General features: G+C 32.1%; 3 protein-coding genes and 1 non-coding gene across 5 annotated transcripts in view; 2 read left to right on the plus strand and 2 right to left on the minus strand.

The window, feature by feature from the left end:
* Positions 1-1,344: 1,344 nt before the first annotated feature.
* Positions 1,345-47,627, minus strand: LOC143042074 (putative serine--tRNA ligase, cytoplasmic). The gene is made up of 11 exons (XM_076214319.1): positions 47,391-47,627; positions 44,318-44,388; positions 41,342-41,425; positions 40,820-40,978; positions 38,992-39,132; positions 38,317-38,472; positions 33,451-33,672; positions 7,937-8,066; positions 7,047-7,204; positions 2,305-2,434; positions 1,345-1,945 (listed from the first exon to the last, which is right to left on the minus strand). Exons 1-11 carry the CDS (start codon positions 47,524-47,526, stop codon positions 1,797-1,799), a joined length of 1,536 nt encoding a protein of 511 aa, XP_076070434.1. The 5' UTR covers positions 47,527-47,627; the 3' UTR covers positions 1,345-1,796.
* A 4,926-nt stretch (positions 47,628-52,553) lies between these two features.
* LOC143061565 (U8 small nucleolar RNA) lies at positions 52,554-52,688 on the plus strand. The gene has a single exon (XR_012974472.1). It is a non-coding gene; the product is annotated as a U8 small nucleolar RNA (small nucleolar RNA).
* A 4,863-nt stretch (positions 52,689-57,551) lies between these two features.
* Positions 57,552-63,960, minus strand: LOC143042084 (U6 snRNA-associated Sm-like protein LSm8). Its single transcript, XM_076214328.1, has 4 exons — positions 63,815-63,960; positions 59,357-59,397; positions 58,525-58,652; positions 57,552-57,938 (listed from the first exon to the last, which is right to left on the minus strand). The coding sequence occupies exons 1-4, from the start codon at positions 63,843-63,845 to the stop codon at positions 57,848-57,850; spliced, it is 291 nt and encodes a 96-aa protein (XP_076070443.1). The 5' UTR covers positions 63,846-63,960; the 3' UTR covers positions 57,552-57,847.
* Positions 63,961-69,936: 5,976 nt separating this feature from the next.
* Positions 69,937-72,089, plus strand: part of LOC143042092 (DNA excision repair protein ERCC-1-like) — a 7,874-nt gene continuing 5,721 nt past the window's right edge. The window contains exon 1 of one of the 2 annotated variants that reach the window (XM_076214348.1): positions 69,937-70,063. In XM_076214348.1, coding sequence (XP_076070463.1) covers positions 69,990-70,063 — 74 coding nt within the window. In that variant the 5' untranslated portion in view covers positions 69,937-69,989. The remainder of the gene's footprint in view (positions 70,064-72,089) is intronic. The other variant, XM_076214341.1, reaches the window with a different exon arrangement.

Below are 72,089 nucleotides of genomic sequence, written 5' to 3' on the forward strand. Positions count from 1 at the left end.
GGTAGCTACGCCCCTGAAAACTTGGAATCCTCTTGAAAAAAAACAGAGAAAATGCTCAATAATGTCCAAAATATGATGTACATATCTTCAATATTAGTAGAATATTAACTAAGGAAAGTTTGGATAATGTTGAAAGAATACTGTTAGAGTAAGACACTGTCTATAGCATTCAATGACAAAACTAATTCAGTTTCACTCCTGGAAAACCTAAGTTAATAATTATAATGTGGAGAAGACGTCTCCAATATTTGTGTAATTACTGTGACAAGTATTAATAATGTTGAAACAAAACAACTGTTATTGTTATTTTCCTTCATATTGTCTCAATTATAGATTTTTTTCTTGAGGATTTTTTTGCTTATTTAAGTTTCTAACTATTTATATTTTATCTTGTCTTAATTATAGATCATGTTTGCCGATTATGTTTGCTTATCTATGTTTCTATCTCTGTATCATAAGGCCAAAAAAAAAGGTAAAAAACTGTCCTCAAAGGACCATACCTATATATGGGATTTGATGGACAAATTACGCCATGTTAAACTTATCTATAGATCTTGTCTTGCTGATCATTTTTGAAATTAAAAGTTTCTCTCTATCTACTATATTTTCTAGATATTTTTAAATTTATTAATGGGGTATTTTAGAAAAGTAGGATATTTTAAAATCATATCATTTCCAAAGCATTGATTACTAAGTTGAAAATTCCCTTGGAGACCAACATTTAAATATTCGTAGGATTTTGTCATGGCTTATTTTAGTGTCTGAGGGGGAAAATACTTTGAGACATGGGTATGAAATAAAAATGTTAAAGTGATATATCATTGTTTCAAGATCACTTACTTTTAACATATATTTCAGCACACACCATAACCGTGAATCATCTCATCTGACAAAACAAACCCATATATATTATGGACTATTAGAATAAAAATCTATTTACCAACCTTATACCACTTTTTAAAATTCATAATGAGGTTTTAAAGAAATAACAATTCTTAAACAATCTAAAGGCAGTTTATTAAAAGCTGATCATGCATTCTACCTTAAATTGTCTCTTCCAAATATAGATTGATCAATTGGTTGTTTGCGTTGAAAGCCACTGTCAGTACTATTGATTGTATCATGGTGGGAAAAAATTAGTAGATAGAGATAACCACTGATAAACTGGTAATCATATCAATTATGAAAGAAATCAAGTTTACCTGCCCCAAACAGATTTGAAACTCCTAATCATTTTGTTTACAGGATAGGAGTCACTGTTGGTGAATTTCTAAGACCACTTACTCCACCGAGAAATTAAAAAAAAAATATCAATAAAGTGCATTAAAAACAAAAAAATGTTACTGCAAGTTGTTACAATATTTTTATAATTGGGTATGTTGGAAAAATTATGACTTTGTACAATCATAAACTTTATATTTTCATAGCAATTTGAAAGCACGATTTGTCTTTTTTTCCTGATGTAGCAATAATCAATCTCACAGTTTTGTTCAAGGTTCAGCAATGGCAATGATAAATAAAGCATTAAATAATTACTGAATTTAGAGTAACTCTCTCCCTTTATAAACTATTAACAAATCCTTAGCTGTATGCAATATCTAAATAAAATCCTGAGATGCCTACTGGTTTTGAAGACTAATTTAAGGGGAGACCACTGGAATGTAAAATAACAACTTTTAAAAACTGTGAGAGTATCTAATCTGTTCTATGATTTCCATCACCAAATCATGTTTACTGAAGCTAAGAACTATCACAGTGACTGAGCACAGATTTAATTCAATATTAAATATTATTGTCTAATTGTCCAGTGACATTTCTTGCACTCCATCTGTCACTTCTTTCTTTTTCTCCTTTTTCTTCCCCCCTTCTTTTGTTTTTTTCTGTTTTTTTGTCTCCTCTTGATCAATTGGAGCCGGTCTAACAAATGGAATCTTTTCTTTAAATCCTGAAATATATATAATATGCAAGTAGAAAATTGCAAGAATATTAGGTAAAATGATAGTTGAAGGGAAATTTGCTTTTTTTCAAAGGTTTCAATTGCCTTACATCTGACAAACTCTTCCAAAGGAAACCATTACACATCTCAGTGAGCTACTACCATTTCAATGATTTCATTAAATTTCACAAAACTCAAGGAGTAAAATCAATTTTTCATATAAAGAATCTATATGCAGTTTAGTTATGTCGTACATTTTACCACTTTTAATAACTAGTACATTTACTATATTATGTCCCTATTTTGTTTTGAAGGTACAGATGAGATTATATCTATTATTGTCTAACAAAAAAAAATATAAATATTACCATCAGGCATAAAATCTCTAAGGACTTCAGGAACTATCACTCCATCTTCAGTTTGGTTATTTTCTAAAATTGCACATATAACTCTAGTGGTGGCACACATTGTGGCATTCAACATGTGTACATACTCAGCCTGAAAAAGGTCCAAGAAATAAAATTAAGTCTCTTGTGGCACACACTGCGGCATTCAACTTGTATACATAATCCCCCCCCCTTTTGAGTTAAATGGTTGTTCTCTTACCAATAACATTTCCCTGTTTTTTTTAGTTTTATTCTTAAAGGAAACAATCATTCTTGGTAAATACAAGCTTTGTTTTGCCTTAGAATGAATCCACTATCCTAAATTGCACAAACTATCACTTAAAATATTGAAAATTATTACAGTACCATACTCACCAACAGGAGTATTAATTATTCCTAGTAATAAAACAATTCCAAAAAAACAATTATATTGACCTTGGAGTAAATGTCAAGATCAAATGAAGGTCGTGGTGATAGAAAACACAAAATTTGATGATAATATCTTCATGCCAAACATTATAAATAAAATTAAAAAAAAAATCAAAAAAACCTTGATCCAGAAAAAATTGTCTCAGAACAAGAACCGAATAAATAAATATTGTTATAAATGGGTATTGATAATAATGTCAAAGAAACAACACATTTTATATTTCTAAATTTTATTGGGATCAATATCTGAAAACCTGAAAAATAACGGTCTTAGATGATTTTCATACACTAAGACAACTTCAGCAAACTCAATTTGGGGAGATCAAACTGCATATTTTTATAATTAGTACCAATTTTATCAGATAACATAACATTTAACATAACGTCTATCAACTTATCAAGTTGTCATAGCGGTAAAATTCAACTGTCAGTGAACAGGCACTTCAATCACGATTTTCACGGGTCTACATTAAATTCACACTTTCAGGGGATAATGAGTTTGTAAAACATGTTTGTTGTTACCTATTCATTCAGTCTCAGTGTTATTTGACACATCTTTTGGGTAGTTTTCCCTTAAATTCCATCGTGGCGAGTGCTTGTTTACGTATACTGGAAGTTGCCATTCCAACGAATGGTCACTTCCGGGTAACGGTACTTCCTTATAAAGTTATAATAATACATAAAAGTATTATTAAGATATGATTAAATTACTTGCTGGCCTTCCTTTTAGATATAATTAAATTACTTGCTGGCCTTCCTTTTATTGTGTAGGATATTTAATAATAAGATATAATTACGTTAAGTACGTTTTTGTGAAGTGCCGTTAAGGAACTATTTTGTGGTTTCAATGAAGTCAGATAGAAACGTAGGTGATAAGGCTAAGAGTATGGAATTTTAAGGTTTATATTTATTATGTCACTTATTTATTGGAATTAAAGGCAAACTTTCGCGATTTTATGTATTTATAAGGACATTTTGGGACATGAGCCAGAGTTTTCCTTAGTATTTCAAAGTTATAGTAGATTTTCAGTTCTGTGAGTCGCGGATGTATTTCACCGTCAAGTATAAATACGGCTTCGCACTAGCACTTTGGCATATTGTATCTGGCTATCAAGCAGAGCAGAACAATAAACAAAACAACCCTTAAAGTCAACCAAGCTATTTAGGTACAGGATGCATTTCGATATAAAGCTATTTTACCTTAAGCTATGCGATAGCATTTCAAGTCTATATTTATCTTGTTACATCTTTTGGAATATTAAACTTAAAGCTTACATAAGGATGTCTAGGAACCAAATACCGTTTTTTATAAATATTCCCGCTTAAGCAGGTCTTCAAAAGGAAGTGGCTTCATATTTGAAAAGATGAGGAACCAGTTCAATATCTACAATTTCTAATAGCAGTTTTTGGCAAATTATACAATTATTAAAGATGTAAAGATACGATGTCCCAATCTGGGGTTCGGAAGGCCAGCATCTTACTATTATTATTTATTGAGAGGGAGATATATATATATATATATATATATATATATATATATGCATACTGGACAAGAATAAAAGTCATTCTTTTACGCTGGATTCATCATTTTATATATGATTATGCTGGAGTCAACAAACTACATTCAAAACAAGACTAAGTGAAGGAACACTATCAATAATACATCATGCGGAATTAAAAGTACACTCGACCCCTACTCGCCCGCCTGTAACAATATGTTTTAATGTTACTTGGTGAAAGTTCAATGTCAAAAATAAAGCAGGAAGAAGACCTACTACTAAACAGATTCATTTCCCTTCAGTCAAAGTGAAAACATAATTAAAACATAAACATATAAATCATGTATGAATCCCGTCTTGATTGTTGAAGTAAATGAGGACTATAATGTGCTTTAAACTTTTGATCGATCATTCTTAACCCCCAATATATCGTTATTTCCATGCTTTAAGTGAGAATTTGTAACTGTTGTCAGGTAATAAGGATATTAAAGATATAAATCAAGGTTTGTGATTGAAACTGTATTTTTGTTCAGAAAATTTTAAAGTACAGGTGGTATAAATTATCACATAAACAGTGCATATTGTTCCTGAAGCAGAAGTAGAAGCCCTCATTAAATGAAAAACTACAACATGTCATACATTCTCTCAGAAATAAGTAGAAAATGTATTAATAAGTTTAATGATATAACTTGAATGAATATACAGTATTAATTTCATCTCATGCTCAGCATTAAGGTGTGGGACATAGATAAAACAGAATACACCAAACACAGTGACACACTGTCCCTAATGAGCACTAATTAGAAAGCAAGATAGCGAAAGCTACTGTAGATTCATTATTATTCATGGATTTCAAAGGTAAAGGTGAATGCCCAATCAAAATGTTCAACGAAGCAGAAATATGCAAAATTTTTTAAGACCATAAAAACAAGAATACACAAAAATCCATTTTTTCCTTATTATTAGAATAAAACAGCACTAATAAAAATAATTAATAGAAAACCTGTACTAAATAAAATAATGGAATCAACAGGAAATGGTATTTTAACATTTATTAAGCATTAATTTTCAGTGTAGTTCTTTATAAACATGTACAGGAGAGGATAATTCAGTTAGGGTCCCAGGGGGCATGTCCCCTCTGGAGTTACATATATGGTCAATACATACACTTTCAACTTATCTCACTCTTAAAATTGTCTAGTTTGATCTCCCCCTTATTTTAAATCATGGATCAAAACTATTTTTACTCATTCTAATAATATCAACTATTCAAACAATAAACATATAACATATCAAAGAGCAGATTGCTCTGAGGGATACGATTGCCATTGTTTTCATTGATACATGTATTAGTATTATTTTCAAAAATAATTCAACTGCAAGTAAAAAATGCTCGTAAAATGTAATTTACGTAATCTGAATAGTTATTCAACTTTAAAAATAGCCAATCCTCGATACAAGTGTATGAACAATGTAATAATTGTGTTTTATTTTTGTACTATCAATTCCAAGTTTACTTTGCACAGCAGTCACTGAGAGTGAGAGAAGGTATTTCACTTCGTACCTTATCACCTATTTTCCTACGTGAATTCTAGGTGGAACCCCATTCCTAACTCTTTAAATATTTAATTTCCTTTGGGTTAGTTGGCATGACTCCTTTCTGTACATATTCCTCTGTTTAAATTGAGATCGGTTTGAATATAATACGACGTCTATCGACAGAACAAGTTAATTTTTCTCAACGTATTGTCGTTTGACCGAAGTTACTTATGGAAGGGAGACAACTCGAAGCGATAATATGGAAGACTCCATTTTGGCTGAATTTGGGTGTATTAGTTACACCTTTACGTTATGGACTACATTTATTTTAATTTAATAACCATTCAATCTGATACCCCTTCAAGTCAAGAAAACTATACGCATGCGCATAATTTCCTAAACAAATCCTAGACTTGTGATTTGCAGCAAGGACGTATATTAAATGTTAATTAAACGACCTCCATTTCTTATGGAAGTACAATATCAAAATATCAGTTTAATAACGGTGACATATAAGAAAACTCCACTTCAGTTCTATATGACAGAAATAGATTTATCGATTGGAATTCACAGAACTCACGCAGGTTATCAAAACTGGGGAATTCCCTCTGATGTGTTTCTAAATTTATAAAAACACTAAATATAAATACTGCTTAATTCTGATTTTCCGTGTTGTTAAAAACATGCATACAAGTCAAGGGAAATATCGAAACATGAAGATTATGAGAAGAACATTATAGGACAGTTGTTTAAATTCAATCCCTTTGTTTTTTTATACCATTTAAAGCAAGACAATATCAAGAATCTGAGATGTTCCTTTATGTTTAGAATAAAACGGTTGACGTGAGGGCATGGCCCTGAGTCAATGGTATAAGTCTACAGATTGCTTAAAAGCAATCGTATCCCAATAACCAGGAAGAAATAACATAAATAATGACTTAGGGAGCTACCATTTGATTTTTATGGGGGGGGGGGCTAGGATGAAATTTGAAAAAAATAGGCAGGACAGGAGTTTTGAGTAAAAAAAAAGGCAGGATGAGAAACTTGTTAAAAAAAAAAGGCAGGATGACAATTTGTGTAAAAAAAAGTCAGGATAAACTAGTAAAAAAAGGCAGGACCGAATAGAGTAAAAAATAAAAAGGCAGGACAGAGATTACAACTAAAAAATAAAAGTAGGACAAAATTTTTCATCCTAGCCCCCCCATAAAAATCAAATGGTAGCTCCCTTAATTCTGTATTATACTCTTAGGCTCTTACCTCTTGATTCATTTTCTTCACTTGTCCATATCTGACCTTTAACCTCCTAGCCTGGTAATCTAAACAATTTGAACAGGAGACCAATTCCCTAAAGGCACCAGAACCAGGAAACCAGGCTTCTAGATCTAACTTTTTAGATGCCGCATGGTTTAAAGCACCTGAAATTAATTATTTGTCAGATTAATTAATTCCATGTTTCAATCTTTCTATTTTAAATCATCTTTAAATAGCAACACCACATTATAGCTTTACATAATGGTGGAGAAAAAGTCACCCCCTAATGGTGTATCAAAAGTGGTTAGTTTACTATTTACACAATGGTGTAAAAGACATTACAGTTTACACAAAGGCGAAAAAGTCTAGTTTACACAACAGTGTAAAAGACTTTTCATCAGATTAAAGGCCTCATGTCAGTCTTTACATTTATTCAATAAGAACAGCATATTGCACTTTCCATGTTTATTTTCACATCAACTCCTGTTAACTTGGCAAAACTTGAGTTTTAAAGTTTGAAAGGAACAACAACAAATCCCCCTACATTATGAAATATAATATTACTGTGGTGGGGCATCAAATATTTCTTTCAAATATAATCAGTTCAAGTTGTACTTGAACAGATTCATTGTCTAGTCAGATATTAGCAAGTTGTATTCATGCATCAGCTTTTCTAGTTAAATGAGTACAGCTGAGTTTGGTTCTAAATTGCACATGATTTTCAAAGGGAAATATTTTTTTAACTATAAATTGAAGGATGTAACTTTTAAGTGAGCAACATCAACTTATTCATAACTCCTTATTCCAGAAATAGTTCCAGTGAGAAGGTGTTCCATGATTGGAAGTAAATACATTCAGTCTAAAGCTAAAATATTTAAATGTATGAAATAATTTACCTGAGACAATGTTAACAACTCTGTAAGGTATTCCTAGGACCTTATTAAATTCTTCAGCATTCCCAATCATCTCCTCAAAAATCTCCCAAGATTTGTTGTCATGTGGTGAAGTAAGTACAAACTGTTCTACCTGAAATAATTATTATTTAAGTGATAGTACAATGTACTGTCAAACCTGTGTTCAAAGGTTGTCTTCATTACCAGAGAAACCTGGCCTTCAACAGAAATGACCTTTAAGTTTAGGTTCATTATGCATAGAAAAATATTACTACATCTGGAAAAAAAGCTTTCAGAGCAACAGTTGTTGGCTTTACGAACTTTCCCAATGTCTTTGATTGCAGAGTTTATGAGCTTCAGTCTTACCTTGAATGTTGCTGTATAACAGGAGAGGGACAAAAGACTGTTTGCTTAATAGAAAAGACTTTTATAGTAGGATTTTATTTAAAATAAATCTCAATACAGTTGGGGAATGTCAGTATGATATAGAGGAGTTGCAAGGTCATAGTAAATCCTAGAAAAGAACTCAAATTACAGATAACTGCACATATACCATGTGAAAAAACTTTTTATGGTACAGATTCAAGATAAAAGGTCTTTATTGTGGTTTTCTGGTTTTCAATGTGGTTGTGAACTTACTAACTGTTTCAACTTTTTAACAAACAAAAAAATGTCCCAATTGTTATGAATTCTCAACAATTTTCTTAAGAAAAAGAGTCCATCATCTTGGAATAAAAGTTAAAACCAATTTCTATTTCAACCTTGCATAAAGGATTGTCTAAGCACTGTAGTCTACAATAGCATAGAATTCCTTATATGGTATTTTATCATATCACCACTGGACAAAAGCTAGGCTAATTTACTAATCCCATTAAGATATTGTATTTCATAAAAGACATGGTATGGTATCTATGCTTATTTAATACGACACATCATCGTGACATGGTAAATCAACTCATCCCTTAATTCTTCTTAGTAACTCTAAAGATTAACTATTAAATATGCCATACTTTGTTTTTTTTTGTATTTAAATAATATTAATTCTCATGGAATTCATAAAACTTTTACAAATGAAAGACATGAATATTTTGATTTGTCATATACAAACAATGAATTTCTGTAAATAAAAATATTTACAAAGATGTTGCATCTGCTATCCAGACAAAACCAGATGCTCCGCAGGGCACAGCTTTATACGACTGCAAAGTCGAACACTGAACGGTTGGGGCTAGTATGGACACAACATTCAAACTGGATACAGCTCTGAATTTGGATTGTGATTAAATAGTTGACACAGCATAGGTTTCTGACACAGAATGAATGAGGTCTAATGAACTTAAAATGTTTTTTTTTGCTTTTGAGCATTTCACTATGCTGTTGAATATTAATCCTTTGATATTTGAAGAAATTTTCTGAAATCTGAAATAAGAAAAATTGAACCCCACCCATTTTTTTTCACCTCCCCCTTTTCCTTACCGGTATTCCAAAAATTATCTCAATTCAAGTTTCTAATGGAGTTTTCAACAATAACTACTCATTTAAATACATCATAAAATATAAAATGTCATACAGTCATGATTTAAGTTGATTTAACTACTATTCTGGACAAAGAAAGATAACACCAATGCAACATTTTATATTGGCAAATTTCCAATGAAGTTCATTAAACTAAAAATTTTGGCAAATTTCCAATGGAATTTTTTAATAATAAAGTTTTTGGCAAATGTCCAATATACATAATTTAACATCAGTTTAGGTGAGATATTAAAATGAGTTTTAATTACCAACCTTATACTGCTTTTAAATTATGTTTTGTACTTAAGTAATTGTCCATTAACCTGGAAAGATAACACCAATGCAACATTTTATATTGGCAAATTTCCAATGAAGTTCATTAAACTAAAAATTTTGGCAAATTTCCAATGGAATTTTTTAATAATAAAGTTTTTGGCAAATGTCCAATATACATAATTTAACATCAGTTTAGGTGAGATATTAAAATGAGTTTTAATTACCAACCTTATACTGCTTTTAAATTATGTTTTGTACTTAAGTAATTGTCCATTAACCTGGAAAACCTTTCCCCCCCTTTTTTGCACCTTATTCCTTAACGGTTTGAGCCATAACTCCCAAAGACAATTCTAATACCATCCCTTTGTGGTATTCCAATATCCAAAATCTAAATACATGGTTAGATTCAGCATATTGAAGAACCCCATATATTGAATTTTTGTTGAAATCAAACAAAGTTTAATTTTGGACCCTGATTTGGCCGAACTTGAAAACTGGGCCCATAATAAAAAAAACTAAGTACATGTTTAGATTCAGCATATCAAAAAACCCCAAGAATTCAATTTTTTGTTAAAATCAGTTCAAAGTTTTATTTTGGACCCTTTGGACCTTAATGTAGACCAATTTGAAAATGGGACCAAAAATTAAGAATCTAAATACACGGTTAGATTCGGTATGTCAAAGTACCCCAATAGTTAAATTTTTGATGAAATCAAACAAAGTTTAATTTTGGACCCTTTTGGTCCCTAATTCATTGGGACCAAAACTCCCAAAATCAATCCAAACCTTTCTTTTGAGGTCATAAACCTTGTGTTAAAATTTCATAGATTTCTATTAACTTATACTAAAGTTATTGTGCAAAAACCATGAAAAATGCTTATTTTGGGACCTGTTTTTGGCTCCTAATTCCTAAACTTTGGGACTAAAACTCCCAAAATCAACCCCAATCTCCCTTTTGTGGTCATAGACCTTATGTTAAAATTTCATAGATTTCTGTTTACTTATACTAAAGTTATTGTGCGAAAATCAAGAATGCTTATTTGGGCCCTTTTTGGCCCCTAATTCCTAAACTGTTGGGACAAAAACACCCAAAATCAATCCCAACCTTCTTTTTATGGTCATAAACCTTGTATTTAAATTTCATAGATTTCTATTTACTTTTACTAAAGTTAGAGTGCGAAAACCAAATGTCTTCGGGCGACGACAACAACGCTAATGTGATACCAATATACGACCAAAAATTTTCAATTTTTGCAGTCATATAAAAATATAAAAGGAAAAATCTTATAGATTGTTTTGTAAGGTGCATGTTTATATATATAGGATTGGATGCCACCTACCAACCCCTAAGACTAACGCAATCAGAAAATTTAACACCAAAACAGTTTTATTAACTTAGAAGTAAATGATTATTAGTTATTATCAAATACTCCATAAGTTTATCATTAGAAAAAAACTATTTTTAGCTTAAATTAGGCCATTTGGTTTTTTTTAATGAAAGTGGTACTTTCACCCATAGTTACTTTCATCCATATCCTATGATCTCCTGTAGTCTATGCCTATGGTGGACATTTGTCTGATTGGCATTCATACCACATCTTTTTGTTTTACTTTTCCCATCTATTATGGTTTTCAAGATATAAGACAATTACTTGAATTGTATTCCTAATCTTTTATTATCTGTGTTAGCCATATTTTTTATGACAATAATATATTTAGGAAATAATTGTCTAGACACCCTAAGGATCACCCTTATGAATGAAATCTGGTATGAATTGGTTCATTATAGTTTTTGAAAAAGATTTAAAAATGTTTAGTATTGACAACCAACAACCATGCTAAGTGATTGCAAAATCTCCTCATGACCTTGAATGTCAGATATGATCCATACAACCAAGACTAATTCAATGACACTTAAGCTTGAAATGTACTTTTAAAATTTGAAAAGATGCTTGATAAATATGGCCAAAAATCCAGTACAATTATACAAGTCCTCAAAACATCAATCATCACTTTAAACAATGTCTATATTTGTCCAGTAATCCACACATATAACAATATAGTTACATTAATTAGATGTGTGAAAGGCTAATAACTGGATAAAAATAGGAATAATTGCAGTCATTAAAACATTAGCTGTCACTTACACAAGTAAGTCAAAGCGGCTTATCTCGGGAATAACAGGAATATGCAATAATTAGGTGGTAACAGAGTATCAATAACTACCTATTAACATCATAAAAAGATCTATCGAGATCCACTGAAATAATCATTTTTAAACAAATTGTATGATCATCAAAGGGCATTAACACTATAAGGAGTCAGTTGATGATTTTGGATCCACTTGCCAATCATTTTGGCTGTTTGATGGTTTTTGTCTGTAATATGAACTTTCAAGATAACTGCAATTAGCCCAAAAAGAGTAAAAAAAATCATCATACAAGGACAATAACTCTTTCAGGAATCTATTGACATTTTTGATAGCGTCAAACACTTTTAAGATTACTTTGGCAATTTAGTCTTAAATATTTTTCTAACAATTATATTTTACAGGTTATAGTGGTAATGCAAATTGGGTGAAAATTTTAGGATAATCATTTTTTTTCTATGGAGTCAATTAATGATATTGGTCATGTTTGACTAATCTATCAATTTATTTGCTGATCATTTTCTCTCTTTAGTTTCCCTCTTGTAGCAGTCAAAGGTCAATAGTTATTCAACATTTGAAAAATTGCTATTTATTTTATATAAATTAACATTTTAAGGATGTACACCTCTGAGGAGCCAAAAATTTCTGGAATTAAACTTTTTCTTAACCTGATTTTTGGATATATAAGACTGTAACAAAATAATTGGTGAAGAAAAAATCATATGGTGGTGCACTTCTTTTTTCGCTATGGCCCTTTAAAAAATGACCAATTTTGAAGATTTTCCCATTTTTTCATCAATTTTTACCTATTTTTGGGCTATTATTGTGAAAAAAATCACAGTTCCACAATTAAACTTTTTTTCATACTTTCTATAAAGATGGAGTGGACCAATCTGAATATATTTTACTTAAAAAAACTATAGGCAGGTGTTAATATAAGAAAGTTTTATCATATTTTGACGCTTTTTTGTGTAAAATTTACCATGCTGTCTGTCAATTTTGTATTTTTGTGATTTTTCTCAGTTTTAAGAACAAAATGCATATTATTTCAACTTTTTTGTTATAAATGATACATATCTAAGAAATTTGAAAAGACCAAAATAATATGTGATGCATATGATTCTTGTAAAATCATTTTTTGTATCCCTCAGCCATTTTCTCAAAATTTTGGCTAAAAATAGACTTGATTGGTCGTAAAATTTGAAAACTGGATTACTCAAAAACCATTCATTGTAAATACACAATTTTTTCACAGAGTTATGTTTGATTATAATATTTTAAGATTCATTGATATTTTCCACTTGTATCACATGTTTTGGAAATAATTTAAGAATGAGATTTCAACGAGACTGAACGAGACTGAAAAGTCAGAAGAATACATCCTTAATGAAAGTTCTCTTTAATTTATTTCTTGTCTAAATCTAAATGAAATTAACCATTATTGACATTAATTAAGGACATATATTTCTGTAGTTTTGTAAAAAACTGATGAAATAATTGTACGATTGATACTTTAAAGGGAATAATTTCTACATAGAAAACACATGGCTACATTGTCTATAAGAAAAAGACATTGCATATCAATATTTGTATGTAAATTATGATTTCTCAGTAATGACATTTAAATATGTGTTAAAATTTCATAATAACCATTTATCAAACATTTCATAATAATCATTTATTAAGAGATATATTATCAGTTAAACAGCAAAACCAAACCTGCAATATGTTTTAAAAAATTAGTGTGTTTTAATGTGAAATATATATACCGGTATTAAAAAAAATTCTATTGTCCCTCCTTTATCATCCCTATACATGTTACAATTGGCTGATATTTGATTTCTGAGATGATATTATGACTGATATTAGATATATCTGAATTATTTAAAGAAGAAATGTGAAAATTGGGCCACAGCATTGTAATATTTTTGATTGTTTTGTTTGTATCATGCTCACTAAAAGGTTAGATCCATGGTTTGAGGAAAAGGATGGCGTAATAGCCCAAAATAAATAGCGTCTTTAACAAAGAAAGAAGATTTTTTTTTTTTTAAATCGGTCAAAGTTTAGTTAGCAGTAAATCTCAATAAAAATTGGAGATAAAAACCATTCAGTTTACTTGTTTTAAGAATCTATGATTTTTAGGCCTAGCATGTTTAGCCAGCAGCCCTCTCATGAATATACAAGAATGTTTCCATAGTACACAGATACCCCTTTCGCACTATCATTTCATATGTTCAGCGAACTGTGAAATTAGGGTCAAAACTCTAATTTGGCATTATAATAAGAAAAATCATATCATAGCGAACATGTGTACTAAGTTTCAAGTTGATTGGACATCAACTTCATCAAAAACTACCTCAACCAAAATCTTTAACCTGAAGCGCCAGACAGACAGAGGAACCAACAAAGGAACAAACAGAGGAATGTACAAACGAACAGACACACAGACCAAAAAACATAATGCCCTTAAGTGGGACATTATAAGTGGGGCATAAAATATTATGATTAAAATTGATTGTAACTAACACTGAAATGTTTATGATTTGCAAGTACTTTCACTCTTCAGTTTTATGATAAAACAGTCACTGGATTTCTTTTCTTTTTTTTTAATTTTTGATAACACAGCAAAACCTGAAGAAACTGACACATTTGTCATTTAATGACATGGTTACGTTCATATCATTTCCTTGACAATCAAGTTCACAATTGGCATATATTCAATAGTTACAATCAATGACTAGGTTCAAAAAATTTGTTTGAACACATGCATTGATATGACACATGGAGTTAAGGAAGTTCTCTACTCTATTATAAATAAGTTTCAAAATAACAAGCTTTCATAACATTGGTATAGATCTATAGGGGATAAATAAAGGAAAAAAAAGTGAGAAAAAAAAATAGGTCTGTGTGCTCATTTCTAGATATTATATTGCCATTGAAAATTTGGTGGGAAAATGTTCTCTCTTGATTTTTCATAGCTTTATCATTGACAAGTTTAAGTTGTCAAGGCATTCAAATGGATAAAAACCAGAAGATACCGAAATCTGACAAAAATTCCAAAATATGACAAGCGAACATCCTTAACGCTTTTGCAGCATTATACTTTAAATGTTTGAATCAAAGTTATCTGCCCTTGTTGTAAAGTTAATCAAGCTGAGTATGCTTGTTTTATTAACACTCTTCCTACATCCTTTTTATTACTACCTGTCATGTCTGTAATGTCTATGTTTTGAAGGCACCTATGTTTCAATATTGTATTTAGTATAATATTAATATAATATACAGTAAATTCAAAAATTATTGCATGCATTTATTGTTGTGATTTAAAAAAAATGGACAAAAATGCGAGATTAATCATTGCCATGTCAAGAAAATCTGCATATAGATATATTTATCATATACTTAGCATTGATATGATAGCTTTTGCATATGTGTAATGAGCGGAAGTAAACAAGCCATAATTTCCCAACCAGGCTGATAACCCATATCAGGTGCATCTCGTGCACAAAACCCATAATAGTGCCTCTCGTGCAAGTTACTGCCGGTGTTTCCGGTAACGTTTGTTTACTTTTCCATTGTGACGTCAGATATTTTTTATGACGACGTCAAAATTTACAGGAACTTTTGTGGGGATAGTTTAGTACTTGTTAATAAATGCCATTGACAATTATGAATCATTTTATAGTACAACAAACATGGAGTAATAATGATCATAAAACTCTTTCAAATTTTCAATATTTCAAAATGCCTCTATAGGAAATGTTACCATAAATATATATGAAGGTAGTGATGCTGTTGTTGGACAATTATAGTATATTTGATTCATAATTTAACTTCTTTATTAAGTTTTTTATTGTTTTAGTTATTGCATTTGTTTATTTGCCTTACATAAAACTATTGTCGGAAGTATATGATAAAGCGATTAATACATGGCCTTTTCCATATCAGCCTGGGTATCATCCCTCGACCCATATCAGCACCTTGACTCCGTCTCGGGCTGATATGGTGGTCTCAGGATGATACCCAGGCTGATATGGAAAAGGCCATGTATTAATCTATATATATCAAACATAAGAATGTGAATTCTAATTATTGCGATACTCACTGAGTCACGTTATTAGCATTAATAAAAACCTCGCAATAATTTCTAAATTTACAGTATATATTGTGTCATAGATCAAATTTATTCATTCAGTGTGTATGATTTTGTTTTTTAAAACGTCTATTTATATGGAAATGAGCCATTTGGATTGATATTTTATAGTGTGTCTTTTTATGTTGAAATATTGGACAACAATTTCAGATAAGGTTGAAGGTTGGCGACTGTTAAAACAATTAAAACCTGCTGCATTTTAATGCAACTATCATGAGTCAGGATGCTGTTCAGTGGTTGTCATTTGTTGGTTTGGTTAATAGGTTTTTCTAGTGTTATAAAAATATTTTACCTACCCTGTTTCAAAAAACAGGGTAGGAAAAGGGCAAACAAACAATATTTTAATTTAGGCCTAAGACCTTTGGTTTTCCTGTTTGAACAGTTTTACACTAGACATTTTGGGACCTATTATACTATGGTGTTCATTGTGACTCAAGACTTCCTGTTAAAGGCCATACTTTGACCTATAATTGTTCACGTTTTTTTACAAATTGTGACTTGGATGGATAGTTATCTAATTGGTACTCCTATCACATCTTCTTATTTATATTCTGTTGGTTATTCACTACCACTGTATTTAACAAATGTCTGATATCTATGTTAAGTATTCACTACCACTGTATTTAACACATGTCTGATATCTAAGTTAAGTATTCACTACCACTGTATTTAACAAATGTCTGATATCTAAGTTAAGTATTCACTACCACTGTATTTAACAAATGTCTGATATCTATGTTAAGTAGGTGATAAACATAAATATATACTGAACCAATCTACCTTAATATTGATCAATTACTAATTAGTTTATAATCTAAATCAGCTTTGTAAGTAGATTGTCGCTGACATTTCAGACCAAACACATGTTACTGCTCAGTGCTGTTACAATATAAATATGTTTTGAAGACCAATGTTTACAGGCCAGCTAAACCCTTCCTCTAAATGTGGGGTTTCTCACTGTGTTGAAGACCTTTGTGGCCGTTAGCTGTTTTCTGCTTTGGTCAGGTTGTTGTCTCTTTGGAAAATTACCCATTTCTGTTTTTAAAAAAATTCCATTTCCAAGCATTTAAGTATTTATCATTCAATACAACGTTTTTTTTAGCTTGAAGAGGAGAATGAAATCTAGGAGAAAAGAATTTGTGGAAAAAAGAGAGCTTCAATTGTTGAAATGTCAGAGTATCTGACATTAAAAAAAAATATATATATAGTTTTATATTCATCACAGAATGTTCCATCCAAATACAAAATTATCAACGTGTGTACAAAATAAATTGTAAACGGGCGTTGTATTCTATGTAGGGATGGCCTTTGGTGATCCGTAGCTCAGAATGATTACTGTATGTTAACGATGTCTTGGACCAGCTTTGACATATTATTTATATCTGACATGAACGCTATGTGAAATACGCCAGATTCCAACTAGTTGCATGACGATGATTGTGGGAAATGCACTGTTGGGCAGGTGCTTTATATTTTAGTCAAATATTCTTTTTATTTCACAGATTTTCTGGTAATTTAAGTTAAAATTTTGATAAAATTGTTAGAATGTCGCACAGCCCTGTATTTTGATATTTGAAAACAAAATAGTAGTTATTTTCTACTCTGGGTGCTAATTTTCCTTCTCCGAGTGCCTTTTCTTTTCCTGGGCACTCTCGGGCACTCCCGGTTCCGGTTTGAACCATGCACAAGTACAACAAATCGTATGATAGACAACAAAAATGAAAAATTAATAAGCCAATCAGAGCGTTCTCTAAATCATGGTGTTTACATCGCAAGAACCACAACTATTATACCTCCTTAGAGAGGGCAATTATTTTTTGCGTTTATCTACATGTATACTACGATTATTATACTTTAATATATAGAGACTTTCTGTATTCTGTCTACTGTTTTCTTTGAAATGTTTACTATTTAAGGGGTCAAACCAGTTGCATATATATTACAATAAGTAAAACATGTTGAAACAAGAATGTGTCTATAGTACACGGATGCCACACCGGCACTATATTTAATACTAAGTTTCGAGATGATTGGACTTCAACTTCATCAACAAGAGTGCACACGCTGAAATGTCTCGCCTTCTATACTAATCATTGATATTATGTTGATAGTCCTAAGTATAAAGCTAAGCTTTATTACAACTGTCACATAAACTTAACATTAACCAAGATAACTAAACAAAGACCAATGAACCTTGAAAAAGAGGTCCAGGTCAGATGAACCATGCATGGCAGACAGGTACAGCTAACAATGCTTCTATACAACATATATAGTTGACACATTATGTATAGTTTAAGAAAAATAGACCAAAACACAAAAACTTAACACTGTGCAATGAACCGTGAAAATGAGGTCACGGTTAAATAAAACCTGCTCGACTGACATAAAGATCATAAAATATTTCCATACACCAAATATAGTTGACCTATGGCATATAGCATTACATAAAAAGACCAAAACTCAAAAACTTAACTTTGACCACTGAACCATGAAAATGAGGTCAAGGTCACATGACATCTGCCCGCTAGACATGTACACTTAACAATCATTCCATACAACAAATATAGTAGACCTATTGCATATGGTATGAGAAAAACAGACCAAAACACAAAAATTTAACTAAAACCACTGAACCATGAAAATGAGGTCAAGGTCAGATGACACCTGCCAGTTGGACATGAACACCTTACAGTCCTTCCATACACCAAATATACTAGCCCTATTGCTTATAGTATCTGAGATATGGACTTGACCACCAAAACTTAACCTTGTTCACTGATCCATGAAATGAGGTCAAGTGAAAACTGTCTGACAGACACGAGGACCTTGCAAGGTACGCACATATCAAATATAGTTAACCTATTACTTATAATAAGAGAGAATTCAACATTACACAAAATTTGAACTTTTTTTTCAAGTGGTCACTGAACCATGAAAATGAGGTCAAGGACATTGGACATGTGACTGACGGAAACTTCGTAACATGAAGCATCTATATACAAAGTATGAAGCATCCAGGTCTTCCACCTTCTAAAATATAAAGCTTTTAAGAAGTGAGCTAACGCCGCCGCCGTAGCCGCAGCCGTCCCTGGATCACTATCCCTATGTCGAGCTTTCTGCAACAAAAGTTGCAGGCTCGACAAAAACTACCTCGACCAAAAACTTTAACCTGAAGCAGGACAGACGGACTGACGGACGAACGAAGGAAAGAGTCAAACGTTGCACAGATAAATGGGGCACAAAAAATAATTGTTGAAAGTGGAAGTAGTGATTTGGCATAAATGGAAGTAGGGTAAAGATTAGATGGAGGCAGGACCTTTGTCGGGACGTCGGAATCGGGTGTTTAAAGCTCGGGATTTGGGGATTGATCCTTACGGGATCTGGGAATATATTTTTCGATTTCGGGATTTCGGGATATGAATTTCTTTAAATTCTGCATCTCAGGATTTCATGTTTTTAAGCCAGGGATTTCGGGATCTGAGGACCCCTCCGACCACTCCTCAAATTAGCCTTAGTCGGTCTTAGTCACTTATACAAGATTCATATCCTACAATTGGCATTTAATACTAAATACTGTTAAAAAAACAGGGTAGGAAAAGGGCAAACAAACAATATTTTAATTCAGGCCTAAGACCTTTGATTTTCCTGTTTGAACAGTTTGACACTAGACATTTTGGGACCTATTATACTATGGTGTTCATTGTGACTCAAGGCTTCCTGTTAAAGGCCATACTTTGACCTATAATTGTTCACGTTTTTTTACAAATTGTGACTTGGATGGATAATTATCTAATTGGTACTCCTATCACATCTTCTTATTTATATTCTGTTGGTTATTCACTACCACTGTATTTAACAAATGTCTGATATCTATGTTAAGTAGGTGATAAACATAAATATATACTGAACCAATCTACCTTAATATTGATCAATTACTAATTAGTTTATAATCTAAATCAGCTTTGTAAGTAGATTGTCGCTGACATTTCAGACCAAACACATGTTACTGCTCAGTGTTGTTACAATATAAATATGTTTTGAAGACCAATGTTTACAGGCCAGCTAAACCCTTCCTCTAAATGTGGGGTTTCCTCACTGTGTTGAAGACCTTTGTGGCCGTTTCAGTTTTTAAAAAAATTCTATTTCCAAGCATTTAAGTATTTATCATTCAATACAATGTTTTTTTTAGCTTGAAGAGGAGAATGAAATCTAGGAGAAAAGAACTTGTGGAAAAAAGAGAGCTTCAATTGTTGAAATGTCAGAGTATCTGACATTAAAAAAAAATATATACCGGTATATAGTTTTATATTCATCACAGAATGTTCCATCCAAATACAAAATTATCAACGTGTGTACAAAATAAATTGTAAACGGGCGTTGTATTCTATGTAGGGATGGCCTTTGGTGGTCCGTAGCTCAGAATGATTACTGTATGTTAACGATGTCTTGGACCAGCTTTGACATATTATTTATATCTGACATGAACGCTATGTGAAATACGCCAGATTCCAACTAGTTGCATGACGATGATTGTGGGAAATGCACTGCTGGGCAGTTGCTTTATATTTTAGTCAAATATTCTTTTTATTTCACAGATTTTCTGGTAATTTAAGTTAAAATTTTGATAAAATTGTTAGAATGTCGCACAGCCCTGTATTTTGATATTTGAAAACAAAATAGTAGTTATTTTCTACTCTGGGTGCTAATTTTCCTTCTCCGAGCGCCTTTTCTTTTCCCGGGCACTCTCGGGCACTCCCGGTTCCGGTTTGAACCATGCACAAGTACAACAAATCGTATGATAGACAACAAAAATGAAAAATAAATAAGCCAATCAGAGCGTTCTCTAAATCATGGTGTTTACATCGCAAGAACCACAACTATTATACCTCCTTAGAGAGGGCAATTATTTTTTGCGTTTATCTACATGTATACTACGATTATTATACTTTAATATATAGAGACTTTCTGTATTCTGTCTACTGTTTTCTTTGAAATGTTTACTATTTAAGGGGTCAAACCAGTTGCATATATATTACTATAAGTAAAACATGTTGAAACAAGAATGTGTCTATAGTACACGGATGCCACACCGGCACTATATTTAATACTAAGTTTCGAGATGATTGGACTTCAACTTCATCAACAAGAGTGCACACGCTGAAATGTCTCGCCTTCTATACTAATCATTGATATTATGTTGATAGTCCTAAGTATAAAGCTAAGCTTTATTACAACTGTCACATAAACTTAACATTAACCAAGATAACTAAACAAAGACCAATGAACCTTGAAAAAGAGGTCCAGCATCTCCGTATATTTAATGTTGAGCGTATCTAATAAAATCAATAAGTTTGTCAAAACGGATTTCAATCACAGGCACTTGTTTCTATTCATATTGGAAGACCCCCTATCAACGTATATTTACGGAAATATACGTTGATGGGGGTCTTCCAAATGGATAGAAACAAGTGCCTGTGATTTCAATAAGAAAATTGATACAAAAATCGGACTTTCGAGAGCTCCGTAATCGGCACAATAATAAATTAATTCAATTTTGTAAGTTTATTATCAATTCAACAAGCATCTCCGTTTACTTCATGTTGAGCGTATTTAATAATATCAATATTAAAGTTAGTCAAAACGGACTTCAATTTAAGAAAAAATGATATAAAAATCGGACTTTCGAGTGCTCCGTAATCGGCGGAATTTACAATAGAAGAACAATTGCGATATTTGATAGAAACCTTTCTTCTTCTCGACTTTTCATAAAGGTAAAGAATTAAATTATTTTTTTACTTTTGATGGTCATTATTCTTGAAAAAAAGATGTAATAGACTGGCAAGTCTTTGATATTTTCTTCTTGTCATTTCCGAGTTGATCAATTTTTCTTTTTTTCGTCGGCATTTTGCGTGTTGACCTATTGGAATGATTCTTTTTAAATGAACGTTATTTTATAAATAACAAATACATTAGAAATGAACACCATTCACATTTATTTATAAATTCTATTTTGCATCGTCAGGTGTTAAAATAATCAATTCATTTAACTTCGATGTTTGGTGCTTCAGGGCAAAGGGATTAGACAGGGTCGTAAATTTCACCTGATTAAGTAATTGACTCCAATCAAATAGGTGATTATATACAGGTAACAAGTGTCAACAATTTTAATCTGTTGTCTTAATGAAGTGTGTGTATAAAGAACTCAACAAAATACCGACGATATGATGAAAAAAGATCGTTTTTTAAACTTTTTTTCAAAAGGGCACAGAGGGGCGCAGGGGCGCTTAAAAAAGGCAGAGGGGCGCAAAATTTCGGGGACAGGGCGCGGCGCCCCTCCATTTCATGCTAGCTGGAACACTGCAGGTCAGATGAACCATGCCAGGCAGACAGGTACAGCTAACAATGCTTCTATACAACATATATAGTTGACACATTATGTATAGTTTAAGAAAAATAGACCAAAACACAAAAACTTAACACTGTGCAATGAACCGTGAAAATGAGGTCACGGTTAAATAAAACCTGCTCGACTGACATAAAGATCATAAAATATTTCCATACACCAAATATAGTTGACCTATGGCATATAGCATTACATAAAAAGACCAAAACTCAAAAACTTAACTTTGACCACTGAACCATGAAAATGAGGTCAAGGTCACATGACATCTGCCCGCTAGACATGTACACTTAACAATCATTCCATACAACAAATATAGTAGACCTATTGCATATGGTATGAGAAAAACAGACCAAAACACAAAAATTTAACTAAAACCACTGAACCATGAAAATGAGGTCAAGGTCAGATGACACCTGCCAGTTGGACATGAACACCTTACAGTCCTTCCATACACCAAATATACTAGCCCTATTGCTTATAGTATCTGAGATATGGACTTGACCACCAAAACTTAACCTTGTTCACTGATCCATGAAATGAGGTCAAGTGAAAACTGTCTGACAGACACGAGGACCTTGCAAGGTACGCACATATCAAATATAGTTAACCTATTACTTATAATAAGAGAGAATTCAACATTACACAAAATTTGAACTTTTTTTTCAAGTGGTCACTGAACCATGAAAATGAGGTCAAGGACATTGGACATGTGACTGACGGAAACTTCGTAACATGAAGCATCTATATACAAAGTATGAAGCATCCAGGTCTTCCACCTTCTAAAATATAAAGCTTTTAAGAAGTGAGCTAACGCCGCCGCCGTAGCCGCAGCCGTCCCTGGATCACTATCCCTATGTCGAGCTTTCTGCAACAAAAGTTGCAGGCTCGACAAAAACTACCTCGACCAAAAACTTTAACCTGAAGCAGGACAGACGGACTGACGGACGAACGAAGGAAAGAGTCAAACGTTGCACAGATAAATGGGGCACAAAAAATAATTGTTGAAAGTGGAAGTAGTGATTTGGCATAAATGGAAGTAGGGTAAAGATTAGATGGAGGCAGGACCTTTGTCGGGACGTCGGAATCGGGTGTTTAAAGCTCGGGATTTGGGGATTGATCCTTACGGGATCTGGGAATATATTTTTCGATTTCGGGATTTCGGGATATGAATTTCTTTAAATTCTGCATCTCAGGATTTCATGTTTTTAAGCCAGGGATTTCGGGATCTGAGGACCCCTCCGACCACTCCTCAAATTAGCCTTAGTCGGTCTTAGTCACTTATACAAGATTCATATCCTACAATTGGCATTTAATACTAAATACTGTTAAAAAAACAGGGTAGGAAAAGGGCAAACAAACAATATTTTAATTCAGGCCTAAGACCTTTGATTTTCCTGTTTGAACAGTTTGACACTAGACATTTTGGGACCTATTATACTATGGTGTTCATTGTGACTCAAGGCTTCCTGTTAAAGGCCATACTTTGACCTATAATTGTTCACGTTTTTTTACAAATTGTGACTTGGATGGATAATTATCTAATTGGTACTCCTATCACATCTTCTTATTTATATTCTGTTGGTTATTCACTACCACTGTATTTAACAAATGTCTGATATCTATGTTAAGTAGGTGATAAACATAAATATATACTGAACCAATCTACCTTAATATTGATCAATTACTAATTAGTTTATAATCTAAATCAGCTTTGTAAGTAGATTGTCGCTGACATTTCAGACCAAACACATGTTACTGCTCAGTGTTGTTACAATATAAATATGTTTTGAAGACCAATGTTTACAGGCCAGCTAAACCCTTCCTCTAAATGTGGGGTTTCCTCACTGTGTTGAAGACCTTTGTGGCCGTTTCAGTTTTTAAAAAAATTCTATTTCCAAGCATTTAAGTATTTATCATTCAATACAATGTTTTTTTTAGCTTGAAGAGGAGAATGAAATCTAGGAGAAAAGAACTTGTGGAAAAAAGAGAGCTTCAATTGTTGAAATGTCAGAGTATCTGACATTAAAAAAAAATATATACCGGTATATAGTTTTATATTCATCACAGAATGTTCCATCCAAATACAAAATTATCAACGTGTGTACAAAATAAATTGTAAACGGGCGTTGTATTCTATGTAGGGATGGCCTTTGGTGGTCCGTAGCTCAGAATGATTACTGTATGTTAACGATGTCTTGGACCAGCTTTGACATATTATTTATATCTGACATGAACGCTATGTGAAATACGCCAGATTCCAACTAGTTGCATGACGATGATTGTGGGAAATGCACTGCTGGGCAGTTGCTTTATATTTTAGTCAAATATTCTTTTTATTTCACAGATTTTCTGGTAATTTAAGTTAAAATTTTGATAAAATTGTTAGAATGTCGCACAGCCCTGTATTTTGATATTTGAAAACAAAATAGTAGTTATTTTCTACTCTGGGTGCTAATTTTCCTTCTCCGAGCGCCTTTTCTTTTCCCGGGCACTCTCGGGCACTCCCGGTTCCGGTTTGAACCATGCACAAGTACAACAAATCGTATGATAGACAACAAAAATGAAAAATAAATAAGCCAATCAGAGCGTTCTCTAAATCATGGTGTTTACATCGCAAGAACCACAACTATTATACCTCCTTAGAGAGGGCAATTATTTTTTGCGTTTATCTACATGTATACTACGATTATTATACTTTAATATATAGAGACTTTCTGTATTCTGTCTACTGTTTTCTTTGAAATGTTTACTATTTAAGGGGTCAAACCAGTTGCATATATATTACTATAAGTAAAACATGTTGAAACAAGAATGTGTCTATAGTACACGGATGCCACACCGGCACTATATTTAATACTAAGTTTCGAGATGATTGGACTTCAACTTCATCAACAAGAGTGCACACGCTGAAATGTCTCGCCTTCTATACTAATCATTGATATTATGTTGATAGTCCTAAGTATAAAGCTAAGCTTTATTACAACTGTCACATAAACTTAACATTAACCAAGATAACTAAACAAAGACCAATGAACCTTGAAAAAGAGGTCCAGCATCTCCGTATATTTAATGTTGAGCGTATCTAATAAAATCAATAAGTTTGTCAAAACGGATTTCAATCACAGGCACTTGTTTCTATTCATATTGGAAGACCCCCTATCAACGTATATTTACGGAAATATACGTTGATGGGGGTCTTCCAAATGGATAGAAACAAGTGCCTGTGATTTCAATAAGAAAATTGATACAAAAATCGGACTTTCGAGAGCTCCGTAATCGGCACAATAATAAATTAATTCAATTTTGTAAGTTTATTATCAATTCAACAAGCATCTCCGTTTACTTCATGTTGAGCGTATTTAATAATATCAATATTAAAGTTAGTCAAAACGGACTTCAATTTAAGAAAAAATGATATAAAAATCGGACTTTCGAGTGCTCCGTAATCGGCGGAATTTACAATAGAAGAACAATTGCGATATTTGATAGAAACCTTTCTTCTTCTCGACTTTTCATAAAGGTAAAGAATTAAATTATTTTTTTACTTTTGATGGTCATTATTCTTGAAAAAAGATGTAATAGACTGGCAAGTCTTTGATATTTTCTTCTTGTCATTTCCGAGTTGATCAATTTTTCTTTTTTTCGTCGGCATTTTGCGTGTTGACCTATTGGAATGATTCTTTTTAAATGAACGTTATTTTATAAATAACAAATACATTAGAAATGAACACCATTCACATTTATTTATAAATTCTATTTTGCATCGTCAGGTGTTAAAATAATCAATTCATTTAACTTCGATGTTTGGTGCTTCAGGGCAAAGGGATTAGACAGGGTCGTAAATTTCACCTGATTAAGTAATTGACTCCAATCAAATAGGTGATTATATACAGGTAACAAGTGTCAACAATTTTAATCTGTTGTCTTAATGAAGTGTGTGTATAAAGAACTCAACAAAATACCGACGATATGATGAAAAAAGATCGTTTTTTAAACTTTTTTTCAAAAGGGCACAGAGGGGCGCAGGGGCGCTTAAAAAAGGCAGAGGGGCGCAAAATTTCGGGGACAGGGCGCGGCGCCCCTCCATTTCATGCTAGCTGGAACACTGCAGGTCAGATGAACCATGCCAGGCAGACAGGTACAGCTAACAATGCTTCTATACAACATATATAGTTGACACATTATGTATAGTTTAAGAAAAATAGACCAAAACACAAAAACTTAACACTGTGCAATGAACCGTGAAAATGAGGTCACGGTTAAATAAAACCTGCTCAACTGACATAAAGATCATAAAATATTTCCATACATCAAATATAGTTGAACTATGGCATATAGCATTACATAAAAAGACCAAAAACTCAAAAACTTAACTTTGACCACTGAACCATGAAAATGAGGTCAAGGTCACATGACATCTGCCCGCTAGACATGTACACTTAACAATCATTCCATACAACAAATATAGTAGACCTATTGCATATGGTATGAGAAAAACAGACCAAAACACAAAAATTTAACTAAAACCACTGAACCATGAAAATGAGGTCAAGGTCAGATGACACCTGCCAGTTGGACATGAACACCTTACAGTCCTTCCATACACCGAATATACTAGCCCTATTGCTTATAGTATCTGAGATATGGACTTGACCACCAAAACTTAACCTTGTTCACTGATCCATGAAATGAGGTCAAGTGAAAACTGTCTGACAGACACGAGGACCTTGCAAGGTACGCACATATCAAATATAGTTAACCTATTACTTATAATAAGAGAGAATTCAACATTACACAAAATTTGAACTTTTTTTTCAAGTGGTCACTGAACCATGAAAATGAGGTCAAGGACATTGGACATGTGACTGACGGAAACTTCGTAACATGAAGCATCTATATGCAAAGTATGAAGCATCCAGGTCTTCCACCTTCTAAAATATAAAGCTTTTAAGAAGTGAGCTAACGCCGCCGCCGTAGCCGCCGCCGGATCACTATCCCTATGTCGAGCTTTCTGCAACAAAAGTTGCAGGCTCGACAAAAACTACCTCGACCAAAAACTTTAACCTGAAGCAGGACAGACGGACTGACGGACGAACGAAGGAAAGAGTCAAACGTTGCACAGATAAATGGGGCACAAAAAATAATTGTTGAAAGTGGAAGTAGTGATTTGGCATAAATGGAAGTAGGGTAAAGATTAGATGGAGGCAGGACCTTTGTCGGGACGTCGGAATCGGGTGTTTAAAGCTCAGGATTTGGGGATTGATCCTTACGGGATCTGGGAATATATTTTTCGATTTCGGGATTTCGGGATATGAATTTCTTTAAATTCTGCATCTCAGGATTTCATGTTTTTAAGCCCGGGATTTCGGGATCTTAGGACCTCTCCGACCACTCCTCAAATTAGCCTTAGTCGGTCTTATTCACTTATACAAGATTCATATCCTACAATTGGCATTTAATACTAAATACTGTTAAAAAAACAGGGTAGGAAAAGGGCAAACAAACAATATTTTAATTTAGGCCTAAGACCTTTGGTTTTCCTGTTTGAACAGTTTGACACTAGACATTTTGGGACCTATTATACTATGGTGTTCATTGTGACTCAAGGCTTCCTGTTAAAGGCCATACTTTGACCTATAATTGTTCACGTTTTTTTACAAATTGTGACTTGGATGGATAATTATCTAATTGGTACTCCTATCACATCTTCTTATTTATATTCTGTTGGTTATTCACTACCACTGTATTTAACAAATGTCTGATATCTATGTTAAGTATTCACTACAACTGTATTTAACACATGTCTGATATCTAAGTTAAGTATTCACTACCACTGTATTTAACAAATGTCTGATATCTAAGTTAAGTATTCACTACCACTGTATTTAACAAATGTCTGATATCTATGTTAAGTATTCACTACCACTGTATTTAACACATGTCTGATATCTAAGTTAAGTATTCACTACCACTGTATTTAACAAATGTCTGATATCTAAGTTAAGTATTCACTACCACTGTATTTAACAAATGTCTGATATCTATGTTAAGTATTCACTACCACTGTATTTAACAAATGTCTGATATCTAAGTTAAGTATTCACTACCACTGTATTTAACAAATGTCTGATATCTATGTTAAGTATTCACTACCACTGTATTTAACACATGTCTGATATCTAAGTTAAGTATTCACTACCACTGTATTTAACAAATGTCTGATATCTAAGTTAAGTATTCACTACCACTGTATTTAACAAATGTCTGATATCTATGTTAAGTAGGTGATAAACATAATTATTTCTTATGCAGCAAAAATACTTCAATCTGATTGGTTGACTACCCCGGTGTAAATAACACCCCACCCTTGTTCACCCGGGGATAAATAAAATTTTGCCAAAATTTAAAAAAAAATGAAATTTTGCCAAAAAAAGATTAAAAAATAAAATTTTCACAAAATAAAGAAAAAAAAATTAGAAAAAAAATAATAAGAAGAAAATGCTAAAAAAAAAAAAAAATGAAATTTTTAAAAAATATTTTTTTTTTTTTTTTTTTTTTTGTAAACTCAAAAGAACACAAAAAATTTCTGAATTTTCCAAAAATAAAGTAAAAAAGTGTTTGACAATGTGCAGCAACATGGACATTGAAATAATATTACGGTGGAAATTTTTCATTACCATTTTTACAATTTTACGTCCTGGTTTCAAAATGAGTAAAGGTATTGTTCATAAGAAATAAATTCGTTATCTTGGTGTAATCAGGGGTGTACGGAATTTTACACCGTTGTTGAAAATTCATACACCCATTCGGCTGCGCCTCAGGGTGTATGAATTTTCAACAACGGTGTTAAATTCTGTACACCCCTGATTACACCAAGATAACTAATAATATATACTGAACCAATCTACCTTAATATTGATCAATTACTAATTAGTTTATAATCTAAATCAGCTTTGTAAGTAGATTGTCGCTGACATTTCAGACCAAACACATGTTACTGCTCAGTGCTGTTACAATATAAATATGTTTTGAAGACCAATGTTTACAGGCCAGCTAAACCCTTCCTCTAAATGTGGGGTTTCCTCACTGTGTTGAAGACCTTTGTGGCCGTTAGCTGTTTTCTGCTTTGGTCAGGTTGTTGTCTCTTTGGAAAATTACCCATTTCTGTTTTTAAAAAAATTCTATTTCCAAGCATTTAAGTATTTCTCATTCAATACAACGTTTTTTTTTAGCTTGAAGAGGAGAATGAAATCTAGGAGAAAAGAATTTGTGGAAAAAAGAGAGCTTCAATATATATATAGTTTTATATTCATCACAGAATGTTCTATCCAAATTGTAAAAAATAAAGTTAATATAAAACTTAAAAATAAAATACATTAAGAGATTCTAAAATAGCCAGACTGAGTTACTGCCCTTTGTACATGTAATATGTCAATCATAATAATACATGTATATGTTACAGTAAATAGATAAAATTAGGAATTACACATAACTATTAAAATTTAGGATTTACATGTTATTCCTGTTGCACTTAGTTAATACAAGTAATTCCTAAAACTGCCCAGTTATTACCAATAATTTACTAAATTTGAATGAATTTTTACACCTATTTACTAACTAATAAAACAATGTTGCATTGTATGATCAGCTGATCAAAAGTAAGGGCAATAATGATTTGAAGATCAGTCAGTACTATTACAAAGTGATCATCTAAAAATATACCTTAACAAGAGGCTGTCACAACGACAGCAAACCGGATTTATTAACATTTATTTGTGTCCTGGCAATATCACAAGAACCATTACTGATGAATGGTGAAGTGAAAATCGTCAATATCAAATTTGACCTCCATTTTGTCATCAGTATCAACATATAAAAATTTGAAAAGGTTAGATTGAATGGTTCATGAGTAAATGCAACAGCATGAATGGAAACGACATTTTACGATCTTTCAAGAACCATAACTCCTGAACGGTAAAAGTCAGAATCGTCATTATTAAACTTGACCTTCATTTTGTCATCAGTGACAAACTATTTAAATTAGGGAAGCTTTGGTAGAACAGTTCATGCGTAAATGCACGGACACGACTGGAAACTCCATTTTTCAATCTTTCAAGAACCATAACTCCTGAACGGTAAAAGTCAAAATCGTCAATATTGAACTTGACCTCCATTTAGTCATCAGTAACAACATATAAAAATTTGGGAAGCTTTAGTAGAACAGTTCATGCATAAATGCACGGACACGACTGAAAACTCCATTTTTCAATCTTTCAAGAACCATAACTCCTGAACGGTAAAAGTCAAAATCGTCATTATTGAACTTGACCTTCATTTAGTTGTCAGTAACAACATATCAAAATTTTAAAAGCTTTGGTTGAACGGTTCATGAGTTAATGCACGGACAACATTTGATTGCTGCCCGCCCGACCGACCGACCGACCGTCCGCCTGACGTACATCCCCAAATCAATAACCGACATTGTTGTCACAAAAATCCGGTTAAAAATGTTAAACTGTCTGAAACATATTGGCTGAAAATGAACGATGATAAAGAATAAATATTTACGGAGACATTGTTCAATTTGTACAATGAATATATGTGATAGATAATCACAATCTTCTCAAGATAAGTATAAAAAAGAAAATGTTATATGATTGTAAATGAGACAACTCTCTCAAAGAGACCAAATCACTCAGAAATTAACAGCTACAGGTCACCGTATGGCCTTTTACAATGAGAAAAGCCCATCCTCATAGTCAGCTATAAATGGCCCAGAAATAACATATGTAAAACAATTCAAACAAGAAAACCAGCGGCCTAAATAATGTACTGTAATGATTTTCAGGACATTTTTGTTTTATTTCAAATAATTCAACATATAAAAGCTATTTTAACAGTCCTAATTATTAAATTAATGGCTGCAATAAAGAGCGATAGGTTAATGTGCAACTCTTGCTTTGTCAAACCTTGCCCAATCCAGGTCTCTTTCCTGGACCCCCTTTAGAGCCTTAAATCTAGACTTAGGACAGGCCCATGTAAAATGAGGTGGGGTTATACTAGTTTTGTCATCCCCATACCCTCTCTCATCTATATTTGTGATTAATGATGTAAATATTAAATACAGTCGTAGGCACAAAGTCAAATTTTTACCAGAAAGCTCCAAATATATACAGGAATTATAATGTCTGTCTGTGTTAATATTTGTCTGTTCACAATTCAGGACCAGATGTTTTGTAAGGATAAGTGTCATTGGCTTCAAATCCGACACTCTCAGTACGTCAATAGCTATCATTTAATAAATGGGGATTAATATTTGCTACAGAAAAGGTGGGGTGACTAAAATATGACCTGTGTAATACAATTTTGTTGCAAGCATTAATGTCAGGTTACTCCTGTAAAGAGTCTATGTCACAAATTTCTTTAAATTTGGCACATTGGCACACACCTTTGGCTTGTTAAAGTGTATCTGCCAATCCAAAAAAATAATGCATTTATCTTTTTTTTTTTCTGAAATATTATTGATCTTATTCTTTCAAAACAAGTAGTCAATTGTATAAAAAGCACATTTAATCCACAAAAAGTTCTTAAATTTTACTTTATACATCAAAGTTGTGTCCTAGGTGAAAAAATACCAAACAAATGGTGAAATAATCGTAAAATAATCCAAGTCATATGCAAAATTATACCAAAATCTGTGACATTTTGCCCATTTACCATTCCTTGACCTAAGTTGGGAGGTCTTATTATAAACTCTTGCAAATTATAAAAAAAAAAAAACATTTTCCAGTTTCAAAAGCCTAACTGTAATAAAACAGCATGCAGTCTTAAAATAGCTTTGATTTTTAACCCAAAAGTAAGCCTTCCAATCCCAGTCCTTTAAATTCTCGTTTGCTTTCTTAAATTATGTCTCAAACTTTGAAACCAAAATATCAAGTTAGTAAATAGCTGAAAAAATTACTAAAAAAAATCAGTGATTGCCTGTGCTTACTGAAACAATAAGTAAATACATGTAATCACTAATTCGACTAGTACAGTGTAATTACAAGTATTTACTGAATTGTTTTTAATAATTACTTGTTATTCCTAATTTCACCTATTTACTGTAACATATATAAGATTAAATACTAAAGACACATTTCAAATGAAATAAAATCTGAATAATACAAATTTATAAGAATCAGTACTATGCAGACCTTGTCTTGCAGGTCATATTTTGCTGTTTTAAGGTGGTACCCAACACTTTCACTAAAATTAATTTGGCTCGTTTAATTTTCATGAAATTTTGACAAAGTATTTACTTTGAACCTTTAACCAAAATATATCAATTTCAAAAATTTTGAACCAACCATTTTATCAGAAAAATTACACTGGTTATATATCAGATTGACAAACACCAATTTTGATCATTGAGAAGCTTAATATTCCTTTTACAACATAATGTTATTAAAACGTTTGGCTGATTTTACAGAGTTATCTCCCTGTAGTGTTAGGTACCACCTTAACTATCTTTCATAGTGATTTATAATGATTATAAAATTTGCAAAACATGGTTCAAAATTGTCAGTCAGTTCTCATCTAACTGCTTTTCTTTAATATACACAGCAAAAGAGCAGCTATACCCCTAAAAAAATTTGAAATTTTTACCTTATGCAACTATGTTTTTCATAGGATAGTAATAAATGAAGATTGCTTGTAGAGGATCTACCATTCATCATTACTGACAAGTTACAAAACATTTCGCTTTTAGGTTTCGGAGGAGTATGTTTTTTGAAAAATTTACATATATGTATAGCTACTAAAAATTAAACATATAAAACGATTGGTCTACCAAAATCTATATTTCATAGCATTACAAAATCAGTAATCAAAATATTTGAATAAAGCTGAAAGATTGCCTTAATATAGATATAAGAAGATGAGTCCGAGTGTTTATAAACTCTCCATCCAAGTCACAATTTGTAAACATGTTAAACATACAACACATTTACATTCTTTTAGTGTTTCTAAAATAAACTAACCTTTTCAAACTGATGAACTCTAAATATTCCTCTGGTATCTCTTCCATGAGATCCTACTTCCTGTCTAAAACATGTCGAGTAGCCTAAGTATTTGATGGGGAGACTTTCGGTGGGTATCCATTCATCACGATGATAAGCTGCAATCGGTTGTTCAGATGTGGCTATTAAATATTTTTCATCAATTGTAGATTCATCTTGCTTTTCACTTCCTTTCCCAACAACCTTGATAAAAACAAATTTCACTTTAGATTATTTAAAATGTTCAAAATAAAATAAAATTTCATTCCCATATATATATAATGCTTAAGTACTAAGGATATCCTAGGATGTTTTTATTTTGAAACATAATCTATTGTTCATGTAATATTGTATGCTAGGTGATGCTGCCATACAGGGTATTCTAAACTAGACATGTACATGATGCATGTTATAGTGAACATACCTACTTGATTAAATAGAATTTTACAGATTCGAATGCATTGATTTTTGACGTCAAATGAGAAAATACATATGGTAAGGACACAAGAACCTGGTATGAAAAATCTTTGTACATGACTGATTTTTCTTTTATAATAAACAAGAATATGTGTCCATCATGTCCATAGGACCAACTGCAACAAGCACATTTCTAAGATCAGTGAACCATGAAATTTAGCCAAAATGTTTCAATTAATCGAAACATTTGAAGATTAATTATAATTTTATTAAACTGGTGATATAGATTTCACATGAGAGAACAGCCAGGTGGCGCTGTCCAAGGTCATACTTCAGAGCTTTGAGGATCTAGTTGTATTTTAGGGTGGGTACAATTTCACAAGAAAACCCAAGTGGTGGGCATGTGAAATCTATATCACCAGTTTAATAAAATTATAATTAATCTTCAAATGTTTCGATTAATTGAAACATTTTATTAAACTGGTGATATAGACGATTTCCCATGAGATTTTAGAGCACAACTAGATCATCAATCCACGTTGAATTGAAAAACCTTCTTTAGGCTATGTTAATACCAAATATTTCAAGTAATATATCTTTTAATAAACATATATACATTTGTACATTAATGCATCATGATCATAACATAAATATCATAAAACACCATATTACATTTAGCTACTTGATGGTAAAATCTTCTGAGCAAAATTACTTTCATTATCAATAATTATTGTTTTATTATAAAATTTTTGAAAAGTTTTTGCTGATTTCCACCCTGCACTTTTCATAATAGTGTCTATCTTAAGTCCTTGACCTAATGCAGCTGACGTTGATGCTGAACGACAGCTATGTGGAGCAAAACATTCAATGTTTATTCCAGAACTTTTCATAACAGTTTTTACCCATCTAGCAATAGTACTTTTGGTGACAGGTTTGTAAGGTTTAACAGTACAAATAAACACTTTTTGTTCTTTGTTCCGAAGAGTTTCTGTTTTTCTTACATACTCCTCATAAGTTCTCAAAATACATAATTTTTCATTGATAATATATCTATCAAATACTAAAGGTTTCATATGTACTCCAGGTTTAGTTTGTTTTAACAATTCACTAACATAAGCAACCATTGTGTCTCCTTCAATTTGAACATTATCTAATTCTAATTTATATATAGTTTGACATCTTTGTCCACTCAATAACATAAACAACATAGCTAGTTTTTGTGATAACTCTAATAAAGACAACTGTTCATTGTCCGATATTATATCAAAATATGTTAATACTTTGTTAACATCCCAAATTTTACTATATTTTGGTAAACTAGGTTTTTTTTTTACCAATATTTCTATTACTAACTAAACTACACAATGCTGAAATAGCCGATTTAGCAGTGTTTATACCACTGTAACCTACATTCTGTTCAAATAAAGAATTTAAAAACTCAAGTAACACTTCGGTAGGGGAATCAAACAAATTGATTTCCCTTTCACTTGAAAATAATTTCCATTTCTTGAGATATGATTTATATTGTTGTGATGTACTAGATCTCCATGATTGTAGAATGATGTCGGCAACATTGTTCGAAACTCCTTTACTTTTGAGATGTTCCCTGACACACAAAAAATCCCAAGTTGAAGATTTTTCACTGGATGTAGTTTTTGTAGATTTCCTGGAAGTACTAAACTTTTTTGTGGTAGTAGGTATGGTTGTTGACAAGTCTGTTGTAGAAGAATTGGAAACCATACTTGAGTTGTCCAAATTGGTGCTACAATCAATGCTTTGTTGACTTTGTCTGTAATTAACTTCTGCAGCAATTTTCCCAGAAGACTGAAAGGAGGAAAAATATAATAAACATCAGAACTTGTCCATGAAAAAGTAAAAGCATCAATAGTCATTGCATTTACATCTGGCAAAAAAGACACATACCGTTGTTTTTGTTTATTAAAGCCAGATGCAAACAAGTCAACTGTTATTTTGCCAAACACTTGTTCAACTATCTCAAAAACCTCCGGTTTTAACATCCATTCCATATCCTCATTAAGTTTTCTAGACAATTTGTCAGCTGTAACATTGTCTTTCCCTGGAATATGTGCAACACTTGGCCAAATATTCCTATCAACACACCAGTGCCAAATCTCTTTAGTAAGATTATGTAAAGAAGGTATACGTCCCCCAAAATTGTGTATATAAGATAATGCCACTGTGTTATCAACATACAAACGTATGTGTATCATGAAGCATATGTCCTAAAGATTGTAATGTTAATAAAGCTGCTTTCAATTCTAAAAAATTGATATGTTCCAAAAATTCATCATGAGTCCAAAACCCATTATCAGTCAATTGGTAGGTTTTATTAAAACCACCCCATCCAGTCTTACTAGCATCACTATAAAAAATAACTGATGGTTGTGAAATAGTCATCGACTTGCAGCTGGACGTAATATTATCAATCCACCATGAAGTAATTCCTTACTTCTAATATCCAACTCAATAATCGCATCAAAATTTCCTTGATTACCTTTCAAGGACTTATCTTTAAAATGTTCTAAATCCTTGAAATACAAAGGAGCATATTTCACCCCTGGTTCACTAGCTACCATTTTTCCTATTACTCGTGCTAAATCTCTAATTGTTACTTTCTTTTGATAGAGAAGCAGTTTACATTGTTCTATTAAACTCTTTTTCCTTTCAGAAGTTAACTGTAAAGTCATATTTAATGTGTTTATAATGAACCCTAGAAAAACAATTTCTTGAGTAGGTAAAAATACTGATTTTTCAGGATGAATTGTGAATCCTAATCCATCTAGTAAAGTAACAGTATCTTCAATATTTTTCAAACACTCATGATATGTATCACCCAATAACAAACTGTCATCAATATAAGGCACATTGACGTGTCCCATTTCACGTAACTTTCCATAAACAGGTTTTAACAATTTGGTAAAAACCCTTGGGCTGCTCGATAACCCTTGTGGAAGTACTTTGAATTGGTAGTGATCATTTTTCCATCTAAATCTTAAATATTTTTTATCACTTTCTTGTATTGGTACACTATAATACGCATCTTTCAAGTCAACTGAAGCCATAAATTGGTTTAATTTAATGTTGTTAATAGCAGTATGCAGAGTTTCCATTTTGAAATGTTTTTTGACAACATTATCATTGAACGATTTGAGATTTAAAATTACTCTAACACTACCATCCTTTTTTGGTCTAATGAAAATGTTAGAATAATATCCATGAGTATCATTACATGTATTTGACACTTTTTCAATAATGTCTTTCCTTAAAAACTTTTCAATCTCTTTCTGAATTAAATCACTTTCGTGTTCATTAAATTCAATTGTTTTGGGAATAGTTATTTGAAATGGTATATTGTCTAGTTCAATAGTATAACCAGTTAAAACATTTCTTATCCATTTATCCAAAGTTAGTAAATCCCAGTTTTGAATGAATACTGAAATCTGTCCTCCAATAAAATTATCTGGAGTATTGTAAAACTTGAACATACAAGTACTTACAGATTCATTTAATGCATTGTCTTTGGTTTCTTCAGTTTCTTTTTGTTTTTTGCCCAGAATTTGTCCTTTGGCCAGAATTTGTCTTTTGGCCAGTTTTTGTCTTTTGCTGGACCCCAATGACTGTCCTTTGACCAATTGTGCTTTCTTTTGCCTAAAAAAACACCTCCTGCTTCCATAGATAACTTGTCTGACCTTTTGTCATCTTTGTCCAATTTGTCCACTTTTTCATCCAGGTTGTCACCGAATAAAACTCTGTAACAGGTGTGTCTAGTTCACACAATTTCCTGTATTTCCCTGGGACTATCGGCCTTATCATCTGCTTTCTTGGTATATACATTTAACAATTCACTTAATAAGGTCAAGAAATATGTTTACTAAGTTTCAATTTGATATGACCACAAAATGCAAGTGTCCTGAAACAAAGTGTTTTTTTTTTTTTTATCCACCTTAAATCAATATTAAACCAATCACAGAATCCTGAAATCTGGGTTAAACCCCTAATTTGGCAGATAAATTGTAGCATGCTCCATAATGAACAAGTGTACTATGTTCAGATTTATATGACCAAAAACAACCCTAAACCAAATTTTAAACTTAAAATGAGACAGTCTGATGGAGTGAACAAGCATGGACAGAAAAACATGGTATCCCTGTACTATCCAAAATGTGGCTTAAAAAGTCAATGCAGAGGGCATTGAAAGATGCAGCAGTGCTGTAGAAGCAAATACTTTTAAAACCCATAGAATATAGTTTCTGTTTCACATGAATATGTATTAAATTTCTGAAAGGTTTTATAAAATAGTTTTTTTTTTAATTTCCATGTTTTACTGTATCAAATATAAATGAAGTGGATGTTATATGTCATGGTTGATCATGGCTCAACCCTTTTTAAGGTAATGAAGTAAGGATGTACCTTATATAATTCATCATCAAACTGAGCTAACTGTGCTACTTCCTGCATGACTTCCTTCCTCATGAAGAATGGAGTATAAAGAGGGACATATCCTTTTTTATGTAACATCTTCATAGATAAATTAATAAGTGCCTGTTCCAGAAAAACTAAGGCTCCCTGAAAAAAAATATAATATTAATGATTGACTCTCTCAAAAATGCGTAACATATAGTCTAGTATAAACTATATTAATTTTTAAGGCTGTAATAATGTATGTACACTAAAAAAATGTTTAATAAATCCTGAAAAAAGGTAGTAAACATTGTGCATTTACATACAAAATGCTGTATGGCCCACTTGATGACTTTGAATTTTAGGAAATCAATCTAACAAATATCAGGTATACATCATATCTAATTGTTGATGCATACGACATTGCGACTTACAATTTACCTAAGTATCTGACCTATCTCATATACATATAATGAATTTGCAATGTTGCTCAAAAACATAAAACTATTATTCATGGCTAAAAATGATTTCTGTTCAAGGTAAAATCTAATTTTTGTTCCTAGGGTACATAACTTCTGTTTACTTACAAAAATCCATCTTTTATGACCCTTATTAGTGGTGACAAGTTTTTACGTTTGTGTGTTTTTCTGAAAATCTGCCAATCAAATTTAGGGCCACTCCTACCTTCAAGTAGTATCCTCTACCTCCAGCTGTAACTGCTCCTCTATCTCCCTCATGGCCATCAACCATAACAACCAAATCTACATGAGAGTATTTCTTTTTTGTAGTACAATCTCCAACAATTCTTTCAACCCCATTCTCATCCTGCAATTAAAAAGAGTTAATGTATTTTCCAATGAGGTCCTTCAGAAATATAAAGTGTAATGATGTATTAATATTTCACTATTATGTGTCTACCAACAATAGGCAGTACATTATAAACTTAGGGGAACAGCATTTAATCATAAAATACAACATTACAATAAACTGTTGACGCAGAGGTATGTCTTTTCAAAAGTTTAATAGGTAAATTCTATTAATAGCTACGAATTTTCTACAGTTTTTTATTTATGAAACACATTTCCAATTTCCAGTAATACTACTATTTTTATGATTATAAAATTGGGCATAAAGATGAGTAAAATTAATTTGCTTTTCTATCTTATCTGTTGTGGTTTAAAATAAAAGGCTGAATATTATGTAAATTAGGAAAATGGCGTACATGTGTACAAGTTACATAATTCTATTTCACCTGGGACATGCTATTGACATACGATTCCTTGTTTTTACACGGGACTTCTATATATATTTTAATAAATTGTTGAGAAAAAGGTACATTTCATTCATATTTAATAAACATTGATGAACATCACGCACAGTTTATCATTTCTGTCGACTCGTGTCATTGTTTGTTAAGTAAATGATAACGATCACATTTTGATAAATACATAACAAACACATCTTGGGCAGAATATAATATCAAATTCATAAAATAAACAAGACAATAAGAAAAATATGTTTTATTTGACTATGAAAGATCGTTTTTATTAATAAAATGAAACATTTCAGTACTGAAGTTTCCTTAAACTTCGTAATGGCGTAACTTCCGGCTTCATTTCCTGTCAAGAAAAATATGAAATTATTTGAAAATATTCGATTGTACATGGTTTTCACACATTTTCCATGAATATTCCTATCCAATTAGCCGATATATTCTAATAACCGATATTCGATTATCCGATGTATTTTGACTGAAATGTATAGGGAATGGTTCGGTGTTTTGAAATAATATTACAATAGCCGATATATTCGTTTAACCGATATCCGATTAGGTGGAGTCTACTGTACCTCGCAATTGTTGCAATTAAAATAGCAATACTTGAACTTTATCTGTTTGTTATTTCAGATATTATTGCATAGCAATATAATATTTCCAACAGAAAGTAACAAAAAATTAGCATGCAATAAATTCTCATATTGCACGAGTGCAATAAATCTTCAAAATTCATGACGTCATCAACGACAAAATCTTAGTTTAAACCAATTTTTACTTTCAAATATTATATTGCTATACAATAAAAGGATTATTGCATGAATATTGGAGAATATTGTCCCTCGTAGAACATATATTGCACTCGCAAGCTTGTGCAATATAAAATTCTACTCGGGACAATATTCCCCAATATTCATGCAATAACCCTATATTATAATTAATAATTAATTAATTTCAATGATACTGCTGATAAGACAAGACCCAATTACTATAAACCAAAATATTTTCATGAGCGATTTATTTTCATGACTTTCGTGTTTTGAAAAATAAGGAGAATATATAACAGTTTCCTTACTAAATTACATCAAGTAAACTAGAAAATCGTGAAATTAAATAGCCTCAAAGTGGAATAGAAAGGATAAAATGATAAATAAAGTATCAGGATAATAAGTTGGTTTACAGTAGTCTGCATCAGAAGTACATGTAGTATGTTCACTTTAAAAATTACATCACTGGTACCTCATCATTGCTGATAATACAGGACTCATGGAGATGATTTCCTATTTCTCTCATTGAGTCATTTCTCTCTTTTTCATGAAGGATCACTGTGTCATCGTTTTTCTTCATAAGGTCATCAATCATAACTCTGATCTGTTTAATTTGTACTACTGTGTATGTCTAAAATTAGAAAGAAAGAAAAACTTAATAGTCATTAAATAAGACTTCTTTAACATGAAAAATGCAACATACTCTATTTTATTGTTATTATTGTTCATGTGTTAAAACTAACTTTTAAGAGAATTTTTAGATTGGAACTTTTGTTTTTGGTATTTGGGCCTTTCTGGCAAGTGAAGTTCTTTCCAACTGATTTTTACAATGTGTTCCTATCTTGTATACTGTAACACCACTGTCTCAGGTAAGAAGATGTGCCTGTCCCAAGTCACTCTGGTAAGTGAGTGACATTCGACAGATTCAAAATATTGTGTACAAGAGATTGAATATAGATGCAAATCATCAATAATATTAATTTAACATACAAACCTTTACTTGGTCAGCTGTCAGATTTTCTATTGTGTCTGCAAAGCCATCTGGTAATGATTCATTATCTCCTTGTGGCTCTTTGTTCTACAAATATATATACATCATACATGTATATTATTCATTTTATTACAGACTAAAACAATTTAGGTTCATCCTATATATTTACTACTCAAGGAGTTACACATATTGTGTCAGTTAGACAGTTAGATGCCTGTAATCATGGTAACAATCTGGCCTAAGAACAGACTTAGACAGAGAGCTACCAAAAATATAATATTGATGTCATTATTTGATAATCACTTTGATTTTAAAACTAACAATGATTATTTAAATTTTATGATGTTATAAATATAAGAATACAGATCGTATAGTTTCAAAGTAAATTCTTATATTCAATGTTCTTACAAATTTGTAGTTTTTTAGAAAAAGTCTGATCTGTCTTAAAAAGATGTCAACCTTGTCTATTGTTGTCACTAAATGTGAAAACCAGATGCTCCGCAGGGCGTAGCTTTATACGACCGCAGAGGTTGAACCCTGAACGGTTGGGGCAAGTATGGACACAACATTCAAGCTGGATTCAGCTCTAAATTTGGATTGTGATTAAATAGTTGACACAGCATAGGTTTCTGACACAGAATGAATGTGTTCTAATGAACTTAAAATTTTTGTTTTCTCTTAGAGCAATTCACTATGCTGTTGAATATTAATCCTCTCAAAACAAGAATGTGTCCTCAGTACACGAATGCCCCACTCGCACTATCATTTTCCATGTTCAGTGGACCGTGAAATTGGGGTAAAAACTCTAATTTGGCATTAAAATTAGAAAGATCATATCATAGGGGACATGTGTACTAAGTTTGAAGTCGATTGGACTTAAACTTCATCAAAAACTACCTTGACCAAAAACTTTAACCTGAAGCGGGACAGACGGACGGACGAACGGACGGACGAACGAACGGACAGACGGACGCACAGACCAGAAAACATAATGCCCCTCTACTATCGTAGGTGGGGCATAAAAATATTTGAAGAAATTTTCTTTTTTATTTATGAAATTTCAAATGAGAAAAATTGAACCCAATTTTTTTAATCACATCCCCCTTTCCCTTATTCCAAAACTAATCTCAATTAAAATTTCTAATGGAGTTTGCAACAATAACTACTCATTTAAATACATCATAAAATATTAAGATGTAAAAAAAACTGCTTGTTATCACTGAATGTTATTTATTATAATTTATCAGTTGGTAGTAAAAAGTGAATATACATTGTATATTGTATATAACAAAGATTTAAGTTGATTCTGGACAAAGAAAGATAACTCCAATTAAAAAAAAATCTTGCTATTGCACAATATTTTGCAATTAGATATTTCTTGCTTACTATTCTGGACAAAGAAAGATAACTCTAATTAAAAAAAAATTTGCGATTTCACAATATTGTGCAATTAGATATTTCTTGCCATTGCGCAATACTGTGCAATTGAAAAGACTTGCTATTGCACAATACTTAATATAATAATTTTAGATCCTGATTTGGACCAACTTGAAAACTGGACCCATAATAAAAAATCTAAGTACATTTTTGGATTCAGCATATCAAAGAACCCCAAGATTTCAATTTTTGTTGAAATCAGACTAAGTTTAATTTTGGACCCTTTGGACTTTAGTGTAGACCAATTTGAAAACAGGACCAAAAATGAAGAATCTACATACACAGTTAGATTTTGTATATCAAAGAACCCCATTTATTCAATTTTTGATGAAATCAAACAAAGTTTAATTTTGGACCCCGATTTGGACCAACTTGAAAACTGGGCCAATAATCAAGAATCTAAGTACATTTTTAGATTCAGCATATCAAAGAACCTAACTGATTCATTTTTTGTCAAAATCAAACTAAGTTTAATTTTGGACCCTTTGGACCTTAATGTAGACCAATTTGAAAACGGGACCAAAAGTTAAGAATCTACATACACAGTCATGACATTTAGATTCGGCATATCAAAGAACCCCAATTATTCAATTTTGATGAAATCAAACAAAGTTTAATTTTGGACCCTTTGGGCCCCTTATTCTGTTGGGACCAAAACTCCCAAAATCAATACCAACCTTCCTTTTATGGTCATAAACATTGTGTTTAAATTTCATAGATTTCTATTTACTTATACTAACGTTATGGTGCGAAAACCAAGAAAAATGCTTATTTGGGTCCCTTTTTGGCCCCTAATTCCTAAACTGTTGGGACCTAAACTCCCAAAATCAATACCAACCTTCCTTTTGTAGTCATTAACATTGTGTTTAAATTTCATTGATTTCTATTTACTTAAACTAAAGTTATTGTGCGAAAACCAAGAATAATGCTTATTTGGGCCCTTTTTTGGCCCCTAATTCCTAAACTGTTGAAACCTAAACTCCCAAAATCAATCCCAACCGTTCTTTTGTGGTCATAAACCTTGTGTCAAAATTTCATAGATTTCTATTAACTTAAACTAAAGTTATAGTGCGAAAACCAAGAAAATGCTTATTTGGGCCCTTTTTGGCCCCTAATTCCTAAAATGTTGGAACCAAAACTCCCAAAATCAATACCAACCTTCCTTTTGTGGTCATAAACCTTGTGTTAAAATTTTAAAGATTTCCATTCACTTTTACTAAAGTTAGAGTGCGAAAACTAAAAGTATTCGGACGCCGGACGACGACGACGCAGACGCCAACGTGATAGCAATATACGACGAAAAATTTTTCAAATTTTGCGGTCGTATAAAAATTCATACACAAGTGTGCACCTTTTAAAAAAATACATATTTTGTAAACAGGATGAAGAACTTTGAAGGAACTGACAAGGTATCACACTATTTAAACTTGGAGTGTTAAAGCACCTGTAGTGTCTGAAATGCAACATAAATATGTTATGGACAGACAATGGTTAACTACTATATCCCCTAGAGAGACAGTGTATAACAAATTGAAAATGTACCTTCATTTTCTCTCCTATAACTTTACTACACATGTTTTTCTTCTGATTGAGCAAATCCGCCAAGAATCTTGCTGAAAAACAAAAACAAGTAAGCTTTATACATATCTGTTATGTCATATAAAGATACAACAAAACAGCTTTAGAAAAAAGAATATGTCCATTATGCCATAAAGAGATGGAAGATGAATTTCATTTTATCATAACATGTTCAGAATTTAATAAAACTAGGATCAAAATGTTTAATGAAATTTCTAGTATTGTCCCCAACTTTAATTCAATGAGTGAAGAAAACAAATTTGATTTTATATTTTCCTGTTTAGAATGTGATATTTTACTTATTGTCGAGCCTTCGACTTTAGTCGAAAAAGCGAGACTAAGCGATCCTACATTCCGTCGTCGTCGGCGTCGTCGGCGGCGTCAACAAATATTCACTCTGTGGTTAAAGTTTTTGAAATTTTAATAACTTTCTTAAACTATACTGGATTTCTACCAAACTTTGACAGAAGCTTGTTTATGATCATAAGATAGTATCCAGAAGTAAATTTTGTAAAAATAAAATTCCATTTTTTCCGTATTTTACTATAAATGGACTTAGTTTTTTCTGCGGGGAAACAAAACATTCACTCTGTGGTTAAAGTTTTTAGAATTTTAATAACTTTCTCAAACTATCCTGGGTTTGTACCAAACTTGGACAGAAGCTTGTTTATGATCATAAGATAATATCCAGAAGTAAATTTTGTAAAAATAAAATTCCATTTTTTCCGTATTTTACTTATAAATGGACTTAGTTTTTTCTGCGGGGAAACATTACATTCACTCTGTGGTTAAAGTTTTTAGAATTTTAATAACTTTCTTTAACTATCCTGGGTTTGTACCAAACTTGGACAGAAGCTTGTTTATGATCATAAGATAGTATCCAGAAGAAAATTTTGTAAAAATAAAATTCAATTTTTTCCGTATTTTACTTATAAATGGACTTAGTTTTTTCTGCAGGGAACCATTACATTCACTCTGTGGTTAAAGTTTTTAAAATTTAAATAACTTTCTTAAACTATCCTGGGTTTGTACCAAACTTGGAAATAACCTTATTTATGATCATAAGATTGTATCCAGAAGTAAAGTTTGTAAAAAGATTACTCTGTTTTTTTCTGTAATTTACTTTCAAATGGACTTAGATTTTCTTACAATCATAAAATAGTAACAAGAGGAATATTTTTATTGATTTTTTTCCTCATTGTTGTTGAGCCTGCGATTTACAGCAAAAATAGGCGAGACACTGGGTTCCGCGGAACCCTTACAAATTTTTATTATTAACTATGTACTTGAAATGTATAATGAGAGAAACAATTATAATGTCATTATATGAACTTTGTAATTGACGTCTCAACTTATATTATTGTATAGTAATATAATATTTCCCACAGAACGTAACCAAAAGTTAGCGTGCAATAAATTCTAATATTGCACTAGTGCAATAAATATTCAAAATTCATGACGTCATCAACGTTTAAATCTTAGTTTAAACCAATTTTTACTTTTTAAATATTATATTGCTATACAATAAAAGGGTTATTGCATGAATATTGGGGAATATTGTCCCTCTTAGAACATATATTGCAGTCGCAAGCTCGTGCAATATAAAATTCTACTCGGGACAATATTCCCCTTTGAATATTCATGCAATAACCCTATAATATTATAAATAAGCATAATATTTGAATTAATAATTTTAAAGAGGAGGCATGCTGTCAAAAATAGTATTATAATAAAAATTAATAATCTATAAAAAAAAAAAAAAAAAAAATTCAATGCTACATGTTTGTAGTGTTTAATGTCTATCGTTTTGTAATTAATATGCCTGTCTGTCTGTTTGTTTTTGTTTTGTATTTTAGTAACAGTCCTATTGTTTGGATTTTATACTTATAAAATTCTTATTCTTATTCTTATTATAAACATATAAACATAGGAAGATGTGGTAAGATTGCCAATAAGACAACTCTCAACCAGAGACATAATGACATATAACAACTATAGATCACTGTACGGCCTATAATTATTTGTATCTAACCAATGAATTCAGCTGGTATAAATATGCATTATGTAATGAATTATAAGAATGTTCAACATTTATAACATTTCTCATAAACATGATGATTATGCATGCAAAAGCAACTCTGTGAAGTTGCCATGAGAGTGTTGTTTATTTATTTTGCTTTCAACATGATATCCCAAAATTACCAAAATACGTCACTTCGGAAAAGTATAAAATTAAAATCTCAGTATAATTTGACAGACCTGAATTTCCTGATAATATAAATCGAATGTTCCGGAAATTTGGGTCCATCAAGTTTTACCGAGTTTTATATTTTATATTTACTGGAAGTGATGTTTCTTGGGAGTTTTGGGATATCATGTTGAAAGGAAAATAAATGGTTGTGACAACTTGTCCACCTCAAATGGAAATGTATCTTATTTCACCATTTCTTTTGGATGTTTCTGGAAATATTTTGCATCAATAAGCACAAAAAAGGTAGGACTTTGTAACTACATAAAAATTTCTAGCCAGCAATAAAAATTTCATGTCAAAAGGTTGCAAAGTTCCCCCCAAAATTTGCTCTCAAAGTCCAGACGTAAAAAATGGCTTCAGCGTTATGACGTCATATAGGAAGGCGTCCAAGAAAAAAATTAAAATAGCCTTGCCAGACGTCATATTATTTGGATATGGGGAAACCCTGATCATTTGTATATATTGCAGTTGTGTCATATTGCATTAACCATATATTCATTTGTCATATACAATCAAAGCATAAATCACCTTATTTATGACATTTCCCATGGCTATATAAAAAAAAATATACATAATTGTATATCCTGATATCTTAAATTTTCATGTGATTGCATCATCATATGGTTATCTTTTCAGTTACACTCTTCAAGTCTCATCAATGGAGACAAACGGTTTAATAAAACAGTTATATGAAGCTTTGAATGACTTTTAAATTAAAATGAAGGAATTAAATTGGTCTAAAAATCATGCAGTGCCAGTGGTGATTCATAACAAACTACAATGTACCTTTCCTCCACAGTTTGTCATGTTCAACGACTTTATCAACTAAAGTCACATCCTTAAACCTCTTTGCTTGGTTTTCACGAATTTTAGATGGGTCTCCACCCTTCTCTGCACGGAATAATTCAATGTCTAACACCATTTTTAGTCTAGTCTATTCAGCTGTCAAGACCGGTCCAACGTGTGAAAGGCAACAGTTCCTTGCCCTTGTTCTAATCATTGTTTTCTGAAAGCAACTGTTACAATGTCGTATTTATAAACGCAAAGGTGATTCAGAAGTGTCGATAGACTGAACAAGTCATAGCTTTTCCAAAAAGCTTGACCCGTGAAAACACATTGTTGACGCACAAAAACCAAAGGCACTGGCTACGACTAAAAGCAAAAAAGTAATTATGTTTCCAAAACTATTTGCTGAAATAGGTCTCTGGACAAAAATCCGATATCATACGTTCAACTTCCTATTCACTGATTTGACTCAACTTGAATTTCTAAATTTGATTTGTAACAATGTTACAGTAAACATTTATCCAAATTATAAAATTATAAACAATTTACAGGGCATGAGTTCGAGATTATTTAGCTTCGTTTTGTGTGTATATTAGTCAAGACGCCAACTAATTAACTATCAAGTTGACTTCCGAAGACCTCCGATGGTCATCATGTGTAGTTAGGGAACTCGTCTATGTATTTTCGATTTTTCTAGATCTGTTTAATTTTATATTTTAAATTAAAAATATATCTTAATCGTCTTTTTTACCTGTATGACTGAGAAAGATATTTTGTAGATCGAATCAGTCTACTCAATCAAATGATTTATCTTTGTTTCACTTTCAATTTTGATATTCTTTTCTTTTAAATTACTCAATACGCACAATTCACGTGTTATCCACCCCTAGCTAAGGGGTTTAATTGCATGAAGTTCATATGAATACGGATTCAGTGAGGTCGAATTATTCACTTGCAATTGAATAATTCATCATCAATGTTTCCAGTGTTTCTTAGGTTATTTTGACCAAATTGAACTGTACTGACCGCCGCTAAAAGTGAATTATTATTTCACTCATTGGCAGATCCAAGGGGGGGTTACGGGGGTTAAAACCACCCTTTTCTGGACGACCAATACATTTGAATGGGGCAATGTGGTTGGAACCCCCCTTTTTTAAAATGGCTGGATCCGCCCCTGTCACTTTTTAACTTTCATTAATGATTGATAAAAAAGAATCGTATTATAGATTTTTCATATATCTCGTAGCTAGTGCCCCTTTAATTCACGATTACCAGCAAAATTTTAAATTTTCAAATTAAGTCTGTTCTGTGTGTAGCATCGGGATACTTTGTCTGACGACTGTCTTCTTATCATCAACCCAAATACTTTGCTTTACATGTTTGAACAAATTGATATGACCATAGTATACTAATCATTGATATGACTGAATAGAAAAATAATTATTGAACAAAGTAATGATAAATTAAAAGCAAATTTATACATATTTACATTTGTTTTAGCATTTATTTTTGGTTACACTGCTGCACATGCATCCAGAATGTAGCCTTGTGTGGAATTTAAGGCCAGCACACTCTAGGTGGTGACATCCTGGGCGTCGCAAATGAAAGATCCATATATGTTTGCACGTCTGTATCGTACAATAAGCAGTTCAATTCTAAATACACCAATATTGAGTTATTTTTTCAAAGAATAAGTTATACCGGTTGATCCGAGGTCAATCTGAACGTCATAGGTCAATAAATCTTGAAGTTTAAAAGATCATAATTTATAATTGTTTGAGTCTATTTCATCTGGAACATATATTATTAGTTTTTAGCGAAAAAAATATATAAATTATACTGAAAAAATATTAGACTAGTCATGGTTTTCGATATTACAAACTAGTTCAAACATTTACTATATCTTATCATCGCCGTACAAGGACAAAAACATTAATAAATATAAATCAACATGCAGACATCTTATCCCATGGTTCTGGAATTTCACATCCAATCTTTTATGGTCATATTCTTTACAAAGCATTTTTGCACCTGTACCAAGCCAGGAGGCAGTTTATTATCGCCGAGAGGAGCGATGCAAAAAATATTTGGACCCATTCCATGCAGAAAAGGATATTTTTTCAGGCCTTTTCCTTGTATGCAATGTACCTCCCTAGTATACACGACTTGTTAATTTTTTGTTACATTTCAATAAATATGCGCCTGGAATATATTAAAAATAGTTATAAACCAGAGTTAGATTACGTGTCCCGGTAGAGTAAGATTTGTTTTCGCTTTATCCTGCTTTATGACTCTTTACAAGATATTTTTACTTAAGTTTAGGGAAAATTTTGTAAAGACTTAAAACGAAAGCCCCCTGAAGTTGGTCATTTTTTGTGTTTTATCCGGCTTATTTGACTGTCCAAATCGAATTAATTTTGACTGTTTCAAAAACACAATTTTCAAACCTTAAAACGAAAATGCATATATACTCAATAACTCATAATTTTATCTATCAGGTTCAAATTATTAAAACGTAACAATGTTTGTATACACCAACAAGTTTTATTCTGGCTTTGTCAAAATTAATGCTAAGGTGATTTTTTCTGACTGGAAAAATCCCATCTTTTTAGCACTTCTATGCATTCAATATTGCCAACATTGTCACTTCTATATGTATGCAGATGCAATAGTATTTGGTGGGAAAATTTTATGTGTGCAAAGGAGTTGATTCAGAGTTGGGTACCGACCGTTCAGATCCAAATATTGAACACACCTGCATGAAATTATGATTAACCACCTTGTTGTTTTAACTAACAACCAGTGCTATATGCATGATCTTAACCATTTTTTTCTTTCAGTGGTTTTTTTTTCTCCATTTTTTTTTGGTCATGATTCCGCAATAGGAGGCAACTGCCTATATACATGCCTCTACGTATAATTTACGGCCTTGGCTGTTTTCTGTTCTTTGGTAGGGTTGTTGTTATTATAAATATTATTGAGAAAGCGCAGGTAAGATTTTTGTAATTTTCATTTATTGTCTAAAAGAAATGCACTACGAAATAGTTGTGTACGATCGGACCGGCAAAGCTCTGGGGAGATAGGACCCGTAGTTTATCGCGTCGGTACTCTGGGATCGGGTGTTTTTAAGCTCGGTATTTCGGGCTTGACCCAATGCAAGGGATCCAGGAATTATTTTTTTTTTGAATTTCGGGATGTCGGGATTTAAATTTATTTAAATTCGGGACCTCGGGTTTTCGTGTTTTTAAGCCCGGGATTTAGGGGTCAAGACCCCTAATACCCCCTCAAAGATGACCATCGATATATGATAAACATAAATTTTAAAACATGCAAAAATATGCAATTATATAACCAGAGACATATAAAGATTTGTATAGGCTGGTCCTTCAGTTTGATTTTGTGATACAGGATTAAAATACATGTAAATGATGTGTATCTGTCAATCATCGTTTTCCCTATATATAACAATATTTTTTGTGTTTCGAATTGGTCAACGAAATTGTTCTTCCAGAGACATGATTAACATAATGTATAACGTGTCTCTCAACTCTGGTTCTTGGCAGATTCAGTTTCCATTTGGATAACTGAACACACTTAATTAATTAGCACATATTTCCAACAAAGAGTCAAATTAAAGGTCTCATAAATGGGAAATTGGGTTGTTTTTTACATACAAATAACATAGGCGGATCCAGGGCGTCCCTCGGGGGCCCGGGTCCCCCTTTTGTGGGAAAAATTTGGTTGATTATATAGGAAATCATTGAAGCATGACTGGAGCCCCCCCCCCCCCCCCCCGCCTTAGGAAAAGTTCTGGATCCGCCACTGAATAAGCCATTAATACATAATCATACACTAGAGTTTTTTTATTGAGCTTATTTGACAAGATTGAACAAATCAAATGTCAAATTATGATAGCCAAATATTACTTCAAAATTCTGCTTTTATAAAAATTTGAAACAAGAATAATCATATTTTTTTTTGTTTTGCCGTCTAAAATCACAGCCAATGGATGCCCATTCAAATCATTGCAATTGGTTTGTAGAAAGCTGACGAGGATTTTCAAACAACTTTGAAAAGTTAGAGATATAGCGTTCAGTGGCGGATCCAGAAATTTTCATAAGTGGGGGCTCACTGACTGACCTAAGAGGGGGCCCGCTCCAGTCCACTTCAGTGATTCCCTATATAAGCAACCAATTTTTTTCCAAAAAAGGGGGGCCCGCCTAAATCCGCCTCTGACGTTAATAAAATAAGGACAGAAATGGTATATATGCCACTGTACGGACGAACAAACATTCAAACTTTTTTTGATAGGAATGATCAGCTAGGAATGAGCAGCTGAGACATAAAGAAATCATCCATCCTCTTCATATATTTTGTCATATACTCTAGATTTTGTTTATCAAAAATATATACCTTGTCATATATATCAATTAACAAAAAACAAACATATTAATTGATAAATTTGGATATTTTTCAGTCTACTAATACATTATTTTTTAGTATATATAATTCGTTTTGGATCCCGCTTATCTTCACGCTCCTGTTTATAAGCACACGTTCCTCTATGTGCCCCTTGTATATCTTAGAAATTTTAATTTCAAAAGACATAAAAGCTGTTTGGTCAGATAAGTCAGTGTAGTAAAACTCCACATGTGCCAAAGAGAAACACTTTCACTGAGTTTAATATAAATGCAAAACTTATCAAAAGTTACATTTAATGCACTTTCCCTCTCAAGCTGAGTGACACTTTGCTATGGAATTTCTTTAAATCCACTCCTCAGATCCATTCAGAGTCACCCTTTATGTTTTAAATGTATCATTCTTATTGTGTTGTTGTTTACCTATCAATGGAAAATACTTACAATGAAAATGAAAACCATGGGATTAAATAATACTTGATATTTTAGTGTCAATATACAAATTTGGATTAATTCCCTTGTATTTTCTTGGATCAACATATTATATGTATCTATTATTTATTATATTACATGATAAACATTTTATTAACAAACTATACTTTGTGCCATTATCATTTTAAATAATGATAAAAATGCAAAATAAAATTCTATTTGTATTGTATTTGTAATGTTTGTGCTCATATTATACCTATATACAAAGTAATTCTTTCTTTAGATTTAGTAAAATTTTGACCTTCGCTTATTGTCATCAGGTAGAGTTAATTCTTACTTGCGGGGCTTCGGCCCTTCAGACACATGATGATATTGGGCGATGAGTTACCTGTGACTTACAACCCACAGACCCACTGGGACTTGCAACGCTCAGTGGGCCTAGTCTGATCATCTACCTGGTGACCAATGCGATCATAGACATGATTGAAGCACTTAAAAATATAAAGATAAATTTATCAAGACGGTAACCAGTGGCGGATCCAGAAATTTTCATAAGTGGGGGCCCACTGACTGACCTAAGAGGGGGCCCGCTCCAGTCACGCTTCAATGATTCCCTATATAAGCAACCAAATTTTTTCCCAAAAAGGGGGGGCCCGGGCCCCCTGGGCCCCCCCTCTAAATCCGCCTATGGTAACCATTCTCTATTTTAACATTTAACTAACCCACCGTGCAGAACGCCACATTCGGGGTGACAATTTCAAAGCGAAGAAAAACTATCAAAGTAAGTTTAAGTATCCCAATTTCCTTTTTTAGAATTTTCTTAGTACCATATAATGTATTGCACGGAAGGAACTGAAACATAATCTATTTCCTGCAAGCAGAAGCAGTCGTTTTCAGTGCTCTGTTTCCTCAAACACCTCTACCTAGTTTTCCGTGTTGCAGATTTTGATGCTTCATATTTTTGGATAAAAAAACTACTTTATACGACTTCCTCCCGTATCATTTATACAGAATTGAATTCTTATCATGAAATTTAACCAAGTACCAGCTTCTTACTTAAAATTAAAATTGGGTTTGAAACTAGTTTTTCATCAAAATATAAAGTGTCGCTCGGGGTGTCAGATTTTGCATCTCAAGGGGTAGAGGCTTGTAATAAAAAATAGAATAAATTTGAATATAAATCGGTCTTTATCTGATACTTTTTAGTTCAAACACATCTATTATATTGTGATAACACATTACAAACTAAAGGTACTTCATTTTGCCTGGTTATTTTTTAGTCCTATAAGACATGTGCTTTTGATTTCATTACATTCCGTATGGTATGAAGTATCTCCATGCTTTTTAATTCTTTTTGTGTCAAATCCAAAACCGAATTTGAGCGGGAAATCTTCAATGAGTTGATGAATTAGCACAGACCTAACATCTCATTTAAATCGAGAGTTTTCCCCATACAACAAAGTACAATGTGTTCGAGCTTTGCAATTTACGTTGGTCATTTTAATTAAACAAAGCCAAAAAGACGAATTATTTTATTCTGTCTTAAAGTTGATACTAAGTTATACTTGTGTAAAACTAAGAAAAGTCAAATGTTTATCCTTCTCTGTATTTTTTTCCTTTCATTCCCAGTGGGGGCGTAGAGGCGTACGCCCCTCTTTAGTCTAAAAAAAAACATTTCAAATATAATGTCTCAAAATTTATGTGAGATTGTCTTAAAAAAGTGTCACCGTGCTCCACTAGACGGAAAATCTTGGATTTTATAAAATTCCGCTCCCGTCTGTACAGTGCATCCTCATCAAATTTTAAGGATAATATGCTATTTTTCTGGCGAATTTGATGATGTCAATGAGTATAAAAAACCGGATCAATAATGTGAATTGGATACAAAATAGCTTCCATAATAATTAATAGCCTTGGTTGCTGTTAACCCCATGCATGCAACAACAAAAAATATGTAAAAACTATTTGTATGAAGAAACTTAAAACTATAATTGGAAAATGCTGGTTATCATTTTGAATTGTCGATCGGTACCACATTTATTAAGAAATCTCAACAGGAGCTTATCTTGAAAGTTTATTTCAATTGGTTCTATGCTTCTGAAGAATATATTTGAAAATAGGACAATTTGACCATATTTTTACCCCTTGAAGCCACAAAGACTTTTCATACAGATCAATATATTGTTACAACACTTAGAAATTACATTCAAAGGAACATACTTCTGGATTGTTTCAATTTCATTATACCAGGAAACAAAGTTTTGGTGGGTCATATAGCTAATCCCCTTATCTGACTGTATGTCGTGCTTCGTGTCCGGTGCATATCTTTTGTGCCATCAAACTTAGGTTGAACAAACTTGTGTATGCAGATACTTACCGGTAATGGATTTGGGGATGTCATATGATATACATCAGTCTGGTCACTCTGACCTTGATCCATATTAAAGTAAATTATAGTCCAATTCGTGTCCGTCTTAGGGCATATCTTGTGTATCCTAATGCTTAGTTAAACCAAACTTGATATGCAGTTGCAACGTGGGGTGGGATGTGTAATGTACCGGCCAGGTGTGGCCACTTGACGCCTATGATAGTAAAACCTTGTCTGAATTCTGTTCTGTGCATAACTGTTGTACCGTAGAATGTAGGTTGCTCAAACTTGGTGTGCTGATTCATCATGAAATAGGAATGTGTCATATATCAATCAGGTAAGTCTGACCTTAATTTTGACCTCTGACCCCTTTGATAGTAAAACATTGCATATCTGATTGATCTGATTTGTGTTTGGTGCACACAACTTTTAAATCGTAGCACTTACATTGACAATTGTCAAAACTTGGTGTGCATTCAGGATGTGTAAAAATCCCCAAAATAGGCCACCTGACCTTGACACCTATGGTTATGAGTTATCTGTGTTTAAGGCATAATAGTTCTTTGCACAAGGTACTAGTTAAAACAAAACTTAGTCAATCCGTAAGAGTACAGATGCATTGAGGGAATGTGATTTGTTAGTAAGCAATGACCTTTACTGGAACATATATTTTTGTTTGGTTTCAATTTGTTCAGCTATTATTGAGAATTTTTTCTTAGTTCAGCCAATTAGAAATAAGAAAAGGTAATGGTGGCCAGTCTTGTTGACAAGACACAACCAATTTAACAACAGTACTACTTGCTTTTGTGCTCTCAAGAATATGTTTTTTAAACAAACATGCACAATTTTCCAAGAATATCATTCGAGTTATCCTTCTGAAAAATGATATCATTCTCTTTCTCTTTGCATCCCAAACAGAGTTTTTCACATATCAATGTATGTAATGAATATATGCAATCATTTTGTAGCACAGAATTTGAAAATGTATGTTTACTTCTGGTCTTGAAGTCAAAAAACTTTCGAGTCAGTTTTTTGTACTCATACTCCAAAATTAACCAATCAAAATGTTGGATTTCATGTTTCGAGCATGATTTTTGTGCTCCGAGCATTGAGCAAAGTTTTATGACTTCAACCCCTGAGCTTCTTGAGCAAACAGGTTGTTCAATTGGAAGACAAGAAGACAGCCATTATTTTATACTTAAAATAAAATCATTCCCTTCTATGGACCATAAAAGGTTGACACAGCGACATGATCAATTGAAGAACCCAAATTACCACCATCAGGTAAACTGAAGCGTCCCCTCTGTTCAGACAATAGTTAACATGACACTCTCTGGATTTTGATTGACAAAATCTTTTAATAATTACGGAGACATCTTTAAAAGAACCAATCATATATTGTTCTTTTTTAGTCTAACTTGTTTGTAAATATTGATAAATAAAAAAGAGTTGATTGGCAAATCTTGTATAATCACCCAGTCCCCCCACCTTGATCAGCCTATGCATCTTGTGGCAGATCCAGAAATTTTCATAAGAGGGGTCCTACTGACTGCCCAAGAGGAGGCACCCTCCAGTAATTCTTCAGTGATTCCCTATATAATCGACCAAATTTTACCCCCCCCCCCTTAATATGACTGACAGTTTTAAATACCCCAATGAGGTTGGGGCCAAGTTATGTTAAATTTGGCCCAGTAGTTTCAGTGAAGATTTTTGTAAAATGCCAACATTGATGGACGACAGACACACAAGTAATGAAAAAATCTCACTTGGCCTCAAGTATTTTGATGAAAATCTATAAGAATATAAATGACAACAATATAGTACTCTCAAGTAACTTAAAGGTAGGCATTCACACATAACAACAAATGTATAAAATAGTTTAATGTGTGTCTTTGTACATTTATGAATTAAAACATGATAAAATGACAAGTGCAAATTGTACTTTGGGTAAGAAGATAAATACACCATGCTTCTCTGTATGTGGGATCAGTATGAACTATGAAAGTGATTTCTGTCCTGAGTTACAAGTTTCCATGAATAATAATCAATTTTGTCGTGAATACAAACTAATTTTTTTACATATATCATATGGAATGCATAAGTTCATTTGACTTTTCTATAGGATGTGCGAAACAACAAATTTTAGTTAACCAAACAAACAAATGAAATCTGAAAATTAATGAAGTAGATATGAATGAACTGATTTTCTTTCAGACTTGACTCAATTGACAATAAATTTTCTTGGATTCTGTTTTATAGGTCATTACACAAAGTACTAGTGGACAAATGTTTTAGGTGTTTGATTATTTAAAAATTTCCTATTGTGAAAAAGTATTTTAAACTCTAGTTGTCTAAATTATGTGTCATGCTTTTATTTCAAGTTTAATCTATCACCTTCAATATTTCTATAGAAATAAAATATTTTTTAATTAATTGCAGAAAGAATAAAAGGAAAAAGTAAGGTCAATCAGACAGCAATTGAACCCATCAGGCTAGTTGACTAAATTAGACATCTAAAGTTCAAATAAGAATATTTATGAAATGATGCACATAGGCTTTCTCTTGCTAGGTCAGCTGAGCCTAGACATGGAATTGTGAACCACCAGAAACAATCAATGAGCCTAGACATGGAATTGTGAACCACCAGAAACAATCAATGAGCCTAGACATGGAATTGTGAACCACCAGAAACAATCAATGAGCCTAGACATGGAATTGTGAACCACCAGAAACAATCAATGAGCCTAGACATGGAATTGTGAACCACCAGAAACAATCAATGAGCCTAGACATGGAATTGTGAACCACCAGAAACAATCAATGAGCCTAGACATGGAATTGTGAACCACCAGAAACAATCAATGAGCCTAGACATGGAATTGTGAACCACCAGAAATAATCAAACATCTCATTCAATTATCTTCACTAAATAAAATGAACTTAGTTTGAACATGTTGAATATTCATTATTTTTCCTTAAGTAATTGCTATAAATAATCAATCTTCCTTTACAGGTTTGGGAGGCATTCTTCAAAATATTTTATGACACTTTTAACACATTAAAAATGTCAATTAAGCACAAACCCATACACAAAATCTCCCTCTCTCTCTTGATCAGCTTGCATTTATTTATGTAATTTTAAAATGTACATTCTCTTTGGTTGTAAGTCCTAAAATTCCTGTAATTCAACTAAGCTGAGATTTATTTCCAAGCCATAACAGGTCTTTTTATCCTTTACATCAATGTAAAACTGAATTCAAAGGTTCAGCCTTAATGTCATTAAAATCTAATCTCTGGTCAGCTTCATCATCTATCTCTCCTATCAAAGCTCTACAAAATAAAATTCAAAAGGATTTTATGATGGGAGTTGATAAATAAAGTGAATATGTAAGACTAAAACATAGTTACAAAAAATGTATGTTTGAGAAATGAGTGATTGAATGACTTTAAGACAAATCTAAGAAGTCTGTGATGATGCAAGAAATATGGTATCTTTGGCCAGTTAAGAATTGAAATTTTTAGTTAGTTTGGAGACCAAATTGTTTTTGCATTGATTGTAAATATTACTGCCACATGTGCCATGCCTGAAATTATATTTGTACCTGAGTTTAATTTGCTACATGTATTACTATATGCTAAAATATCTCCTTTCTCCATTCTGCTATTGTTGTGAAATTGATTACCTTTTAACGCCAATGCTTTGCTTTTAACTAATGTGCCTACATGCTTCTGATCATTGAGCAATATGATGTGAATTGTGATAATTTTATATTTATTGATGTAGTAAGTTGTTTAAGACAAAAAGAAAACCCTTATCAACTAACAACAAGCTGAAATATATTTTACCATTAAAACCTGTACATGAATATTAAAAATTATCTCCCTTAGTCCCTTTGTAAGCTGTTATTATACTTACACATTATCTCCCCTGATGATGTATAGTCCCAAAATGACTTGTTCTACTCCTTGTGTAGCACTATATACCCTCTCATGGCTCTCGTCTAGAATTAAGTTGATTGTTTGATCAAATCCTTTCAATGTTCCCTGAAATAATAAATACATAAATATACATTTGTAGTTCTTCTAAAAAAAGGTTCAAACTTCTAACCAGTATGTCTGTTAAATTTTCCCATACATTTGGTAATTCCTGTTATACTATATATACAATACATGCAGAAATATATAATAAATAAAATATGAACACAAGCGAAAAAGTAAATAAATACAATATATCTATGTATTTAAATTGTCAATCATGGCCATTTGGGAACTAAAGTAACTTTGATATTGTCTATAGAAAAGCACTGATATTGAATAAAATGTTGTATGATTGCTTGTCAAAGTCCTGTAGATCAAACGACATAGATGTTGAAAACAATATGGGAGCCTGTTGTCAGATGTTAAAAATTCTATATTGACACTAAACAGTTTTTATAGAATTTTTATGATAGAAAGTGTTATCACTTGTCATACATTTTCATAAAAACATAAAATAGACATTAAAAAGGTAATAATCTGTTATAGCACTTGGTCAAATAAGTGTGGGTCAGTAATAATAAAGCTACATGTAAATAAACAGATTTAAAGAATTTACTAGAATAATTATAGTCTAATTATGAAGATGCTTTTTTAATAAGATACATTGTATATGCAATATGGTTCTTTTGCTATACTCTGCCAAGTACCATCTAATAATACTATGTAATTACTAGTGTGTATATACTTTAAGACGTATTGGTGAAACTTACCACAATTATTCTTCCATCTGCTGTGACTATAGAAACTGTACCTGATACTATGTTAAGGAATTTAAATAAACAATTGAAATTAGCTTACATATTGCATACATTTTTTATGTGGAACTATCAAAAGATAAAAAGTGGACACCCATGCTTCATCTGTTATTGTCTGTAACAAACTAAAGAAGAGTTGTGACAGTATTGTATAGTACACAGAAATAAGACGTTATTATAACAAAAAGTATACCATAAACAAATGGACCAAAACAAATCTTCAAAAGGTCAGCTACTATTTTCATTAGGTGTTAACATTACCATAATTCAAACGATTTACTGTACATGTGCTGTCACACAATTTTAAGATCACTGATAATATAGATATTTGTAAAAACAACAAAATTATAATTAACTTTATTAGGAGCTAGTTGGTGCTTTCAATTTTGTAACAACAAGATTTAAATTTTCTTTCGAAGATGCATTATTAATCTTCTTAATTCTCTCCAAAATAAAATTGAGAATGGAAATGGGGAATGTGTCAAAAGAGACAACAACCCGACCATAGAAAAAAACAACAGCAGAAGGTCACCAACAGGTCTTAACTTACTTATACAAGTATTTTTTTTCACTATCCTTAAGTTTTTGAGTTTTGAGATGCCAAAACATACTTTCTTAAATTGGTAGTAGTTTTTTTTTTTATTGGAGTTCAATATCTCAAAAAGTAAACAAAGAAATCTACTTAAACTGCATGTACATGTTAAATAAATGCGAAAGGCCTTCAATATTAGGTCCCTGTAGGCTTGTAGATAAGCAGTATTTGAAAACAACAGACAAATTACATTTTCATTGTCTCGAAACTATATTGTTATGAATAGTACAGACATCTATTAATGACAGATAATTACACAATCTGTCAGAGCAATGCAGTCAAGAGAAAGTAAAGAAAAGACCAAGTATGATTTTTTGGTTTACTGTGGATTAATTTATTTTCGTGGGTACCAATTTTTGTGGATTGAAGAAAAACTTGCATTTTCATGGATATTTGATTTCGTGGTTTTGGAAAATTCTGCATATATCCTCTTAGAAAATTTGTAATTCGTTGAACATTTAAATGCATGGTTCCCCTGAACCTACAAAATCCACAAAAATTGGTATGCAACAAATAATAATGAATTCACAGTATACAAGTAATAAAATCAGAATGTCTAAGGGATATAACTCTACCTCCAAAATAAGAAACCAGTATCAATATTTTAAAAATATTCAAATTGTAAGTATTACCCTGTAGTATAATTGATTAGATTATTTGTTAATGTGATGTCCAGTGTAAATTGCAGCAGGAAACCTGCTTTTACAAGGTCATGTGAATCTTTAGTTAGAGCTAAGCTTGATTGGGCTGTACAATCTTAATCAACTTTACATGATTATCTCCCTTTACAATTTTTTAATGACAATTCTATTTCTCACATTTATATTATCATGTATTATTTGAAAGTGCAATCTAAAGAAAAATTTGCTGACATTTTTAAGAAGTTCAGCTGAACATAACTTTATATAATAATGACTTTCACAACACAAATTGTAATTAACAAGGAGAGTGCGATTCTCCCAAGAAAATCCCAGTCACCTATATAGCTTGAACCTAGAAAGCCTTAACCACCAGTCCTGGGTCTAAACAATTATTTGAAAGTACCTTGAGTAATTAACATTTGCAATGGAAAACTATAAGAGATCATAAGAGGAAAGACTGTACAGCGAGGAAATTGTGTCAACTTTAACCTTAGAATCAGGACCTCTGTGTTTGAATAAACGTCTTTACACTTTTGGTATTTAGCTGAATTTTGACTCCTAGTGACCTTAAAATTTGCTTCGAATCACCTTCTGACTTCAAGCAACAATCACTTTTTTATTGTGACGTGAAATTTTTTAAATTGTAATGTCAAAGTTAACGGGAACTTGTGTGATCTTACATAATGACAAACAAATTTGCATACAAGAGTAAAACATCTATTCAGCACTCTTTATAAGTAAAGAATACGTCCCAACCTTATCTGATTATCGAATACTCAAGGGATTTTATCCCTTCATAAAGCCTTCATGTGTAATTACTCTTTAGCCTGTTCTGTGATACACATAACAGTATACATTTTGAGTTTCTTTAGTATTATGTACTAGTGTTTTGTGGTTGTTTTTGAAAGATAGATGTAGTCATTGATCACAGGCACTTGTTTCTATCAACGGGATAGTTGATTATCATTGTATAAGTAAAGATTATCAAGTTGTCTGCATATTGATACAAGTATTGTAAAATTTCTGCCGAGTCACAATATGAAGTTTTTTTGTCATGTGAGCGCAGCTATCAAGATAAAAAAAGCCTTCATATTGTTTTGGAAGTCTTTTCTTTATAACACCAGCAAACCGGAAGATGACTTGATGAGTTCATGTAAAACTTATCAACATCGGTTCAAACATTATGACATCGCTGATATGTCCAGGTCAAAGTTTACGGACCTTAATGTCTGTGTCAGTATCAGGTCTGTTCGCGCCCAAGGTCCGTTTGCACCAAATCCATGACAAATCGCACCACTGGCAAATCGCCCCACTTTCTTAAAAATCGTCCCACTTTTGTTTACCAACTCGCCCCACTTATGAAAAGGATAAAATCCCATTGAAAATAGGTGGGATAACTTGCTCCATTTATGAAAACGGAAAAAAAATCACTCTGATATAAGGTCTGCCAACTCGCCCCACTTGTGAAAAATAGATAAATCCTGATGAATTTAGTAATGCCAACTCGCCACACTTATGAAAAAAGATGCAATCCCGTTTGAATGGTTTTACACTAGTCATTTTTTGGGCCCTTTACAGCTTTCTGTTCGATTTGAGCCAAGCTAGGCTCTATGTTGAAGACAGTACTTTGACCTAAACATAATGGTTTTTCTTTTACAAATTATGACTTGGATGAAGAGTTGTCGTATTGGCACTCATACAAAATGTACCACATCTTCTTATATCTATTTTGTAGTTCTTTTCTTTTTGTTGAAATAAAGCATAAAGACATGAAAGAAGTGAGTATCAGTTTCTGTGACGTGAATGCCAACTAGCCCCACTAGTGAAACTTGGAAAAATCCTGATGAATTGAGTCTTGCCAACTCGACCCATTTATGAAAAATAGAAAATACCTGATGAATCAAGTTAAGTCATGCCAACTCAATGTCAATAATAATGATTTAATAAATTTTCGTTTTTTTTTGTATTCTATGTTCAAGATTAGTTTTTAGTTCAGTGGGGTGAGTTGGCAAACCTGAAATTATATATTCATCTAGATTTTACATTATTTCATTAAGTGGGGCGAGTTGGCAGGAGAAAAATTAAAGGGATATAACACTTTTCACAAGTGGGGCTAGATGGTAAACCAGTTTGGGGCGATATTTTTAAGTGGGGCGAGTTGGTGAAAAAGTGGGGTGATTTGGTGTGGGGTGATTTGCCAGTGGGGCGATTTGTCCTGCTTCCATTTGCACCCTACACGTTCGCATCCAACTTTAAATCAAATTCTAATTGAATAATTAGAAAATGATGATTGTTGTTTTAAATTGCTTTGATGTAAATACTGCATGTATTTAGTTTGGTATGAGTAAACATGGTAAAACATTGAAGATTTAAATGAAAAGCACAAAAGAGAATTGTTTTTAACAGCTTAATTGGCTCCTTTGATCTGAAACAATGACAACAGAAAAATTATAGCAAAACACTAACCAAAACATGATTAAAATGTATTTAACACCAAAAAAAAATTGTACATGTAAGATTAAGAATCTCACTTTATTTTGAAACGATGAACACAAATTATAGCAGTACACTAACAAAAAACATGCTGCTTATCAGATATATTCAACACAAAAAAAATGTTGTCTCACTTTATATTTTGACAATGACAACAAAAATATTTATGGTAATGCACTCGCCAAAACTTGATTACAAAGTTATTAAACTGACACAAAACCAATATAAAAAGGGTTGAATGTGTAGGGAGTTAACGGACTTTGGATGCAAACATTTAGGGTGCGAAAGTGAAAGGGTGTGAACATGAATGGGTGCGAATGTGTTTTTGGGCGAAGAGATATGGATTTGTCTGTTTATAACTATTTGACGTCACAAAGTCTTGAAAGCCTTGACATGCAATTTCATATAGAGATAAGGATGATGTAGACAATGGGACAACTGATAAAAGGTTGAAAGTCGGTCTTCCTATAATTGACAATTTGAAATCTAAACAATGTCCATCTTGACACTTTCTGTCTTTCAGTTTCACAGTGACCACACTCACACTCACAGGTAAACAATTGTTCATAATCAAAATATATAGACAGGATATACATTTTGTAAGGTATCTTTAGATGAGAAAAAATAACAAACATAAAGACAAATAAGAGGAACATCCGTTTAAAACATAGAACTGTGTAAGGATACGATTCACATACGATTCCAATGCTGAAGCCATTTTCAAAGATTAAGATAAATCAAGATGAGTTCCGATCGTAGATTATTTCGCGCGAACATCGGAACGGCTATGGGTAATGTTCCGTGTTTCAATGTTTATTGGCTTCACACTGCAGTGATAGTTTATTTTCCAGTTGAAAATATGATCTGAGTTACATTTGGTTTCCTTTAAGTTTTATGTTTCATTATTGAGAAACCCAATGATCACGAAGGATGAGTGTAACCAATTATTCTCGTAGTCTAAAGTGTTCATTTAAAAGAATCCACTACAACTCGCCCCACTGGAAGATCGCCCCACACAAAATCTTTCACCAACTCGCCCCACTGTTTAAAAAATCGCCCCACTCTTGTTTAATAACTCGCACGAAATAGAAAGGGTAAAATATCATTGAAAATAGGTCTGACAACTCGTCCAAATTATGAAAAGGGTCAAAATCCAGCTGACATCTCGCCCACAGTACTTATGATCACTTAATAGAAAAAAAACCAGGATGAATTTAGTCATGCCAACTCGCCCCACTTATGACAAAAAAAATGCAATCCCTTTGAATATAGGTCAGCTCGCCTCATTTATTAATAAAAGAATTAAATTGTACTGAATTAAGGACTACAAACTCGCCCCACTTATGAATTAAATGAATACTTACGAAAACCTTAGAAATATGATGTTAATTTATTGACTATTGTACCTGTTTATGACGGACCATGTATGACGTATGTGAGGTCCGGTTTTGATAAAAAAAAAAAAAAAAAAAAAATGATTAACTAACAAATGTGTACAAGTATTTTCTTATCAGTGGTCATTATGAGAAAAAAAAGTTTATTATAGTATTAATGAATGGGTATTTTTATAATGGCCCTGTTATATGTCCAAGGTCTGTAATAATGGTCGAGGAAGTCTGTAATGGCCCGAGGCAACGCCAAGGGCCATTACAGACATACGAGGCCATTATTACTGACCAAGGACATATAACAGGGCCATTATAAAAACACCCATTTCTTAATACATTTATTAACCAACTTAAAAAAGTGTATGTGTTGCTGCCAACTTGATGTACTCTCTTATTCTTTTAATGACTGGCATTTTAATTTGAAAAAAGATAATTTGTACTTCACCATGATCAAGCTTTAAATATACCAAATATCCAAGATATTAAGTTGAAAGAAGTTATGTGTTGAAAACCAAGATGGACAGTGATCCCTTTATATGGTTCTTTAATGTTTGTTGCTGGTTACTACATTAAATAAAATACAAAAAGGTATTATACTCTTTACAGCTTAATTTTATTAACTTTATTCAAAACCCTAACTGGGCTTAATACAGACAAGCTGGGCATTAATACAGGGCCATTACAGAAAAACAGGGCCATTACAGAAATAACAGGGCCATTACAGAAAAACAGGGCCATTACAGAAAAAAACAGGGCCATTACAGAAAAACAGGGCCATTACAGAAAATATGTTATTTTTAATAACCAGTCATTTTTGGCAATAATGTACTTAGTTGGTTAATAAAATAAGATAAATCATTACTGAAATATCAATATGGATCATTATGTGAACATGCACTGATATTGAAATTAAGTTTCACTTGTTCCTATATAGCCATATGGTCTTCTGTGGAGAAATAAGTCATGTTTGTTTTATTGAACAGTGATTACCCCAAAAAAATATATAGCAAAGGTATAATTCATAAGTATTGCACTGAAATCCTGCAGAAGATTCTGAATTAAAAAAAAAATCATTAAATTAGGACAGAAAATATATTCAGTAGATATTTTTTTTAAATGTGTACAATAACATAGGAATTTTAGACCTTACACTGTACAATTTTGAATGGGTTTTACCTAAATTGCACCGATTGTGAGCTTAGTTGCACTGAAATCCTTAAGCTTAAATTTGACTCTAAGATTTTTGATTTTAAAATTTTATGCAAATTGGATATTAATAAGACGTTTGTTCATGTATCAACAGTTCAGTAAGACAAATGTTTGACCGGTTTTGTTGATTTTAATACAATTATCAGGAACTACGGATCCTCGGGCCATAAACTGTGTTTGCGATTTATAATTTAGCAGGAACAAGACTGTTATAACAGCTTATTTATTAATGCTTGTAGATTAAGACTTTGGTTTGTTCGCTTGCTTAGTTTTTACAAGGATTTGTATAGTACAAATCTTTGGTTCACCCTTGGTTTGTATTAAAAAAAAAGAAAAAAAAAGAAGATGTGGTATGATTTCTTAATGTTTGTTCAAGTATTGCAATTAAGGTTGACATATGTAAACAATATAAATAGGCAGAGTTAAACTTTTATACAATAGTAACATTATACTTAAATTTAATTGGACATTATAAAATAATTTAATTTTGGATGTAATGCGTCTTCTGATTGGCTGACGTCGTTTAGTTTATCATATCATAGACACAATTTTGTCATGTGACCATGACGTCATCAACGTTTTTTTCATGATTTACACCGGTTTAAAATGGAATTTAGAATTAAATTATAAGAAATAACTGTAATGTTTTGTCAGTCTATTCAAAAATAACATAAAAAATGTGGTGAACACTATTAAATAACCCGCTACGCGCGTTATTCAGTGTGCACCACATTTTTTATGTTATTTCTTCATAGACATAAAAAATATTACAGTCATTCCTTAAATAATCAAATGTACCTATTATACAGATACTCCGCCTACTCATATTGTTTGCAGATGTCAATCTTAATTACAATGCTTGAACAAACATTAATACAAACAAGGCAAGCAAGCCAACCAAACTCTTATTCTACATGCATTAGGAAATTGACTATAAAGGAGATCGATTTGTGTCCAGAGGAACATCAACAAGCTGTGGGTAAAATTATTGCCGAAACGTACGTAGATGCTGTCAAGAAGAAAATTTACGGCTTTCGTTATCGATAACGAGTTTTCTAACGTGAGGGTACCCAAATTGCACCTATTTTGACAGATTTTCGCCAATGTGGTTTTTGATCAAGACAAAAGTTTTCATTCTGTGTTTATTTTTGTATATTTACTACACAATTATACAAATTTTATTTTGAATCAATCTTGAATCATAGTGAAATAAATTGCTCTGCTGAGCGCAGCTGGATACGATCGCCGAGGTCCAACACTGAACAGTTGGGGCAAAAATGGACACAATATTCGTGCTTGATACAGGTCTGAATTTGGGTTGTTATTAAATATTTGACACATATTATAATTAGGTTTCTGACACAATAACTGCAGTCGAAGAACTTAGAATTGGTAATATGATTTGAATTTATATATTTTGTTCTTTTGTGCAATACCCCCCCCCCCCCCCCCCCCTTTTTCCCTTTTTTGGCAAATAGTCCAAAACCTAACATTTCTTTAATCATAATTTACAAGAAGTGTAAGGGAGGTAAATCGGAACATACCCAACATTGTATGTTAAATGTTTTTGAATAAGGTAGATTCATGGTATACCGCCATCTTGGATTGTACAATCACAGTACAAAATCGGTCTAGTTATTTGCCTTAATCTGCAAATTTGGAGACAGATTTGCAATTCAATGGTTAGACTGTTTTTTCTATATAAAGAAAACTTGTTAATTAATTGTATTATACAAAATATTTTAACAAATATCATTTTTTTTGGTTTTAAAATAAAAAAAAATCAAATGAGCCATTTAAGGGGAGATAACTCCTTTAGTACAAAATTTATACTGGGCTAATAGGGAATTTTTTTATTTTTACTAGTAGCAAGAAAACAAGTTCGGTGACACCATGTTTTCTTTTTATTTTTTTAAAACATATTATGACAGCTATCTTCTCACAATTTATTTCAAATTTCTATCTCATAGATTTTTTTTTATGCACACTAATGTTTTTTTTTCATGAACAAACTAACCAAATTTTGGCAATTTTTAACGACTCATAGGTTGAAAAATAGCACGGTGACCCATACTTTTTATCAAATTTTTGAAAAGAGCAAAGTAAAATCTTCATTTTGGCAAATTATAAGAAAATTTTGTCTGAAAAAATATATACTTATTCCTAAACAGTGTGAGCCATAACCCACAAAAGTCAATACTAACCATCCCTTCATGGTATGGAACCTTGTGGTTTAATTTCAGAAAGATTCTCACACTTAAACACAAGTTATTGTTTGGAAACTTCAATAAACAGCTGCGCCATGAGCGCATGATACGCCTGTCGTCTTGTGTGTGAAGTTTTATGCAATAATCATAAATAGTTTCTGAGATACAGCGTGACATGTGAAAACCACCCCTTTTTTTTACAAAAAAACTCAATAACTCTAAAATGAAATTTTGAATCATCACAAAAAAGAATATTTAATACAGATCTTAAGATTAATATAACTAGGAAGTGTATAAAGTTTTAATCAGTAACGGTTTTTGAGATACAGTGCAACATGTGAAAAAAAACCTTTTTTCACAAAAAAAAACTCAATAACTCTTAAATAAAATTTTGAATCATAACCAAAAAGTATACAGATCTTAAGATTAATATAAATAAGAAGTGTGTAAAGTTTTAAGCAATACTCATAAATCGTTTTTGAGATACGGCGCGACATGTGACACCCCCCTTTATTTAAAAAATCTCATTACCTCTAAAATAAAATTTTGAATCATCACTAAAATGTTTACAGATCTTTAGATTAATATAACTAAGAAGTGTGCAAAGTTTTAAGCAATAATCATAAATCGCTTTTGAGATACGGCGCGACATGTGAAAAATACACATCCCTGATTTAATTATAAAGTCCCGTAACTCAAAAAGTTTAAATCTTATTTTCACCAAAAACTATACAGATCGTTTGACCATCATGAGAAACAACTATGTTTATTTTCATGAAATGGATAAGCGGTTCTTAATTAAGTTACGGTGCGACATGTGGACGCCGGACAGACAGACGGACGCCGGACATTTGTATACCATAATACGTCCCGTCAAAATTTTGACGGGCGTATAAAAATGCTAATTTGGGCCCCTTTTTTGGCCCATAATTCCTAAACTATTGAGACCATAACCCTCAAAATCAATCCCAACTTTCCTTTAGTGGAATTTAACCTTCTTGAAAAAAAATATAGAGATCCATTCACTAAAATTAAAGTTATTGTCCGGACACTAAATGCGTCTTCGGACGACGACACAGACCACGACGCAGACGACATGATATCATTATACGATGCAAACATTTTTTTGCGGTCGTATAAAAAATGGGTTGAAACGACTTCCAAACGATCCATGATTCTTTTGAATAAGTAGTGCCCAAATTGCAGTTATGCTAAAATTCTCACCCTTAAAAATCGAATCAAAAATGTTTTGTTTTATTTCTTTAAGGATGTACTTATACGTGAGATTTGGGTATTTGTGTCAGATTTTGTCCTCCTTGTTTTACCCCCTTCAATACTGGGTAAACTATTTTGCTTTTCATAGAAGACCTCAATAGCTCATAAAAGGTCATTTACCAAAATTTAAGCAATTTCTAGAGATTTCTTTTCTTTCGATTTGAGACCCAAATAAAAGTAATGCAAATGTAAAGTTACAGTCCGAATCAGCCTTTTCCCGCATTTCAAAAAATGAAATAGCTCAAAAAAGAGCTCTATAACCTATCAATATTGTGTTTCTTAACTAATGCTCTTCCAACTTAGTTTCAATTTTAAACTCAAGATTTTTCTCATTTCACCTATAAGTTCATCCTTAAAATTAAGCACAATTTGACATTGTTCCATGCTTTCTATTGTTTTTATTAAAGAAATTGACGCTTGTTACTTTTTTATTGCTCATTTTAAAAGTTGAGTTTTTGTGGACGTCGCATGGCGACATTCCGTAGACTTCCGTAGAATTACCTTTTCAGTGAATACACCTTATATCTGTTGATATATACTGTAAACTTTCTGTGTATTTCTATATATATATGTATAATGCTGTGTATAATGTCAAACCATAAAAAGATAAATTGTTTAGTCTCAAAGAAAACTTTTTTCTAAATAGGTGCAATTTGTGTACTCGAAGCAATTTAGGTACTGTGACGTTAGGTACGAGACGACAAAGGTACGAATTAATGTAAGTAGAGGAGTTACGAACGACAGAAATAAAATGAACCCGTTACAGTAACTTTATGTTGAAAAATGAATGTTCTTGGCAGAAACCTGCTAGCAAATCTTTGTCAGCAATTTAAGGAATCTTTCTCTGTAGTCGAAAGGTATATAAAGAACATTCATCCACAGTGTTTATGACTAGATTATATATAGTTTAACTTTTAAGTTGATAATGAGTAAGGTCATAATATAGACAGTTCATTTTGAATTGTCAAGTACGTGTGATGTGCATGATGTGCTTTCAAGACTTTCAAGTTCAGGGTTCTGTTCAAAGCTAGTCAATGAGTTCTATATTCATGAAGATATGTCTGTACTCATCATTTTCAAAAATTTCAAGTCCACAGATGCATCAATATACACCTTATCGCTATTTGTCCGCCATTACTGGATATCACACAGGTTCCCGTAAAATTTTGACATCATAAAACAAAATATCTGACGCCACAATGGAAAAATGATTGTTGTTTGCGTCAAAAGTTCAAGCGGCCGGGTCAGCCGGGATTAGCGATAAGGTGTATTGTAAAAACTGAAGTTTAAACATCTAATTTTATGGGTTTTCTTGCTCTATATTGTTATGGATAATGGAATAAGAATTATTATATAGCAGTGAAATTTCATGAATTAACTGTTGGACTCACCATGGCCAAAACTGTTATCCAGACCCCAAACACACCTTTAATATGGCTGTGTAAACTCAATCTGGTTATATAAAGTTATCACCCTCATTAATTCCTGAAAATGGACCTAGTTGTCCAAGTACATCTGAATGGGTGGTCTTGAATATAGGTTAGGGGTCATCCATAATTGTCAACCATTTTCCAAAGTGTACAAAACGTACACTTTTTCAGACCCCCCACCCTCCCTCAAAAAGTGTACATCAACCATATTCAGATTTCAAGACAAGAAGCAATCATTTTTATTAAAAAAAATATCCTGTCTATCATAGTTTAGTTTAATATAGAAATTTGCATTGAAAAAAACTGAAACATTTCTGACTGTTTTATACAGTGATAAAAAATAAGTGTACGGTAAAAATGTTGATTTTTTAACCCCCTCCCCCCAAGTGTACGTTTTGTACACTTTGGAAAATGGTTGACAATTATGGATGACCCCTTATTATGAGTTAATGATAATTGAGCTACTCATATTTTTTGTCACTAAACAAGTTGAATCTGTTGTTAGTCCTCTATTTATAATTGATTTTGGGGTAAAGAATGCAATCAAAACCCTATATTACTGATTTAAATTCTAAATCTTCCAATCTTTGTCACTACCTTTAGTTCAACTTAGAGATACACAAAATATAGTGCACTGATCATAACATTTTATACATCCTATGATGAAAAGATAAAGTACTTTTTAGACAAGTGATGTCATTGTTTAAGTCATCTTTAAAAATTGGAGTTATCTTGCTTTGTCCAGAATTGTAGTTGAATCAATGACAACCGCAAATTTAACTAAAGCAATCTTTACCCATCAGTGCTTACAAGTACTTTGTTGTTGCACAAACATTCATACATTATAATAGAAATTTACATAAAGTGAATGAGGTCATAAATATAGGCCATATATATGCATGACTATCAGTCCATCATAAGTTAAATAAGTGAATGTTTAACATGTATTTCCTTCAAGTATATATTTCCTTATAAATTGTACCAACTAAAAACAATGTACATTGTACATGTAGCATGTGTAGTATAAACCATGATGATGATGGGAGTTTTTAACGACCTTGACTGGCTACACAGCCCTCACACAGTTGGTTATAAACCATTGTTATTTGTAAGGCTATTTAATATATGTTTGTATCTGAATATATTAAAGACTCGGTGTATGTGCAATTATGATTAAATGTTCAATACAAACAAGTATCCTTTTTTTAATTAGGTAGAGTATGAAGTAATAATTATATTGTAATAACTACTCCCATTGAATTTATGTACCATTAATGTTACGCTGTAAAAACTGTAGACACTTACATTTGGAAGATACTGTACATGTACTTCTCATACATACTCTGTTATTTTATCATACCTCAACAAATGTAACTTGCAGTTAGACTTAACAACATGTAAATGTACAAGATTATATTATATCAAAAATTAAATACAAAAAAAAAATAACATT

This window comes from Mytilus galloprovincialis, chromosome 1 (genome assembly GCF_965363235.1).
Source record: "Mytilus galloprovincialis chromosome 1, xbMytGall1.hap1.1, whole genome shotgun sequence".
Taxonomy (NCBI): Eukaryota; Metazoa; Mollusca; class Bivalvia; order Mytilida; family Mytilidae; genus Mytilus; species Mytilus galloprovincialis.

Bases quoted from the DNA above. Each gene is read 5' to 3' on its own strand.
- LOC143042074 (XM_076214319.1), bottom strand. From the start codon at position 47,526: ATGGTGTTAGACATTGAATTATTCCGTGCAGAGAAGGGTGGAGACCCA. The intron at 39,133-40,819 runs GTACCAGTGATG...TTTTAATTGCAG, and splicing joins GTATTATCAGCAATGATGAG to GATGAGAATGGGGTTGAAAG. The intron at 8,067-33,450 runs GTTAGTTTATTT...TAATTATTTCAG, and splicing joins GAGTTCATCAGTTTGAAAAG to GTAGAACAGTTTGTACTTAC.
- LOC143042084 (XM_076214328.1), bottom strand. From the start codon at position 63,845: ATGGCTTCAGCATTGGAATCGTATGTGAATC. The intron at 59,398-63,814 runs GTATCCTTACAC...ACATAGTATCAG, and splicing joins ATTGGAATCGTATGTGAATC to GTACAGTTTCTATAGTCACA. The intron at 58,653-59,356 runs GTAAGTTTCACC...TTATTATTTCAG, and splicing joins CAGATGGAAGAATAATTGTG to GGAACATTGAAAGGATTTGA.